At 42.9% G+C, this 53,719-nt stretch overlaps 3 protein-coding genes across 3 annotated transcripts; 1 reads left to right on the top strand and 2 right to left on the bottom strand.

Moving 5' to 3' along the window:
* Positions 1-6,080: 6,080 nt before the first annotated feature.
* On the bottom strand, positions 6,081-19,309 carry tent4a (terminal nucleotidyltransferase 4A). The gene is made up of 13 exons (XM_070921498.1): positions 18,474-19,309; positions 15,350-15,473; positions 13,797-13,843; positions 13,570-13,690; positions 12,461-12,568; positions 10,470-10,598; positions 9,921-10,134; positions 8,782-8,908; positions 8,570-8,683; positions 8,150-8,306; positions 7,661-7,819; positions 7,255-7,428; positions 6,081-6,245 (listed from the first exon to the last, which is right to left on the bottom strand). The coding sequence occupies exons 1-13, from the start codon at positions 19,307-19,309 to the stop codon at positions 6,081-6,083; spliced, it is 2,475 nt and encodes an 824-aa protein (XP_070777599.1).
* Positions 19,310-22,891: 3,582 nt separating this feature from the next.
* On the bottom strand, positions 22,892-28,663 carry srd5a1 (steroid-5-alpha-reductase, alpha polypeptide 1 (3-oxo-5 alpha-steroid delta 4-dehydrogenase alpha 1)). The gene is made up of 5 exons (XM_070922118.1): positions 28,353-28,663; positions 27,819-27,985; positions 25,953-26,054; positions 23,704-23,854; positions 22,892-23,581 (listed from the first exon to the last, which is right to left on the bottom strand). Exons 1-5 carry the CDS (start codon positions 28,661-28,663, stop codon positions 23,515-23,517), a joined length of 798 nt encoding a protein of 265 aa, XP_070778219.1. The 3' UTR covers positions 22,892-23,514.
* Positions 28,664-29,458: 795 nt separating this feature from the next.
* On the top strand, positions 29,459-39,289 carry nsun2 (NOP2/Sun RNA methyltransferase 2). The gene is made up of 19 exons (XM_070921779.1): positions 29,459-29,524; positions 30,206-30,363; positions 30,792-30,896; positions 30,982-31,087; positions 31,203-31,274; positions 31,414-31,498; positions 31,623-31,815; positions 32,463-32,537; positions 32,695-32,825; positions 33,841-33,914; positions 34,106-34,236; positions 34,998-35,094; positions 35,294-35,508; positions 35,826-35,918; positions 36,012-36,147; positions 37,166-37,246; positions 37,832-37,970; positions 38,436-38,475; positions 38,595-39,289. Exons 1-19 carry the CDS (start codon positions 29,459-29,461, stop codon positions 38,899-38,901), a joined length of 2,304 nt encoding a protein of 767 aa, XP_070777880.1. The 3' UTR covers positions 38,902-39,289.
* Positions 39,290-53,719: the final 14,430 nt, after the last annotated feature.

Below are 53,719 nucleotides of genomic sequence, written 5' to 3'. Positions count from 1 at the left end.
CAGCAAAATCTTGAGTGGATGATCGTTGACTTTGAAGACTCCCTGGATAAATACAATACTGGAGGTGATCTCTCTCTCTCTGCACTGACGCTCTAAATTCAACCGCTAATAAGGTGCTTTGCAAGCAATGGCCTCAGGTTTGTTATGTTTGATCGTAAAGCAAGGAAAAAATCTTTAATGTACTTTAAGAAAAGCATAACATCTACTTGACCTGGGGGTCAGGTCCTCCTAAGGGGACACAAGATAAATCGGAGACAGTGGTCAACAGTGGTTTATTTGCACATCGAGCAGACGCGGAGCAGCATTAGCATTCATTTGGAGTCGAGAAGTATTTGGCTCTTTAGTTGCTGAATGCTGCACTGTGTTCGCCAGCTAGCTGCTAACTTTGCCTGTCTGCTGTTTGGTGCTGGGCAGGTAGCGTACAGGGTTTTGGGTTTTTTTAGAGCTTTTTAATTTGCTAAAAAATGAAAAGGATGCTGATGAGAGTGGGGAGAGGGAAGCAGAGTTGCGGGCCCTAAAACCAAAACAACATCAGTTCAAAGACACTGAAATGTTCTGTAGGGCTGAGCTGTGGGTTTGTTACTACAATTACATGTCATTTGATCCATTGTTAATAAAAATATCAACTAGAGCGGCTTTCAACTTCTCACAGCTCATAAACATGTTTGTCTTCAAATGTGAAGACACGAAACAACATTACAATACAATAGTGATGTATTCTTGCCAACATTCCATACAAATATGCTCCGTTTCACAACCAGGAAATGAAATGTCAAGTACTAAGTGCATTATGGTCAGGCAGGAGAAGTCTCATCTGCCTCGGCTTTTTCTATGCAAGAATCAAACCAAGTGTGGCTGCAGCTCATCACTGACTTGTGAGAGACTTGTTCATTCTGCCGTGCATCAAGCTTTTCCTCTCAAAGTCGTTTAATTCAGCTTTGGCTGAGGAGCGACTGCAGGCCTGGGTCATCTGGCTGTACGGCTGGCACTCCTCAGACATACTGAAGCCAGCAGTCTGTTTGAGGGACAGATTCCTCTCCAGCTTAGCTATCATGGATAGTTTTCTGTGAAAACACAGCACTTTTCTGCGCAGAAGAGACAGGTCCAGCAAATGTCAACAGCGTGACAAAGATGAGCTCCCTACTCGTCGGTTTTTAACTTTCCCATTGGAGTTTGGCACCTTAAGAGGGCTCCTCTGAGAAACCTTTCATTCTCGTCTCTTCACCTTTCCCCTGTCACCCTCATCTACGTTGTTGAACCTCACTCGCTTTGAACGCTAATCCGTAGGTCTCACCTTTGAACAGGTAGCTGCTTTACAATTCAAATGCTCTTACTTTTTTTTTTTTTTTTTGGCCCATTTCACATCGTGAAGCTTTAGGTCTAATCTTTTCAAGCTCCCTCTGTAGTTCAGCTTTATTACTGTTCAGGGGTCATATCAGCAAGGTTAAGACAAGCGGATCAGGATCGTCATGAAGATGCCCGGGCAGGTGCTTCAGAGTTGGCTCGGGCTGATTCTTTTCTATCACGAGAAGCACCGCCGCCGTGAGCACAGACAGTACACCTAATCCAGAACAAAACCCACACACATACAAACACCTGACATCCACTGAAGGCCCGGTGTGACTGAATGTGAAGCTTGTGGACAAAGTCTGGCGATGTGGAGTTAACGCCTCTATATTTGGTTTAGGGGTTTAAGCGTACCGAAGACAACAGGGAGCTCAGCATTGCAGAGCAGCCGTGTGTTTCAGAGGCTCTCCTGATTCAGCACCAACAGCGGTACATGTGCACCACCCAGTGTTGATGAGAAGAACCACATGTTGACTTACAGAGCCACACAGACACGTAGATGTAGACACAGTGGGAACTAAACCGTAAACCCCAGGAGTTCAGACTAATTACAGACAATTACTTTTAGGAATGGCAAGTTAAAGCTGCACCAATCAATATTTTTATATGAACAATGGGTAAAATCACCATGTGTAATGTGAAAGGGGTCACTCGTAGTATCATACCCACCGAGAACCATCACCCGTCTCAGCCCTACAGGGTGGTTAAGCATCTTTCAGCTCGTTGTTTTGGTTTCATAGATCAGACCGGCAATATGTCTCTTTTTAGGGGATAAAAATCTAAAGATTCTATAGATGTTGTTCGGATTGCAGTTTTGACAATTTGTATGCATTCCTTTCCTATTAAACAAACCTTTGTTTTATAGACATGTGTAATAGTTATTTTGCTACCCTCCCTGAGCCTGAACGTCACCTTGATTGAAATTAACGTGGATCGATCAGCTTCACTCAATGGATCAATGGTCCAACACAGTGGGATTGCACAATGCTTTTCCGCACATCTTTACATGTTTGGTCAGTCGCCATGTAGTGTTGTTTGTAAATAACCAACTGTCTGATCCAGGCTTGGCTGAGATTTAGTTTACTGATGCTGCTATACTGCGTAACTGTACTCCAGCAGCCGCCCACGCAAGCTAGCTGTCCATCAGTAATAACTGTCACCAGCATCATATAGCTATTCACCACACTGACCGTTATCAAGGTTTCTCTTGTTATGTGAAAGCGTGATTCTTCTTGGCACTCTGCGTCTGCTGAAAGTGTACATCAACAACTGTTTGCTAACATTTTCGCCGTAACAACTTTATGCAATGATAATATGTCAATACTGGTTTTACAGCTTATTGTGCTGCCAGGTACCCATATTATCTCACGGTCACATCAAAAAACACACTCCGACTGGCAGTTTTAAAATGTTTATTAAAAAATAAAATAGAAAAAAATATATTTACATAAAAATGTCAACCAAAAAAAAAGCAACAAAAAAAAAAAAGAAAAAAAAAAAGCCTGGCAGTGGCTTCCCTCTGGCCACCGATAGCTAGGTGTCCGTTTAGAGGGCCACTGCTCACATGAATCGGCCAGGACATCGAGGGGCTGCCAACTTTCTCTAAACAGCAGCCTCCAGTTTAAAATCCCTCATTGCAACGGGGGTAATATTACATTGCATCTACATGTACATGTGTGCGCCGAAATCTCAGCGGCCCGAGCCACTCTCTCTGTTGCTTCCCTTTCCTCGTCGCTCACACCAGTCTGGAGAAGTGAAAGCCATGTGGCAGAGCACAGCAGGGAGCTTTGTTCAACCCTTTCCACCACCGTCGGACTGAGAGGAAGTAACCAGGGGAAAGCGAACACGGGAGAGTGAGCCGCACTGGACCGCTGAGATGCACAGAGATTTTAATCCATACAGACTTCCGAGGATACTGCATGTCAAGTCTTTGCTGTGAAGATGCAGGCAACTCTAACCAGTCAACAACCTTCCATTACCAATTTCATTTTCAGCCTCTCACCAACGCTGGTTCTAATCTCTAAAAGCAGACATGGCCGTTTGAAAAGGTTAAAAGGGGCTTGCCAACAGCATCCACCTTGTTATCCAATTCATAAATCGGGCTAAGATTGCATGGAACTGAGCATTTCATGCACCAACGTGATCACCTCCCTGCGGATGGAAATAATCACCTGTAGGGGACAACAGGGTGAAAGGGTGATATAGTATGGTTGGGCACATCTCTGGAAGCTTCCATAATGATTTTTTTTTTGGGTCAAATCACTAAACGTGAAAGGAATTTCTCTAGCTGGAGGTGACGATTAGCTCATAATCTGCTTTGGTCAAAACAGAAACCCTTCATCTGAGATTGAATTGATGCCAGGTGCAGTTTTGACTGAGGGATCAGAGTTGCCGTGGTTTAAAGAAAAAAAAAAAAGAAAACATAAATAGTGTAACAGCACTGAACAGAGTCTCAGTAAAAAAGGTAAAGAATTGTTGGCGGACACTTTGGCCCCTTCTGGAGGTGCACCTGCAGAGTGCAAGTCGCTCTCTGGGTGCACCTGCTCATGAACTGTCGGGCGTCTGATTAAAAACCTGTGGCGGCGAGTCATGAGTCTCAATACTTTCTCACACACGTTTCACTATGTCACACACTACACAGACCCAGACCCAACCATTGACATTAACATCCCCCATTCCTTACATCTGACGGATACATGTAGAAAACTAGACTTTTGAAACATGTCAGGACCTTCATACAAATACAAGGGGGTCGGGGGATGAGCTTGTAGTTCACATGAGTTGGCTTGCGAGTCTGATAGTCCGTAACATTACTCCAGCCCAACAAGCAGTGTTTGTCATTTGAAAAAAAAAACAAACAAAACAAACGGAAAGACAAGAGAGTTGACACAATAATTAGAATAATCCACTTGCATAGTAATAACACCAGCGTGTGTAGTGTTCTGGGCGAGTCACAGCCTTCGACAGTCCTGTCTGTGAGTATGTGTATTTGTGTGACACGGTGTGCTCGCGGAAAACGACGTACACACACTCCAAGTAAACACAAAGAAAGGCATTGCAAACAATTAGCGGAAGTACCTGGCAATCAAATATACACAAGATTCCTGCATGGAATCAAAATATAATTCCCTTTCACTAGGGTCCTTGGTTCAGGAAGACCCCCACCTCCTTCCCTCCCTCCCTCCTCCTTTGTCCAGGACCACAAAGGAGAAAACCTTATCGCTGAGCATCGTAGTGTTGGTCTGCACTGATTTACAGCTGCGGGCAAGAGTTGACCTCAGCCCTGGGATCAGCTTTCCACAACCGCGTCCCTCGACTACAGCGAGAGTAAGAGGATTTCTCTGACCCAGAATCAGTGATATTTCTGCCCTCTTACCCTAATCTTGATCTTCAAATTCAAGTCAGATAAGCTGTTGCCTTCTTGGCCCCAACCCTCCTACAACATGTAGTAAAAAGAGACAAGCACAAAAATGAAAAGACACTAGCATATATGTTTAACAGAACAGGCCAAAATCCTGCACTGGCTGGAAGCTCTTCTTTTAAAATCGCCTCCAGTGGAGAGAAAGATGGCCAAGACAAAACTAGCAGGCCACTGCCAGCCTTCCCCTGACTGACGAAATATGGCAACAGCACAGTCCCATAAGGGACACACACACACACACACACACACACACACACACACACACACACACACACACACACACACACACACACACACACACACACACACACACACACACACACACACACACACACACACACACACACAACCACGCGCACACACACAATCTCGAGGTGGCACTGCTAAAGCCCTATCTGCTCAGGAGGCCAAAACAGAAGTACATTCTCTCCCCTCGTTTCTCAGGATATCCCAGGGTGCAATTTTCCACTTCCCTCCAGGATGCCTTAGACTAACTGGACCGAGGAACAAAACTTCCATGAGGAATTTCATGTTAACCTCGCCCATTTTCACAGGACAGATGAAGGAAAATGGAAGGAATATCAAGATAAGAGCTCCGTATCCCTTTCTGTTCCCGCTTCTCTTCATCAAACAGAACAACACAAGTAAAGAAGGGACAGAAGAAGAGAAGGAGGGGTGGGGAGGGCTGCACACACACAGAAACGACGACTTATGAACACACACACACTCCAGATATGCTGCCTGGGGGAAAGGTTTCGTAAACAAAATTTAAAATTCTACAAAAATAAAACAGTATAAAAATGCCTTTACATATACACAACTTAAATAAGCATTTACTTTAGTCCCAAAAAGGAAAAAAAACATTATTGCACAAAATGAAAAACGGTTTGTTCTTAAGTGTATAAAATGAAAAAAAGTAACACTGAACCACAGGCAGCTTGGCTGCAAGGGTCAAGACGAGGTCATGTGAACTTGGCAATGGCATCACCACCAATTCAAACAAAACAAAAAAACAAAAAAACAACAGCAACGAACCTGACACAAAGATGAGGAAAACAAAATACTGAAAGTAACATAATACTGACACTACCAAACTGTGAACAAAAGTCATGCAGAAATGGAATTGTAGAGATAGTAGGAGGAAGATGCAGAGCTGAGGGCTGCTGTTCCTTGTCGCGGCAGCCCGAGAGTGAAAACTGCTGGTCTCTGGTCCTCTGGTCTGCCTGTCCATCCTCCTTCGAGACGAACGAAGAGCCAGGGTCTTGCAGCCAGAGAGGAGAGGAAAGAAAAGTAGGAGGAAGAGGAGTGGTTTCTATCTGCTGAGGCTAACCGGTAGGCTGTCCCTCTTTCTGCGCCGCCAAGTGTTGCGGTGATACTGTGTGTGCGAGTGAGTGTGTGTGTGTCCGCGGTTAGCCAGAACAGGGTTGTTGACCAGCGGCGGGTTGTGGAAGCCCTTCACGTTGAACTTGGCTCCGTTCTGAGGCGGGGTGGAGAGAAGAGACGAGAGGAAAAACATATGAATAAAACTTTATTTTCTTTTATGGGATGGAACATTTAACCCTGTAGATCGACCTCTCGACCTTCTCTGACTGATTCTAGCTTTAGACTGACTACGCACTATGTCCAATGAATCTGACGTGCTGTAATTCGGCAAAGCACTGCATTAACCAATCAAATACATGCAAGTACACATTGCTGGTATAATACAATAATGTAATAGTATATTTACTCAGCTGTTTAAAGGAATATTTGATATTTTGGCAACTATTCTTACTCTCTTTCTTGCTGAGCGTTAGATAAGAAGACTGATACCACTCTTATGTCTGTACGCTAAATATGAGGCTACAGCCAGCAGGCAGTTAGCTTAGCATAGCATAAAGACTGGAAACGGGGAAACAGCTAGCCAGGCTCTGTTCAATGGAGTAATTTGCTGGCAAGCGAATTTTGTTTTACCTTCGGACAAAGTCAGGCTAGCTGTTTCCCACTGCTTTCAGTGTGTATGCTAAGCTAATTTCCTGTAGTAGTAGCTCCATAATTAACATATAGACATGAGAGCGGTATCAATCTTCTCATCCAACTCTTTTCCAAACAGTAGAACTATTCCTTTAATAAGCCAGTAGGGTGTAAGAACAAAAAATTGGATCTATTATGGATCATGTCACGGTTTATGTCATTTCCTATAGAAACAGGTGCACACCAGATGGAGGAACATCAGGCCTCAGAGCAGCAGTGATGGTGTTATTGTTTACTGATCAGGTATGGACTACAGATGTCAATTTCATTTTTTATGTAACCTGTTAAACGACTAGTCTGAAAAGATAGAAAAATTGTGTGTATGAGAAAGAGAGAGGCAAATGAGACAAGGACAAACAGAAAATATGAGATGGAAAGAGTGTGAACTCCTGTGTGTGTGTGTGTGTGTGTGTGTGTGTGTGTGTGCGAGACAAGTTTGCCTTGACAGTGCGTTTGTGGCATCCGGCGCCTACCTTGTGTGTGTGGCTGGAGTGGGGGCTGAGCGGAGGCTGGGGGCTGGAGGGGGCAGGGGCATGAGCATGGGCTGGGGGGGGCATGTGGAAGAAGGGGGGGAGCCCGGTGTCTATACACACCTGTCTGCCAGGTATGGAGTGCATTGCTAGACCACCGGGCAGTGAGACGCGAGCCTGGAGGACGGAAGGCATAACAATGAATTACAGCAAAGAAATTAGCTGTTCATGTTTTTATCAAATGCTGCGACTGTCCGGTTACAAACACCCTAACCTTTAGAGCCATTTTATATGCAGTCATTTCATGTTTCATTTTCTACTCAAATTCCAAATGTCATTTTTCTTGTTCCTAATTTCCTACATGATCTAAGCAAACGTAATCTGCCTCTAGCCACTTCTGCGTGCCTACCTGTGAGCCTGGAGGCAAGAGGAGATGGTGTCCTCCCATGCCAGGCTTGCCGGTGCCCATGCTGAGGCCGTGTGGTAAAGCTAGGCCCAGTGGAGGGAAAGACGGGTATGGCGGTAGGGCTGGCAGTGGGATGGGACATGGCAGCGTGGAATCAGAGTCCTGGCAAAATACACAAAAAAGGAGGAGATAATGAGCAAAGCTGAGTGTGCCACTTGTAGCTCCTGTATGTTTCCATCATTTTATCAGATTCTATTGTGTTGAATGTCAATTACATAAATACAAGAAACTGTAGTTGTGTCAGACAATAGAACATTCACAGGTAGAAATGATTAGAGGTCTGCATTATGGATATACACAGGAGTTCAACAGAGCAGCTGTTATGTTAATTCCATCTGCCATTTTGAGTATAAACTCTTACCTACAAAAGGAATAAACCACATCAAGTGCTTTTACACTGCTTCCCGCATGTGTGTGTATGTGTTTTCTTACGTTGTCTGATCCAGACAGTGAGGAGACAGAGGAGGCTGAAGAGTGCTGCTGGGGGCTGGAGATGGACATGGGGGAGTCTGCGCTGTGGGGCGACACCGAGTCCCTTTGCTGCTCCTCTGACCCGACACCACCACCGAGCACACAGGGCTCCTGCTCCAACACCGGCTCCTTGGGAAGTGAAACTGTAAAAACAAAACAATTGAAAGGTTCAGTAATTCACACATTTTTCCATTACACTCACTTCGATTAGGTGCAATTCATCTAATGGAGAAAAAGAAATATCAGTTTAAAAAGGGGAGACATTTTCCACTTACTAGAATAAAATCCTTTTTACACCACAAATGGTCATGGTTTCAATACTTTTTTCATTATCACTGAAAGCACAAGCAGTATTTTTTAGAACTGTATATGAAAATCTGAGGAATCGTACCTCTGTTGTCTGTTCGAGCCAGATCCCTGCCCCCCCACTTCTTAATGATCCACTCCCTGTAGTCGATCACTTCCTGGGTCAACCTGATTATCCTGCCCAAGGTGCTGCGAGGAGAGGAGAGAAGGTGTTTTAATAGAGCACCACTTGTATCCAGGGCTTTGACTAGTACTTACTAGTGCTGTTGATTGGACTGAATGCTAACCTTTCAGAGTCTTTGTTGGGATACGACCGTGCAAGCGGGGACACGGCGTGACTCAGGACAGTGTAGGCATAGTCAAGCACCTGCTTGACATGCATGGCACCATAGGAGCCCCTCCCCACATCGTTACCTACATGGGATAAAGACGCACACAACAACACAATAACAAATATTAAAAAGGGTAAAGAGAAGTAATCTGGCCCAGTAAGCTCTGTGAACCTTTTTTTTTTTTATCTTTATCTTTTTTCTTTTAGAAAAAACAATAGAACCATAGAAATGTGGTCAAACATCTAAAAATGTATCCCACTGTATGAACTATGGACCTTAAAGCCAACATGTGCAGAATTATTTTTGTAACTATAGCATCTTTCCAATTATTGTGATGAGTTTTTTGTTTTGTAGAAAATTTAAACAATCCAGGTGAAAACTGGTGCAGTCTATGTGTTGCTTTTAGTCCAGTTACTGTGTCCCATTGCTGTTTGCCACAGTGTCACTCTTCAAACTACCACCGGGTGGCACCAAAATAGGGACTTTTCTTACACATAGGGACTTTAAGTTTTTGTTCAGTTAATTTTCCTACTGAGACAACAAAATTAATTATGATGAACTTTTTATTTTAAAGGCTGTTTAAAAAATTACATATTTTCTTAAACTTGAAACTATTGACCCCTGCTGCACAAAGCTAAAGTATAAAATCACATGACCACGGGTGCAAACCTGGGTCAAGTATTCCTCAGTAGATTAAGGTTGTTGTGGATGGTGAATCTAAGCAGGGCCTTTACCCTCAGTGCTTTGACTCAAAGCAAGTTTGTACAAACACACTGAATCTTTACGTCTGTGTAAGGTCCACACACACGTCAAGGACTAATGCTCATTGTTTTAACACTTTGGTCTTTCGGACCAAACAACCAACAACACTTTTGTAAAGTGATTTTAAAACAGGGCAGGGTGGCTCTTAAAAATTAATTTCACATGTTAGTCAGTTCACTAACAACCTTATTCTGACTGACTTCTATGATGGATACATTTCTGCTTGAAATATGCTGTGTGCAATGGTATTTGTTCTTGGAGTCAGCCATTTGTTCAGTATAAGTACCATTTTTATTCATTGTAATCATTGTAAACCTGGGAAAAACACACACCTGGAAGCAGCGGGTCCTCTATGCAGAGCATGGATGGTCTGTATCCATTTGTCATGGCCTTCATGATCTCCTCTTTGGCTATGTACGCGCCTCCATTTCTGATGCGAATCCCTGTTTTCAAGTAGTTGAAATGGCGGCCGTACAACTCAAAGAACTCGATCAGCAACACGCCCAAATTCTCATTGGGGTTTCTGGCATCTATACGAGGATGGAGCTGAAGAGCAGGCACAGGTACACTGGATTAGTATGAGTGTATGTATATGCATTAGTTAAGACTACCATTGATGTCTGTAAACACTGGATATGTGGGAAATGCTTAACTACTACTAATTCTACTATGAATCCTGTTATTGCTACTGCTACCATGAGAAACACTACAGCTGATATACTACAATGCTGCTTCTGCTATTATAAGCACTTTTACTCTCAGAAGCACTACTACTACTACTCTAACACTGCTTCCAAAGTGCAGCTGCAACCACATCCTGCACTCGGGCTACTTTGTGCTCTTATTACAACATATTTTTCTTTACTTTTGCTTTACTGTACCTGCAGGAAGCTGATGACCATGAGGATGAGGCTGTACGAGCTGATTCCCCCAGTGAAGACTTCGTTTAGATCTCTCTGCAGGAGAAACTGCTTCAGCACAAAGATCAGGTAAGGCAGCACTGGGTACGTCTGAGAGTGGAAGAGAGACAGATGTGGAATGAGAGTGGTTGATTCAGTCAAACTCTGCATGAGGGAAAAGGAAGTGGGTGAGGGAGATAATCCTACAAAGACAAAAGTAGATTAAACTTTGACACAAGTTGCATTTGTATGACCCACTGAGGAGAAGTGGGGATTTCTGGCGAGATGTATAGAGTTCAGTGAGTGAGACATAGGGCTAGACTACACTGAGAGTGACGAGAGCAAATTATTCAAATGACTGCAAATGATTATAATACATCACTTATTAGCAGGGGTGCGAATCTTTGGCTAAACACCCATTTGATTTGCTTGATTTGTGATTCAGTGGTTGACAATTTGATTCCAGAGCAATTACCGTTTCCTTTTTAATTTGAGTCAATTAAATTTTGTAAATCATGATTTGACTCAGAAACTATGAGGCAATCTTGTATAACCATTAAAGAGACACGCTGTGTATCCATGCAAACACATCTCACAGTAGATTGTGTGACAGTTTCTGGTCCTAGACGATTTACCAGCACTACTTGCAGCATCAGAGTGAAAATGCCGTGTCGCCCGAGGTAGATTCATACATTAGTCGTGTGTCTGCAGTAATATTGACACTACATTGCATACCGTTTCACTACCATTTGATCAAGCTGTCAGTTTTTCTTCTAGGAAGCTAGAATACTGACAAACCAGGGTAACCCACCTGTTGAAGCCACAGTGATTCAATATTATATTTAGTCGAGGCAGTTGAATAATTCTAATTAGTAAATTATGCTTTGTAGGAATTGTTACCCCCGCACTTACCACATAAATACGCTATCTAGCTTCCAACTGAGCCAAATTTTCAAAAAATGTGAGGCTTTCTAGAGCCTGTGACTTTGGAATGGGAATGGGAATTACAAACGTTAATTTTCCAATTGAAGAGAAAGCACAACCTTCTGGCAGTATGTGTGTGTACATTCATGTTAGTGCAGCAGCTGGACTTGGTTGACTTTTCAAATATGCTTTTAAGAACAAGACTGGGAGGCACGCCCCTCCGAATGGCTACAGGGGAACCTGACGTGAGGATTAACTTTGAGGTGACCTCTCAATGATGAGGCCACACGTCATACCCACGCATTAACAACATCAACTAGCACTGGACTGATGCCGAGCGTGGCCGTCAACTTTCAAGCTGCGACATGTATTCCCCGAGAACCGTAATGCAACAACAACAGAAGGACAAAAGCCAAAACCTGACGGCGTGCTGGAACATCAGCACCTGGAATTCCTCTCCTGCTTTAGCTACTACAACCGTGACTGAAGCAGGCAGAGATCCACCTTCTGCAGGAATTTCTGTCAGAGCCATGGGGTGGATTTCACCTCTGCTGAGTACACTTGGCAACAAGGTTTGAAGCAACACGCCGACTCAGTTTGAGTTAATTGGAGATTATACTGAGCACTGGTTGCTGGGGTCCGTTCCAGCTTCACTTTAGAAATGAGACGAGCCAATATAAGATTGGAGTGAAGTAAAGTGTGACGCCTTAAACTGCTGTGTTGCCTGATTCACAGAGGGATTTTCCAAAGTTCTGTATTTAGACCCCACTGTGAAATGGTAATTATGTGACTCCTCTGGTGGTTTTTATTTAAATATGTCTACATGACCTTTCCCTGCTCTCTTCCTCCATCTCCATGTGTTGCTTGTGATGTGCGCTGTGGCTGGATGTCATTTGGTCAGTGAAGACTTGCAAATGGATTTCTGTGTGTGCCATTTGATGCCTTTAGGTCTGATTCAATGATTAAATAAAACAACACTAAGAAAACAAGTGTGCCCGTAAGCTGTAGGACCTTACAGCAACATCACCACGGCGACAGGGAGATCTCACCTTAACGTAATCTTTAATGAAGCTTGCCGCCTTGACTCCAGTCTCCACATTGAAACTGATGTCCACCTTCACCTCTGTCTCCTGGTCCGTCAGCTTGATGATTGGCACCTGAGGGGAGGAAAAGTGACATTTATTAGCAAACGTTACAGTCAAGACATGAGCCCAGGACACTTTCACTGTGTGCCAAAATCAGAGGGGGAAAAAAAACCCTGTCTGTCCTGACTGACAGCCTTTTAGAAGGAAAAGCTCATCCAAAAGTGAAAAAAATCAGCCATTAACTACTTATTACCATGTCAGTCAAGACAGCATTGCAGCTTACAGTGGTTAGCCTGCTCGTGTGCACACCCCGCAGGATGATAGTGCATGCTACTGAGCTACCAGACCACTGTGGGATTGTAAATATCAACACTTCCACCAGTGTAGGTATCCACGTTACACGCTGCAAAATAATGGGTTTAACTTCAAAACAATAGCATAAAAACTACAAAAGAACAAACAGATGTAAACAGTGGAGTAAATCACTGACATGTGGGTGAGTAGTTGATGACCAATTTTAATTTTGGGTGAACTAGAGCTGACCAAAGTATCCCCTGCTATTGTATTATTATAGTGGGCAGTAGACAGTAAACTGTATCCAGGAATAGGACAAATGTGTGTGAGCCACCTATCATGAAAACAGATGACAGATGAAAAGAAGACACTCAATTAGTGCCTTCTTTCCCCCTCATACTGCATCTCCATGGAGATGGAAAACAGAGTGAATGAGCCAAAGCTTTATATTTCCAGCGAACCATTTGAAGTCCAGAAGAACTTTTCTAGGAATGTAAAGAGTGCTGCCAAATTTTGATTTGGCAGGGTTTATTTCAACTGGTTTCTTACTGGGGATGTAATATTTCATTGCTTACTGTGAAGAATAAAACCATTAGGAAGACCAGTTCTATTGTGCCAGATCATTAATAATTGCATCGGTGTATATGGAATATCAAATTTGATCAAAATCGCTGGTGTGTTTGATGGACATCTGTTGTTGCAAACCACTGTGGCTGGACTTGATACACAGCATGGCATGTGTTCCAGTTGGGAAACATACCCTGGTTGCCACAACTCACCGTAGCCTTGTCCAGTACTTTAATGGAGAAAGGTTCTGCCACGTTATGCTTGCGAAGAGCTTGTTCTAGCTCTTGCAGCGGGGGGCGCTCCCACTTCCCAAACACCACCAGGTCAATGTCACTGAGGACAAAAAACAACCAGAGCGTTAAAATACTAGCCAGCAAAACACACCAGGTATAAAATGAACAACTTGAGTTTTCTTTCATCATAAATACTAAGGTCTTACCTTGTTGGAAGGTACAGCCCTGTGCTGAAGCTGCCAAATATTTGGACCTGGAAAAACAATGTTGAAGAAATGTGAACAAAAGACAGCATGCAGAGTACATAGGATATTTAGAAAAAAAGAGTGACACTTCATAGTATAGCCATAGGTGTATATATCCAAATCAAATGTTTGCAAACTACCAGGAACAAGGTATTTCCGGGTTCTACTTCCGAGACAGTAAACGCTGCCAAGTTGAGTAAGCTGCCAAATTAAGTATACAATAGCTAGGGAAAAATGCTGTGTTTGGGGACTGCAAGCGAAAGCTCTCCAAAAGGAAGCAGAGTGGAGTTCTTTCCCTTTCCGTCTGGTAAATACGACAAGGCAATAGCACAAAGACAGGCCAGGATTAATAGGCTGAAATGAAAAGGGAGGCTGGTACAAATCAGGGGCTTGATCCATTTACCTGACACTCTGGCTCACAGTGGATGAGGGGAAGACTGGCAGCCAACAAATCACCACTGCGCGTGTTTCACATGATTATGTAATGAGAGGGGCATTACATCAAACCTACTTCGCTGCACTACTCAACCAGCTGCAGGATCCTCCATCACTATTTCTGCACATTAAAAGTGAGTGCACTTCAAAATATAAATGAACATACTTTGACTTATGACTTATAATAACATTTGATTAAATCACTTTTTGTAACCCAACTGTGTGACCTGTTCATTTTGTCTATGGAGACTACAGTTAGCATCAGGATAATGCACATGCTAGTTAGCTTTAAAAAAAACCCAAACATTGTTAACAAATGTGGCACAAGCAAGAGGCAGTACGTCTTAAATAAGAATGTCAGAATATAGTGTTGGTGTTACAACTTTTGCTGTATTTAATACAGGGGAAGCTCAATAACTAACATAGAATTAAAAAAAACATTCCTATGACTGACATTGTGTGCTGAACCATTTCTCTACAGTTGGACAAAGCCAGGCCAGCCGTTTCCAGTTTTTGTGCTAAGCTAAGTTAGCCGGGTGCTGATGGTAGCTTCATACTTAACATACAGATGTGTGAGGGGTAGCAACCTTCTCATCTAACTCTTGACAAGAAAGCAAATAAGCATAATTCCCAAAATGTCAAACTTCCTTTAAGTCTGACAGAATATCAAGCAGCTACAGAAGAGTAAAGGTTTTCATGCCAGATGAACTAACCTACATTTTAAGCACAACTGAGATAACTGAAAACAAATTCAACACTTTTTTCCAATTCTAACCTCATCTACCTCAACTCAAGTGTGAAGTAGTTAGAGAACTGAAAACAGTATATAAACATACACTAAGTTGGTGTTATCTTGTACAAACACTGCCTCACCTTTAAAAAAAACACAGTATCTCAACAAAGATTTATGAGCAATCTGAGATCACAGTTTGTCTGTGTGCCAATAATTCCTCCTCCGAGAGTGCAATGTATGATTTAAGAGACTGCGCTCTAAGATATTAAGAATCTGAAAGGGAGAACATTGATCCAAATAAACAGAGACATGTATGTGTGTGTGTGTGTGTGTGTGTGTAACTTACATCTGCAGTGGGCCACAGCTCCTTGATGATCATCTCTATCCGGTTCACCACCTCCTTCCTCATAGCTGCTTCCTCTGGCCGAGGAGACATGAAGTTGTAGAAGTCCATCACCTCCTCGTGGAGTCTGGACGGAGAGGAGGATGACAGACGAGGGTTATTCTCGTCACATTGACAATTACGCTACACACAGACCAGCACGAAACCTCGTTTGAGTGATGGAACTGTGCATGATGTGAAATATTAATCTTGCTTTGGAGTATTTCTTATTGCAAACGTAGATACATCTAAGAATCAGATGAGGAGATCTCGACTTACACACATACCAGATTTGGCTTACATTTTGGAAAAAAAAACCCTGTCCAGATGGCCCAAGATATGCTTCCTTCTTATCTCTGTTCTGGTTAACCCGCATCATGCCAGAGCCGGGGAAGCAAAGCAACAGCATAGTATGTTCTACTTCAAATATTAGGTTGTTTCTGTTTTGTTAGCTTCTACTTTAATTGAGACCCATCAGATTATCAAAAAAAAAAAAGTCTATTTCTCTAACTTTACCTTAATACTAGAATTAGCCCTATCCAGAACAGCAACTGTAACCAATAGCCCAGAAATAATACTGAATTAAAGTGGTTATAGGAAGGAGGGAGAATTTGCAGAATTCTGATATTTGGTCCTCATCAAGACACAGGTACCACAACACACGCTTTTCAGGTTTTCAGATGAATGTGAAAAGAGGGTTTAGTAACACACCGAGGGCCACAACACCCAGAATATGCCTGAAGAGTCCCATGCCTCATTGTTATTGCTGATGAGGTAACAGAGGGGGGCATACAATAAATGTAAAGATTTCTGACCAGTCAAATGCCTCCGAACAGTGGAACTCTGTTCAACCCTGTGGCCATTCATTTTTCTAGGAATGCATGCCATGATGTCAGTGTGAAATACAGAACAGGGAGACTGTCACAATCAATTACCAGAGCCCTGGAGGAAATGCAGTCAGCCCATGTGCCCACTCTTTGGTGAAAACTCTCTGCCAGCAAGCCAGTCAGGCCAGTGCGTATCATGCCAATAGTCCACCGCTGACAGAGGGCATGGTTATTGTTGGGCCCCTCCACAGTAAAAATAAGAACTGCTACTACAGCCATCCCTGACAAACTAGTTTAGAGTCAAACATCACCTCTTCAACAACTTCAGAGCCCAGTGTTAAAGTAATCAATGGTGTTCATTGTCACTACCATGACAGCCATGTATCTGACTGTGGAATCAATGTTTTTACTGCCACACACGCACACATACAGTTTTCTATTAACCCAAACCCAACCTCTGATCATAACAATATGTGGGACTTCAAAGGGGACCCCTGAAGGCAAACTACTGCAAGACTAGTCAGCGCACAAGCCAAAACTTGCATCAGAAAACTCGTAGAACACAGACAATGAAATTGGTTATTAATTCACTATTTGCAGGACAAATCATTAATTAACATCTTAAACTTTCATTTAACTTAGGGTTGCTGGGAAATACAGCGTCAAGCATGTGGAAGTGCTTTCATGACAAACACCAATTCCTTGTACAGAAAATTCCCAGATGGGTGCAACCCGCCATTACAAATATCACAAGGTCCTGCAACACATCTGGAAGTTCCTTGGTCATTTGTTTAGGAAGAGGGCTTCTGTCAGCGCAGCATGACTACAGTTATAAAATAATAAAAAAAATCATAATATAGTCAGTTACACAGCTCTTACTACACCCACAATGTATGTGTCATACATTTATACAACACCTCCTAAACATTTATAAACACCAAGCAGCAAAAAAATGAGATTAAACTAAAAATATATACTTCAGTTAAGCTCTACTCAAACTGTTTTCACAAAAATTGTTGTTATTATTACTTTAGTCAGTTTTAATCAATATGACATATGTACATTAAGACCCATCTGTGTCTGTTATGTCACTGATAGACAGCTACATAAAGAAATAACCTGGAAAAGAGAGTTAACTGTGACTGCACCCAGAATAACATGTGTATGAAGGCTAATTATCCAGAACTGAATACATTAGTACAGAAGATGTGCAAAACTCAACGTAATATAAATAGTTTTGCTTTACTTTAATACAGTGTAATGAAACGCAGTTAAAACTACTGAAACATACAATATCAAGGTTTCTCTCTTTGTCTAATTTCCCCCCGGGGATCAATAAAGTATATCTGATCCTGATACTCCTTTAAACCCATGAGTTTTATCATTCTCTCGCTGTATGCAGACTGATTCTTTTTTTTTATGATCAAGCAATTAGAAACAGTTCAGGCACATCTGAGATTGCCCGAGGGTGAATGAACAGCTCAGTCACTTCACCCAACATTACACAAGTTAAGTGTTATCCAACGCCGTTAGCTAAAACCTGGGCAAGTTGTGGCTAGTACTGTATATTTATTTTAGTTTGCCATTTAGAGTTTCAACTCTACTTTCTTACTCGGTTTAATTTTATTTGGTTGACGGGGTGTACGTTTATTAATTTTGTTTTCAAAATTGCTGCTTTCCTAACCTTAATGTGGAGCCAAAAGGGAAAACCGTTAGCTTGGTTAGCTCCTCGGTCAGGCTAACAAACGGGCTACACTAAAAAGCAGCATATCCGGTCACAGCCTTCTAAATAAATCACCCATTGAAAAACACACTACTCAATAGAATTCGACGACTAAAAATATTAAAATATATAAAAGTATTTCCCACAATTTACGTTTTTTAATCGTACTTCTCAACAGTTTGTGAGAAATTGGTATTTGTGTAACGGCCCAGTTCAAACTTCAGCAAAAACACAGCACTTCCGGTCTTGCTTTCGCCGACTACCGCTGTCTTTACGCAACTATATAACGGTAGCTTTTTATTAGCCATCCAGCAAACTGCCCAACTCCAGATTACACTGCAATGCTGGGTGTACTGTCGTATATACATGCATTGGGAAAGTAATAGCTACATCACGTTGTGTGTACCGTAATGCTTGACACACGTAGTTAATTATGCAAGAACTGATAACGGCTTTCAACCATCAAAACCTGCAGCAGAAGACTAACGTTCACGTTAGCCTTTAAACCCTAAAGCAGTGCTAGTGTTCAGCCACTCACCCGAGGACCCCGGGGTTGTACTTTCTCGTCTTCCAGGGCGTCCAAGTGCTCGCATAATTGCCATTAGTGCAGTTTGAAAGCAAGTAATTCATCCCATAAGTGCTCGCTTTGTTGTCACTTTTCCTTCGGCCTGGGTGGTGATTGTGTGTGTGATTTACAGGTACCGAGGAGTGAACCTGGTGGCGCTTCACGCAAATCTGCTGTAAATTGAAAGCCGGGTGCTCCTGTAGGTGACGGTGATGATGGTGGTAAAGGTTGACATTATTGTCCATGCTGTCGCTCGCGTTGAAGAGCAGATTGGCACCCCCGACGTTTTTATTAATGTTGCCCGTTACATTTCCACCCATAGTCCTCTCAAGTGAGCAGATGGAAGGGGGGCTGTCCGTCCCGGATTCCTGTGAGGAGGACGACGACGACGAGGACACAGAACCCGTCTTTTTGGGTAGGGTTTTCCCCTCACCTGGTTCAGCGGTGTTCGCCGTGGTGAAGGAGTTACGTGCGTTCCCGTTGGACAGCGCTATCCCCAGCGAGGAAATCGCAGTGCCGTTAATACTAGTAGTGCCGTTCATGATGCTATGATGGCTGCTGCCGTTGCTCAAACTGGCAGTAACGTTACCGTTGCTACTGCAAACGCTCTTGCTCGATGCCACCGCGGTCGCCACATTTTTTAAAACATCCAACGCAGCGTAATTCACGCACTGGTTGTGGTTTTGATTGTGGAGCTGCTGCTGAGCGGAGAGTGTCCGTACTCCCTGAGAGGTCTCCCAGACGTGCATCCATAAGGCGTTCGCAGGTCCTTTCTGTTCGGGCTGAATCCAAGCTACCCTCGGATCCATTCAACTTCTTTCTCTGGTAACCCCCCTACAAGTATCTAACTAACACTACCGATCCCGTTGTGAATCTGCGCCGCTTCCTGGATCTTTCACAGGTCGATACGATGTCCGGGGTTACGAAAAGAAAAGTATTTAAACATTAACCCGAATTAGAACCATTGATAAAGTGGCCCCTTTACACCGCTAGCTGGAAAAATGCTAGCCGATTCCTACGGGAATTCAATATGGCGTATTCACTTCAAATCCTCGCGCATGCGCCCTACGAGGGGTTTCTTAAGCGATGACTGCGCCCCCCATCCGCCCACTCCTTCATCACTACGGCCGGTTGATGAATTGCACAGAATAAATATTTGAATTTTTATCTGATAAATATTTAATTGAACAACAAATGAAGTACACAGTAAAACGTCAATAATGAATATGGGTCCTGTGGAACAGTGGCTCTTGAAGCAGGGCCTGGGAATCCAGAGGTCCACTCAATCTCCACCTCTCTGCATCACAACTGGGTGGGGGGACGGGTAGGTGGGTTCATAGGGATCCCCCATCAGTATGAGACTGGATAGTGGCTGAATCTTGCAGGAACGACAGATAACTGTTCACATACTAGCCCCAGATAGCTACCTTAAAGTACTGGCACATATTTAAACTAAAATAAGTAGGATGTTACATATCTAGATGTGCAAAGCTGTGGATTTTGGGGCCTTTCATAGTTTGGGACCCCCAGGGAATCTGTCTGTCTATCTTTCTCTGTGGATAACCCTGGCATGGATCCACAGCTACTGTTTAGGAAAGCTCTGACAGAAAAAAACAAACACTGTAAACCTGAAATCCTTGAAAAAGAGAAAATACAGCAACATAACTCTTTCAACAAAATACAATTTCCATGAACATTAGACAGAGAGGGAGACCACATTGTGATATCAGTTGGCATCTCAAATACTGCTGGGGGCCATTATCACAACCTTTGGCCCTTGAAATGCTGCCCACATACATACAAACGGCAGAAAACTCGCACTGCATTCCACAGGGTAACAGACAGAGATTTTTTTCACTGTGCTGCTTCGTTTTCTGTTTATTATTTCAGATGCACGCTGCAGCCCGTGAATCCAAATGCTCATTTTCAAGGGGCAATACACAGCAGGTGGTGCAGATCATTCTGGACTCTGTATGCCACCCAGCCCCAGTAACGGCCATCTCCCAGCCCATTAAGTTCTATGATGGAGTGGAGGCAGGCTGGATAAGGCATAACCAGCACCTTCTGGGATGTGTATGCATATTAAAAGAGAGAGTGAGGGAGAAAGCGCCTTGCATAATGCCCGCCCCCAGCCCCTGCTACTCACGTGCAGCATGTGACAGAGACAAGGAAAACCCCCCAGAGCAAAGTATGTGCCAGCTAGGATATGTAGCTCTCTGTGTAACGCACTCAGGCACACACACAGCTGCTCACTCCCACTGTACGCCTGTAGAAATCAAAGCTCCTCTTTCTATCTCCCTCTATCTTACACTGTATGAAACACAGGCGTTTGAGTGACACACCAGATTGAATAGGTTATTCCTCTCATCTCTCATGTCACAGTCTCGGCTCAAGCCAAACGCCAACGCCAGTGCGTGTGTGATTTCAAGGCTGGTTTGCCTCATTGTCAGCCTTTATGGGATTACCACATTGGTTACGACTGGACTGTAGCTGACAGATGCCTAACACACACATACACAGACACACACAAATATAAACAGAGACAGGGCTGGAGAAGTCAACAGTATGCTCCCAGGCTTAACAGTAATAGCAGATAATATTAAGGAAGCAGGCAGTAGTCTGAGGCAGCATGTGGCTTGAATGATAATGAGGCCGCAGCATGTTCCAGTTATTTAACCCACATTAGTGGAAGGCTGTTAAATCAACAGCTTTTTTCACATTTCTACACAGGAACATATTGCCTGTGGTGTTGGCAACCCCGCTGTGGGGTTATATACAGCAAATATCACCCAACTGTGGAGCAATAGCTCCTGCAGGTTTAGAACTGCAACTCTGGACCTGCAGTTCCAGTCAACCTGCGCCACCTACAGGCAAGAAAAGCAAAAACAGCACTTCAGACCTGAAGATGTGGGCATGGCGATGTGAGCCATCTACAGGAAAGGAAAAATATCTTCTTTAATTTTAACACTTGCACCGCCTGCAGGCAAGGATTGAGGCTACATCCACACTGATACGTTTTCGTTTTAAAATGCAACTTTTGCAACGTTTACACCTAGCATCCATACTACTGCGGTGTTTTCGAACCCCTAAAATGGAGACTTTTGAAAACGCTGCTGAACCCATTTTACTCCAGGATTGTGTTTTAGTGAGGACGGGTGGAAACAGAGATATTTGACAACGATGACGCAGACATCCACGTTTGCTTCCTGATTGGGTCATATCAGTCACGACGTGTCCTTCCCTGGTTCGTCACGCCACTATCACGTGACCCTTGAAAACCAAGATGGCGATGGCCAAAATGCCAAACTTGAGGCTTCAAGACAGTGACGTCACGGTGGCTATGTCCACTTCTTTTATACAGTCTATGGATGGTGCTTTTCTTTCCTATAGGTGGCGCAGGTTGGCATGTGTAAATTGAATATCACAGAGCTGCTCCCCTTGTGGAGTATCTACACCCTGCGTGAAAGAATATGTTTGAGTTTGAGAGTTAAAAGCCAGTTCACTGAAATGCTTTGCATATAAAAAGAAAAGCTCATGGTGTCTGCCTGAAGATGAATGGTATTATATTCAAACGGCAGGCTCAGTAAATACTGGCTGTGTAATAGTGATGCAATTACAAGAAGTGTGGATAAAGCGGATACAACAGAGGAAATAGTCTGGAAGAGACCGAGAGAGACAGCGGGGACCTCTAACATGAAGGATGTCACTCTGTATAGCCTTCAGCGACACACAGCCTTCATTTTTCATCACACTCAGACACAGCGGTCCTATTATTTATTGATGAGACCATGTGTAAAAACGATGACAAAATAAGTGTATTATAAAAGCAACACATTTTTAAAATTCAAAATGACGTGACCTTGGCTGAGAAAGGGAGAGAAGTTATTGGCGGAAACTCACTTGCGTATGAATTTAAGTCGTGAAATAGTTTTACCAAAGTGATGAGATAATTGTTTCCAATCTAATTTCAGAAACGCTGTAAATAAGGCAGATCACTTATTTGGCTCATAGTAAAAAGTGATTATCGATGTTAAGATCGCTTCCAACGTTTCTTTTTCTTCTTCTTCTTTTCTCCCAGTCTCCTCCTTTTCGTTCACACATCCCCTCATCCATTATGCTCTACATGCTCCTGCTTTCACACATTCCTCAACACTTTTCCCTTTCATTTCTTTACCAGTACTTCTTCTCTCTCTGTCTCAGAAAACCCTGACAGGAGTGATGTGTTGAGGCAACGCTCTCTTCTTCTCATTTCAGGCTTGGGTGAGTTATTGAGGGGCCATGCTTGATCTCCATTTGATTTCCCCGCAGCCCAGTAACGGTGGACAGGCCTGCTACAGTCTCAGTCTTTACAGGACAGAGATGCTGTTGCCTTTTGTTCCAAAGTGGCCTCTTTTCCAGGAGTTTGAGATAATGATGATGATGATGATGATGAGGTAAGTAGAAAAATCTTTCTGATGACAACCAAAGCAAAATGAGGTTGGAATATGTGTTGGACTTAATTCAAGGTCCCTCTTTCATCTATTTAAATGGAATGGATGTTAAAACTCTTGAAAACATTAAATGTCTGCTTTGCATTTCCATGTTTATGTTCCATCTGGGAAGATATGCAGATCAGCAGAGTCTTAAAACTGTTTATTGCTGGTGCAGAGTGTTGAGGTATGCTCCATTCACTATCTTATTTCCTCTGGAGGAGCGCTAAATGCTGCAAACACAGCTTCCAGTACATTCAGTTCATGGTTGTTGAAGTTACTTTGTGCTTTATGGACATTCTTACCAAAGTAATGGCACCAATAAAACATCTTTTTAAGATGATGGCTTTTAACTGTTGCTTGCTTACTTGCAGCTCAGATGAGATCATTTACAAGCATGCAACCTGCGTTTCTGTTCTCTGTTCACATTAATCTGTATCTTCAAGGTTCTGACATCAGAGCGCTCCAAAATTAGACAAAAGGACTATGGGATTGTTCTTCTCAGCCGTTGTAAGAAGCAGTACCTTTTCAGGCTTCCAGTGTTTTTAGAACACAAAGGGAATTAGTGCCTTCCTACTTTTTGGGTAGTCTTCGAACTTAGCGAGGTACCATCTGTAGAGAGAGAAAGAGGGAAAAGAAGGAAAAGAGACATTTTCGTCTATTAATACAAGTCTATGCTTCAAAGTGTGCAATACACTCCCTGTGTGTGTGTGTGTGTGTCTCATTATTCTTACTTGTGGTGGGCCACAGCCCTGCTGGCGAGGACCACTGCGGTGAAGATGGCAAAAGCTGTACTGTGAACAGAATGGCCAGCCAGAGCGAAGCCTGCCCACTCTGTTATCTCTCCTAAGAAGTTGGCTCCAGACACATATTCAAACATTCCGCCTGTGGGGGGAAGACACAGGAATTAGGACAGGTATGCTTATATCCTTTCATATGTTCCCTGAGGCAAAAACAACCCCAAATATTTTACTCTCGGAGAAAATAAAATGTAATGGATTTTGCACCTACGACAATCCAGCACTTGGCTGAATGAGCAGTGGCATTTCAGCTATCTTCCGAGCCTGCACGCTGCTAAAAACTCAAAGGGCATCCACACAACTGGCTCCGCACTGACCATAGATGGCTGAGCACTCTTTATTTGACTGCAGGCCATGTGTAGTGTTGCTGCCCTCTGTGTGAAAATGGCAGATTCTTGGCTGTGGGGATTCCAGACGTGCCTGGAAGTTCATTTGGAGCAGCACAGCAGCTCGCAGCTTCCTCCCGCCTCGCCTTCTCCACTCTATTTTCCTTGAGGGGTTCAGGGTGGATTGTTTCAACAGGTTCACCGCAAGTTCAGGCTCAAGGTGCTATTGTTGTGACTATGCTCTCAGTCAGGGGAGCCACTCTCTCTGTGAACCTGTTATGCTTACTGATTCATTTAGCAGAGGTGAAATCCGACTTACGGTTTTGCCAATTATGTGATCTAAAAAATCAGCAATGTAGATTTTATTCTGCTTTTCAAATACATTCTGCCCTCAAGGCTATTTGTCAAAAGGGATTTGGAGACGGGTTAAAATCTTGTTTGCCCAACCACCTCTCAGTACTTGTCACATCTCATAGAATGTGCATCCGTTTTCACATAGTAAAGGTCATACACTGTACAAAAAACAAACCCCAAACCAATCTCTTTTGTCAGTGAATTGTGTTCCTTGTAAATCAACTTGTTTATCAAGAATTTGCTGAAATGTTCATTTTCTTGATATAGATATAGATTGATGAGCTCTAGCGTTTCTTGTTTTAAAGGAACAGCACAACATTTGGGGAAATACGCTTACTTGTTTTCTTGTGAAATGTGAAGCCAGCAGCCGGTTATCTTAGCTTAGCCTAAACAGTGGAAACAGGGGGAAACAGCTAGCCTGGCTCTGGAAAACCCAAACTTGTTGTTTTTAGCCCTTGTTTACAGGTACAGATTAAACAAATGAGATATAACACATTAATTAGTGATCTTTAGCGGTGCTGGTAGGCAGGTGTGTGTCACCTTTGTAACTGGACAGAGCCAGGCTAGCTGTTTCCCCCTTTTTCCAGTGTTTATGCTAAGCTAAGATTATCGCACTAACATGAGGGTGGTTTCGAGCAAATAAGCGTGTCGAGCTGTTCCTTTAATACATTATTTATGCACTGAAACTGTTTTGGAATCTAACGTCCAACTAGCAAAATGATTTTACTGTCTCACAAAAATTATTTAGCAAGAATCTCGAATCAGTGTGGTTACTACACGTGCAGACATATCCTGTACATGTTCCAGTATAGGGCCAGATTACCATCAACACTGTGCGGTTTAGAAGTTTAAAGCAAAACTACACACATTAAACACTACAAGTATTGTGAGTCACTCGCACACAAGCTGAGTCGGACCATATCAGAGTCAAAGCAGCGAGAACCTTTTTAGCACACTAATGTAAGGGCTCACAGAGGGCAAGGCAGAGAGGAAAAGATAACTATTGACAACCTGTGATTCTGCTTACAGTGTCACCCTGTATAATCATGCGACCACGCTGGGAAATTAGCATGTAGCGCTGCGTACAAAGACCGCAGAGTCCTGTGCCATGTTGTGATTACTGCTTTCTTGACTTTCTTGTCACCCCACAGCAGAGCTGGAAAAAGGATTCAAACTCTAAAGTCTAAGTAGTGGTAGCATCACAATAATGTCAATGCGAGAGTTTGTACAGTAAATATAAGTATTTGAAGTGTTTTTAATTGTATATTGTCACGGTTGGCTCTAGTAACTATTAACTACAGTCATCATATACAGTAAATGAAACAAAAAAATACAATAGTGTAGTTGAGTAAAAGTATATAGAAATGCAGGACTTAAATAAATGCGTTTTATTACGTCAGTTTTCCTCTGTGAGAGTTAGGTGTCCTGTAATAGGAGTTTAAGACTTGCTCGTAGTGGCGAGAGGAATAATTCCGCCCAGTGTCTCATGACTAAAGCCCTTACCTGTGGGAATCTTGTAACCAGTCTCTCCGGGCTTTCTCAGGTTCCTCAGGATGTGGTCAGAGTGCACATTCACCAGCCAACCGACCAACCACAGCACCGACCCTGGAGACAAACCAACCAAAACCTGCTTTAGCACGACATTTCACTGACCAGAAGTCAGTCAGCCAACTGGTGTTTTTAAAGAAATACTCAAACATTTTGGGAAATACCCTTTATTTGCTTTCTTTCCAAGCGTGAGAGGAGCAGATCAATACCACTCTCATATCTGTGCAATAGTAAGCCGCCTCCCTCTGATTCCAATCTTTAAACTAATCTCAGCTAATCGCCTCCCAGCCCCAGCTCCACTCTTCATGCACAGACACGCGCTGGTCTGTGCTCTGTTTTCACATCTAACGCTCAGAAAGACAGCAAATGAGCGTATTTGCCAAATGTTGAAGATTTCTCTGAAAGTTGCAACGTGTATCCACAGTATTCATCGGTGTCATTGCTGCTGTGACCTACAATGTTTAAAATGAACTCTTACATGCCACACCACATGAAAACAGTGATATCATCTTTTTGTAAACACACATCTGTTTAGAAGGTCATATTCGGGCTATCTATAAAATCTATATCATGAGAAATGTTCAAATTCACATCATTCATTATTCTGATGATGACAAATGTAACAATAGTTATTTAGAAAATAAACATGCATACATGATATTTCAGCCATGGTGTTCTGTCACTTCTGACATTATTGTCCTGATTAATTACACTGTGACCTGTTAAAGATGCTGGACTTCTGCGCCTGTTTCCAGACCACTGAATTGCCACCCAGATCTCAACTTTTCTCTTTGACTCAAAACCGGAGAGTCATAATATTGGACATTCAATATATTTGGCTTATTGTCTAGCTCTCGGTCACATGTTCCCCCATTCACACAAACTACTCACTACTTGCCAGACAGTCAATAATGTATTTACTGAATAAAAATGGATATACCATCTATTGGGAATCCACTTGTCCTGTCGGGGGTGGGTAGTAAAATGTTGGAAATGAGTGAGTAAAAATTGTATTTCTTATTTCATTTTTAAGTCTTGTCTTTATCTGCTGCAGAAACGGAGGGGTAGTAACAGTGAAAAAACACCTAAATTGACAGTTTCCTGCGTTAGCTCGAACGGCAAAGGGGAGCCAAGAAAAACTGCTGAGCACTTTGAGGTTTGGAGAGCTGCGAGAAGCACCTGCAGTGGAGCAAAAGCCAAGAGATGACAAACCAGATGATGGACATGAGAGAGTTTGAATGATGGCTATGTTTTTAAGCAAAGCCTCGCCACTTAATTTAATTTAAAATGGAGAAAGAAAAGGCATAGGGGGAGGAAAGAGGGGCAGAAGTGATGAACTGGGAGAGATAGCAAGAGGCAGGGACCCTGCTGTTATCCTGACTGTGCATTTTACTCTGTTCCTCCCTAATTCATGAAAAAAATGTTTCATCCATTATATTTCGCACACACAAAACAAACACACAGGAACTCGGACTTTGAGTAGTTTATTAACCAAATACTTCTTTACTTTTACGTGATTGTTTTCAGCAAATGTTGATTTAACTTGAGTATTTTTCTTCTAGAGTAACACTTTTTAACACCACTGCAGCCTCTCTTATCCTTGTACACTATGTTTAGATTTTTCTGACAGTATGAAATATAAGCAATTTCTTTATTTCTCCTATGCTAATGTAATATGAATCAATTTGATACTACTTGGATTGAGCGTTGTGAATGCCAGACTGGATCTATTTTACACAGAAAAGTGTAAGTGTCACCCTGACGAGCTCTTGTGCAAAACAAAACCCGTATTTCCCTTGTAGAAAGACACAGAACACCCACCTGCGATGAAGCGTGGATGTGTAACCCAATGTGCAGGGTACTCAGCGTAATGGCTCAGGTACCTGATCTGCATGTAGCCATTATAGATGCAGAAAACAAAGGCCAGGGCAAATGAGGCGAAGGGTGTCGCTTTGCCTCCTCTGATTAAAAATGGATAAATAAGGGATCTGCAGCAGAACAAAAATGTTATTAAGATAAGATAAAATAAGATAATCCTGTATTAATCCCTCAGCGGGAAAATTTGCATTGTTATAGCAGCATGCAGGATAGTGCAATAGCAAGAGATATAATAAATAAAAATAATAACACAACTCAGTTGTTTCAAATACTTGCTCTAGGTTACTGACATGGATGAGTTAGCTAGTACTACTAATATAATAAGATACAATGCAATGCATCTTATTACAGCCTGATCTCTTCCTGTGTGTTGCATAATTGTTATATTACTCACTGTACACACATTGGGGACCACTTGCTCTAATATTCATGCTGGTGAAACTAGCATACATACATTAACTGATGGTAATTGCCTACCTCTGAATATAGTGGCAGAAATACATGGCAATGATCAGCTGGTTGGGCAGCAGAGAGGTTTTCCCAGAGGATGTCCAAACTACCAGACACAAAGGCACGAGGAACGCAGGCAGCTCCTGGACGAACCAAGCAAACCTGACATTAACTGGAAATCCATATTTGCTGGTAGCATACCGTCCGTATGGGACATTTTCGAAAAGCAAAGTGACGAAAGTGCAGGCTGCCATGAAAACCATAAAGTAAGCCAGGCAGTCCAAAACGTATAGCTCCTCTTCTTCCGAAGAGAAGAGCCGGGAGAGCAGTGCGTCCATCACGGCGGGAGGGCTAATGTTACACAACTACAAATAGAAACAATGTAAATGTAACGAACATTTGCAACTATTTAACAATTTGTTGTAGGGCTTGCTAACAGAGAAGTGGGTGACACACACTATATGCACGCGACTGACGAATGGGTTTCCCACCCAGGACCAATCACAGTCCCTGAACAGATACGGCATTGGATCGTATCAGCCAATGACAATGCTCGGTTTCTGCATGGACGTTATTGAATATCGTGTGGTGTCTGAGGTCACAAATAAGTATTCATAGACACGTTTGCATTTACCACCCGCTGTAAACAATGACCTGGTTACCTGGTTTCTCACTATACTGACATATGAGATTAGAAAAATGTACGCTTGCACGTTACATATGTGACATTCAAGCTGGAATAAACGCAACTATCATGTAATATCATTAAAAGGGAAATAAATGAAACAAATAAGTATTTTTTTTACTTGAATATAATGAAATAATTTCACATTACACTAATGCAATTAAAGTCAAAATCTTATTTCGGCGTGATAACATTTAAAAAAAATCGCACGAAATGTCCCGAAGATGTTTTACTTTATTTCAGGCAGATTTGGTGGCCACCTCGACGGGTCCTCATTCACGTGCGTCAGAGGCAACACGTTTCGAGGATACACTATACGCGGCGTAGCGGTCCATCCTCAAAACGCTCAGTAGATTTACGTTTTATCCGAGTTGCAGGTCACTTTTCTCTGCATCCACCCACCACGTCTTTCCGCAGACTTTTCTCCAAAGTTGTCTGCTACTGCAACATGGGAAAAAGAAGCAGGCAGCGGCAGAAAAACCAGACTGCTGGCAGGGACGACAGAGACAACGCTGTAAGATTCACACTTCTGCTGCAGCAACTCTTGCTAATGTTAGGTGTAAAGTGCTCTGTCAGGCCACAAATTACCTTTGTTTACTAAATGCGACGGGAGGTGGGACGAACATGGTTACATTTCTTGAAGGTTATCTTTACTAAACTTGCAGTCGTGCTGCTATGACACTGCTAAACAGCTGCTACACCAGAGAGCTTTACTGTTAGCTACCGTTAACTCGGCTATTTTCAAAGCTATGTATGACCACCATTTCTCACGTTTAACCTAAGTCTAGATGCGTGCTTTTTTTGTTTTTGTTTGGAGAGATTGTGAGGCTTCACCCGACTTAGCTCAGATTGGTTTTCCTCTTATAAGTCTAATAATCTTTTACCAGAACACCGTGAAGGGAAGAAGGGAGCAGGGTTGGAAAAACTTAAAAAGTTTAATTGGAATAAGTGCTGTATGTAATAAGTACATGCCGAATGACCATTAGAGCATACTAAAATGTAACAGGTTTCATGTCATGTTCTATAAGTTATTTACCATTTACCTTAAGCAAGAAAACATTATATCGACATTTAATGTAACTTTTTACATTGCATAGAATACTGTATACTATACAAAAGATTGCATCCCGATTTAGGAGGTGCTTTTCTAGTTGGTACTGCACCCCCACAAATAACCATGCATCCATGTATTCAGGGCTGGGGTGCTGGCTATGCTGACATTGTCAAGGAGAATAAGCTGTTTGAGCACTACTACAAGGAACAGGGCCTGGTGCCTGATGGAGAGTTTGAACAGTTCATGGAGGCAATGAGGGAACCACTGCCAGCAACCATCCGCATCACTGGATACAAGAGGTGAGCTGGATCGATTTATAAACTGGATTCAGATGCTTTTGTCTTGTTTGTAAAAACACCATGCAAGATGCTTTAGAATTAATGTGCCTTTTCTTTCTGTCGAGTGTACACACCCCATAGAACATCAATAAAGACTTTTCTGAATCAGTAGGATTACTCGTAAATTCAGAAAACAAGCATCTGAGGATACAGCCCAAATTTTAAGAAAGCTTAGAAGTTGTACTCTTATCTGTTGTACATTTGTCCCATTTGAATCCCCATTTTTCAACTTCAAAACTTGGCCATTACATAAAATGGAAATTTGCCTTCGGCATTCTGGCGACGCAGCGTAAAACAGACTGTAAAGAGTGGCTAAGATGCATAAAATACATAGGACAGTAGCTACTTACTTACATGCCTAATTTCCCCTCATTATTGTCTTGTTCCAGCCATGCCAAGGAAATCCTCCACTGTCTGAAGGAAAAATACTTTAAGGATATTCAAGAGCTGGAGATCGATGGCCAGAAGACTGAGGCTCCACAGGCTCTGAGCTGGTAAGATCTCATGGTTTGCCCAAGGCTGAAAGGACACAGAGATTCAAACTAGAAACTCAGTACACACTGTGTCCATCTTCTCCAGGTATCCCGATGAGCAGGCCTGGCACACCAACATGAGCAGGAAGATCATTAGGAAGTCTCCCCTGCTGGAGAAGTTCCACCAGTTTCTGGTCAGCGAGACTGAGTCGGTGAGTCAAACACAAAACAAACAGAAACCTTACTAGAAACACCGGTGGTGTAAGGAAAACAAAAAAAAAAGTTGTCAGAGAAATGCAGAGATGAGCATCGTTTTTGTCCTTGCAGGGTAACATCAGCCGACAGGAAGCTGTCAGTATGATCCCTCCTCTCCTCATGAAGATTGAGTCCCATCACAAGGTAAAAGCACTTCCCTCTTTCAAGGTTAAGAATAGAAGGCCTGTGGGTGCTTAATGCATTACTTTTTTTTTTTCTCCTTAGTGCCCCCTTGTAAGACATTTCCCTGTGGCTCTGTTGACATGCTTGTGTTTCTGGGCAGATCCTGGACATGTGCGCAGCGCCAGGGTCGAAGACAGCCCAGCTGATAGAGATGCTCCATGCTGACATGGATGTGCCATTTCCAGGTAAGAAACACACACAATTTAAACCAGTATCTATATTACACGACCCAAAGTAACCCAGGGAGTTCATCAGCAGTCCCTGCCACTTTAACAGTAGTTAACTTTAATCCACTCTTCTCCCCTCCAGAGGGCTTCGTCATTGCCAACGACGTGGACAACAAGCGCTGCTACCTGCTTGTGCACCAAGCCAAGCGTCTCAACAGCCCCTGCATCATGGTGGTCAACCACGACGCCTCCTGCATCCCCACACTCAAGATTGACTCAGACGGCGGGAAGGACATTCTCTTCTACGACCGTATCCTGTGCGACGTGCCCTGCAGGTCAGCAAAGGGTTGCAGGACTTTACGTTATGTATCTGGCTTGTGTCTGCATCACTGCCACTTTGACAGTACTGCAGGAGAGTTGGGGTTTGCAAGTGTGAGGAGGAAGTGGATAAAGAAGGAAATATAATTGATAAGTTCCGCTGTATGTGTGGTTGTTTAGCTGGAGAAGAGATTTCGTGTGACCTATGGAGATGAGGCTTCGCCCTGTATTGTCAAATGCAGGGTATTTACAGGTCCTTTTATAAATGGCTGTTAATAATGTTTTGTTGTTAATGATTCAGTACAGGGTTTAATGGTAAAACATCCTCCTTCTCTTGAAATCTAGGGTCATTTTATGGCTAAAACAGAACTGCCTTTGTTTGCAAATGCTGCCTGAGTTAGACCAGCTGTAGTGCCGAAGCCAGGAGGCCCTGCCAAACACAACATAGGGAGCAGGAGGGGAGGAAAAGCAGTAATGAAGACAGAGAGGGGCAGGCAGGCAGCAGTGATGTGAGCAGTCAGCTAAGGCACGGCGTTTAGATAGTCTGTGCTTGGCAGACATTTTTGCCCTGTGAGAAGCGTCGGGGATCTCCGGTGGTTTCGGCACCTCGGGCCAAACTGGGGATGTGTCTGACTGGTGCTGCTGTCTGCTCTGTGTTCTGCAGCGGGGACGGCACCATGAGGAAGAACATTGACGTGTGGAAGAAGTGGACGACAAGCAATAGCCTGCACCTCCATGGGTGAGTGTGTGTTTGTGCTTTTCGTTACAACATAGGAATTCATGCAGTTGTGTGGTAGACCAAATTGACTAAACGGCAAGGGAGTGGAGTGTGTTCTTTTCGTGCTAATTTAAAAAAGTTGGCAGTATTACAGAGCCTGTGTGTGTGTGTTCACCAGGCTCCAGCTGCGTATCGCAGTGCGCGGTGTTGAACAGCTGGCTGTGGGAGGGAGGATGGTCTACTCCACCTGTTCACTCAACCCTACAGAGGACGAAGCTGTCATCGCAGCACTGCTGGAGAAGAGCGAAGGTAACAAATACACTCACAGGGATATGTAATTTAAGCAATATGACTTAGACTCTTTTAAATTAAAGTTCAATTTCCATTTTATTTCATGCTTTCCAGTTTTTGCTTTTATTTCCTGTTTCTAAAATGTGTTTTCATTAGTAGTCTATTGACCTTATGGGGCCAGCTCATTTTTTGGCATTTACTCGCTTACAGCTAGCTTACAATTAACTTTATGTTGTAGCAGTAGCTTGATGATTTCATGGTGAAACATCGCAAGAGCACTGGTGCTTAACTTATTAGTACGATGATTAGGGCTGCAGCCAATTATTGTAGGTCCATAAACCGGCAGAAAGTAGTGACAAATGCCCATCAGTCCAAGGTGACATCTTCAGTTTGCTAATTTTGTCCGACCAACAATCTAAAACCCAACCAAAAAAATGTATTCATCGATCAAGATGCATGTTAGTAAGTGACATTATTAAACATACATCCATAAACATTATTTTCATTCGTCACAACCGATCACTAAACTAGCTCTTTTTTGATTTGTTGGTCTGGAAGCTGACTATCACAAACTGGACTGATGTCTATATCTTTATTTATTGAACCTCATATAATCTATGAGATGGCGTGAAAACAAGCATTCACTCAAACAAGTGTGGAAAATGTTTGGTGTGATCATATAAGTTTGTCATTTGCATCCATATCAGATCCATTATAAAATCCTGTGTAGTGTAATAATGTAACTAAAACCAAAGGAGGATGAAGAAATATTGTTTGAATGCCCCCTCAGAACATTTCTGTTATGATATCATACCATTAAGGACTGCCATGGAAGAAAGTCTCTAATTTTCTTCCAGCCACGGCCTCTTTAACACTGCATTTTATGTTGTAAAACTGGTCGGATAACTCAAAGTTGGAGCAGTTCCTTGTTGCTTAAACTAAATGCATCAGAATGTAGTATATGAAAATTATATCTAAATATAACCCCTCTTTTTCTTCAAAGTTGTAATGTCTTTCCCATCCTCATTTAAAGGAGCGTTGGAGCTGGCCGACAGCTCAGCTGATCTGCCAGGGCTGAAGTGGATGCCCGGGGTCACTTCCTGGAAGGTACTGGAACATTTAGTCTTGGGCTGTCATTACAACAAACCAACCGCTACAACAACAAAGCTTAAAGGAAAACAGCGTTTAGGTCACGAAAGTGCTTGAACTTCAAAGGCAGAGATCATTTTGTAGGTCGGTGTCCTGACTGTGGATTACTTTGGTTGGATCACACACTGAAACGGTCGTTGTCTCCGTAGCTGATGACCAAAGAGGGCCAGTGGTACTCGGACTGGTCCGAGGTTCCAAGCAGTCGTCACACACAGATCCGCCCCACCATGTTCCCGCCAAAAGACCCAGAGAAACTTGCTAGCATGCATCTGGAGAGATGGTATGTACACACTCACACACTAAAAGTTTGTACTGTTAAAAAATGTGAAGGACCCGGTTTTCTCATAACTCATAACTCTAACCCCCAAACCTTAATTTTTAAGTCCATGTATGGTTAGCACGGTTCGGCTAAAGGCTAAAATCTCTATAGCCAAAGTAAATAGGGGCGGCGAGAGTGGGAAGCCTTGTTTAAAGCCTCTTTGGATGCCAAAAGGAAGCAAGGGGGCAATTATAATTTTCTTTTTAGCCATCTAAAAACATTTTCTGCGAGGTGGATTTTTTTGTTTTCAGGAAGGGCCATTCGACGCGTTCTAACTCTTTCCCACAAACCCTTATCTTAATTTAGCTCATTTCTTTCATATTTTTATCCCCCTCAGAATATTTTGTCTCATGAAAGCTGAGAAATACAAGCGCACACTCTTGCAGTCACTTTTCTGTTTTCATAGGTGCCAAATTCATTAGCTGAGTAAAGTGTCTGATTTATTCTCTTGGCAGAGCTTTACACACACACACACACTTTCTGCATGGATGCACATACATGTACACACCTGCACTCTCACATAATGGGGGATGATGTCATTTGTACTTGGGAGCTTTTACTTTAAAGCTCAGACTGACACGATGCTGGCCAGAAGAGGGAGCCATTGTCACACGTTGTCTAAGCACCTTTTTATTTAATGCAGGAAAGAAATCCTTGTTTATCTTCACAGTAGGTGGCACCATAAAACTCAAAGCCGTGATTTATTTTATTTTTAATGACAGTATGAGGATTCTGCCACATCACCAGAACACTGGAGGTTTCTTTGTGGCTGTGCTTGTGAAGAAAGCCCCGATGCCTTGGAACAAAAGATATCCCAAGGTACTTCCTCACAAACACACACTTAATGGATGATTAGGTTGTCAGTCTTACTTGAAGAGGGAAATGGAGCAGAATTCCCCCATGTGGGTATGGGGTCTGTTGAAGCAGCAGTACCCCCCCCCCCCCCCCGTTCACTCACTCACCTGTTCTGTTCTTCTTTCTTCCTTCTTTGTCTGCTCATCTCCCTCCTCGTCTCCAGCTGAGGAAGGATGCCTCGTCCATCTCAGCGGCCCAGGCTGGAGCCTCTCCAGCGGCCTCAACCCCCGCAGACACTCTCCGCCTCCCCGAGAGTGCTGTGGAGGAGGCGGAGGGGGGAGGCCCAGAGGGAAAAGTAGACGGAGGGGCAGAAGAGGAGACCCCGAAAGGAGCTTCATTAGCCCAGGAGAGCACAGCTAAACGAGATGGAGTGTGTGGGTGAGTCCTGTTGGTCTGGTGAGCTAATAAAAAATGTTCTTTTCAGACTGACACGTGGGAAGATTCTTTCATCACTGGTCCTGAAAAAATATGCTAATTTTAAGCTCTTTCCTTAATTGATCGTCAGCCACTTTGATTATCAATACAAATGTAATCATTAAAAGCTCATACAAAATGTTTTTTCTCTATGAAAGCTTCATTATTACTTATTGACATGGGATATTTACACCCCCCCCCCCACACACACACACACACACAAAAATAAGTAAACGATTAGAGTCATAAATGAATGTCTGTCTCCTCCCTCTGTTTCTCAGGCCTCCAGCGTCGAAGAAGATGAGGCTGTTCGGTTATAAAGAAGACCCCTTTGTGTTCCTTACTGAAGATGACCCCGTCTTCACCACCATACAGTAAGTGTCTCTAAGTGCATTAGACATGGATACGATCGTTTTCAGCACTTGGGTGAAGCAAAACATTTTTCTTTCTTTTTCTGTTTTCTCTAGATCTTTCTATGATCTGTCACCCAACTTCCCCAAGCTCAATGTTCTAACCAGGACCCACGAGGGCAAGAAGAGACATCTGTACATGGTGTCCAAAGAACTCCGCAACGTGCTGCTGAATAACAGCGAGCGCATGAAGGTGGGTGTGTGTGTGTGTGTTTGTTTTGGAACAGGTTTCTATCATGGCACACATTGAACACCAGGTTTGATGATGATGATAAAGCATTTCCTTGCTTGGAAATCTGATGAAAATAGATGCAACAAATCAATGATTGATTCTTTCCTGGAGCCGATGCATCTGGTATTGATCAAACTATACAGTCTCGTCAAACAAACTGCATTCTGTTTATTATAGCAGGAGTGCACAGGATACAGACATATTGGCTTTACATTTATACATCAGTTTATTTTTATAGTGTATCTTAGTGTGTGTGTGTATACATGTACCAGCCCATCAGAGGGAAGCAACCTAACAGATGGGACCCTCTCCTATCCCAAATCCCTCTGGTCCTCCACCCTGTAGTACCTGCACAGGTGGCTGTGTGTGTGTGCCTGCCTCAGTCTCTTTGTTCTGCTCATTGTGTTTGATGTTTCTCACTTTTTAGTCCCTTTCTGTTGGGCTACAGTGAATTCCATGTCTCCACATTATTACACATTCTGGATGTGGTGATTGAAAAACAGGGCCTGTTTTCACTTCCCTTCCTTTCATTCTTGCCTTTAATATTCCTCGTATTAAATTAGTATGCAAAGCTAACTTAACTTGCTTCACTTCCCTGAGGTTGGTAAAGAATTCAACATTCATATTTATTTCAGAAGTGTAGATGAATTTTTCTATGCAAATCACTGACAGTTGCCTCCCACTCCAGCTGGGACCCCGGAGACTGGCTGCACTATGTTCACCCACAGTTTTCTATATCTTGTACAGAGGATGCCTTGAGCAAGGCAGTTTGGTGAAGATCAGTAATTACAAAAAACATTACCATTAATACTACAACATAATTAGTCCTTTTATTTTGCTTTAAATACCCCCTCCCCCGATTATGTTTTCAGGAGTGATATTAATTAGTGCAGTTGAAGTCAGTAGTATTTGGGCATCAATATGTTGTTTTTGTATAGAGCCATATGTCAGCATGCTTTCTTTTGGTTTTGTTTCTCAGGTCGTTAACACTGGGGTGAAGGTGTGGTCTCGCAACAGTGATGGAGAGGAGTTTGGCTGTGCCTTCAGACTGGCTCAGGAGGTAACACACACACACACACACACACACACACACACATTGTGTTTTTCACCACAGCACCCTGCACACCACTTCTCATCCTCACACATTAAATCTTCAGTGGAGTAAAAATCATTCTCTGTAAATCTACATGGTCTTTGTTGAGCAGCGTCCTTATTAATTGAAAGCTGTATTATTGTGAAAACAATACCTTCTCTTCACACGATGGCAGCACATTTTCACACAACTCCCAGAATCCTCTTTTTGTATGCAAATCACCCTCCTGTTTTGAAGTGATACACGCAGTGATGCATGGTGATGTGCATGGATTAGATTTCTAGGACTTCCAACACCCCACATATTCTTTGATTTTATAATACATGTCATCATAAAAGCAGCTCTTCTATATGTGTTCAAACAGGCAGTAAGTTAATCACCAGAGAAGCAACGAACACAGCTGAACAGCAAGGGAGCCAGACGGCAGAGTTCACACTCAAATAAACTTCTAATTAATTCATTTTTATATGCGCCGTGTAACTGTAAAGAATCTGCATTTATTATATCGGTCTGCAGATTGTCAACCACATTTCTTCTTCGTCTGTCCAAAAGGGTATCTACACTCTTCAGCCCTACATTCGCTCCAGGATAATCAGAGTGAGTGTGGAGGACATCAAAGTGCTGCTGACCCAGGAGAACCCCTTCCTCAGCAAACTGCAGGATGACGCTCACGCTCAGGCCAAGAAATTGGGTACGCACTGCAAAAGATTCCAAGATATAAGACATAAGCACAACTAAATACCCACTTTCAAAAACGTAAATCTCTGTAATTAATATTGCTCCAGATTGTACGACCACAAGCTTCTTTTAAAAACCGACAAACAAAATAAGTAGAAGAATTTGGGAAGCAGCTTAGAGGTTGGAGTAGTGAGTTAGTGACTGGAAGGTTTCTGGCTTGGCTGGCATAAAATGAAAGGGGCAGGCGAATGAGTAATGCTCTGTCTTCCTCAACAACTGGTGTTGAGCTGCCCTTGAGCAAGGCACTGACCCAAAAACCTCACAAGAGGAGCTGAGCAGTTCCAGCAAGAGAAAGCTGTAGTTAGACTGGGTAAGTCTCAGATATGAGTGTAAGTAACTGTACATGGTGGAGTATCTAACATTAAATCACATCGAACATGGTTGCTTTGTAGTTATGAATCTATTATTCTCTCCGCAGTTATGGGTAGCATTGTGTTGAAGTACATTCCCAACCCAAAGTAAGTCGTTTTTTATATATATATATATATATATTTTAAGTGATTTTATCATTATCCTGTTGAAGTGATGTTCTGGTTCTTGGTCATTTTCTAACATTCAGAATAACCCTGTTTGTCAGTAACCCAGAGGAGCCTCAGTGTCCCATCCAGCTGTGTGGCTGGAGGGGAAAGACATCCATCCGAGCCTTTGTCCCCCGCAACGAGAGGTTTCATTACCTCCGATTGCTGGGCGTGGAGGTCTTCAGGGACAAACAGGGCCTCGGGCAGAAAGGGAAGGATGAAGAAAAGGAAGGAAAGGTAGAGGATGAGGTGGAAAAGGACGCAGAGGAGGATGGAGCGGCGGAAAATAAGGCAGACTTGGACTATGGTGACGAAAACAGATCATCAGAACCAAAGACCGGCAGCGACAAGGGGACGAGCAGCTGAGAATGTGGAGGAGACGGTAGAGAGAAAGGAGGATTGACTGGAGACGTATTGGAGCTCTAAGAGCTGTTGACCAGGTCCAAGACCACATTAGGTGGTAGAGGACGGTGATGTGCCTGTACGGGTTTCTCTGTGTAACACTGCCACTGCAGAAGGATTCCCTCCCAGAGATGGACTCCCTTGGGATTTTTGGATTTCCTCCAGGAGTCAGCTTTTTAGTTCAATGGCTCGTCTTATTTTATTTAGCTGTGTTTTCTTTTTATATTTTAACAAATTTATTCCACTGACCTAGTGGCATCAATTTTCTTTCAGTTGCTCATGTTCAGAGAGGTTTATATTAACTGCCATCTCATTTTCTACACCTGTAATTCAGCAGAAATATGGAGTTGATTAAAAGCGTTAAAGGTTAACTGTGTCACCACCTGTTCAAATTATTTCTCTTTATACACATTCTTGGTCTACTGAAGTGTTAAAGGCAAGCTTGAGAAGGGGGTGATTAGGTTCAGACAGAACAAAATGGCTATAAAGAATTAAATAGATAAAACCCCTAAAACGGACCTGAACAGTTTCCAGGTTCACAGTAGACAGAATGATGCCGCTATGATGCCGAGTAAGCTCTATGGACTTCTCAAGACAAAACATGTCTCTAGTCGAAGATATTTTATCTTTTTGTTATATATTTGTCCTCCAAAAACTAAGATGGGTAACTGAAAAACAGAACACTTTATGCCACGTGTGTTTTTCTTTGTCTTTGAAAATCTAAAACTGAATGATGGTAGTAAATGAGTCTACAGCCATGCTAGCAGCTCTGTGAGGCGTTCAGTGGCGCCTTGAGTGACTGGACATGCTAACATCATAGCAGCATCAGCTAACATGTTCAAAATGACAATGGTAACATGCAGATGTTTTGAGATGTTTTGCAATGTTAACCATGTTCACCATTTTTGTTTAAAAAAGTACAGCTGAGGATGATGGGAGTGCCATTGAAAATATTTGGTAAATCAAAGTATTGGACAAATTAAACTTGACCTGATGATGGCACCAGAGAAAAAGTCAGCGGATCACCAAAGTTATTACAATTAATCCTTATGGAAATATGAATGTCGGTACCAGACGTCATGGTAATCCATCCAATAGTTGTTGAGACGTTTCATTCAAAACCACATATGACAACCTCATGTCTCAGGTCTCATAACCCCGAGCGGTACAGTTTCCTCAGACTGCAGAGACCAATAAGATGCTTTAAGTGACAACCAAATGATGAAAAACAGAATTCAACTTCCCATGACAACAGCCGCATCTTGTCAGCGGTTGCCACGGCAGCTTCACTGCGCTGGATGGACGGGCATCTCTCCTCCTGTTTATTACCCAGTCCAGCTGCCATGACAACAGCCGTCATGACAACGAGCCCACTCACCTCTCTCTGGTGACGGAACGGAGGACAGAGGGACCACGGAGAGCATCCTGCACTCCTCCGCTCTCCTCTCATTTTCTTCTCCCAACTCCCTCCTCACTTTTCTGCTTTATCCTCTGTTGTCCCTCGTCCCCTCCTTCTTCTTTTTTTTAACTTGATCTGTGACCTCTAAAGTGCATGGCAGTGGGTATTACCATGCAGTAGAGCAGCTGTCATGTCAATACCCTCGGCTGTGGATATGCCGGTGACAGCGCTGTTTGCAGAGGCAGAAGGGGACAAGTCTGGGACAAGAAGAGGCAGTGTTTGGGTTACATGGAAGTGGAAGAGTAAACCCAGTTGTATTGTGTTTTCCCCCGCTTTGTTTGTTTTCAAGTAAAGAAAAGGGATATTTTGACCCAATTAGGCTGATTTCCAGCCTTCATCACTGTGCATATGACAGATTGGACTAAATGGTTGATTGTTGGACAACATGGCTGAGGAAAGGGGGTGGACAGGATAAACAAGATCAGAGAGAGAGAGGGGGGAAAACGTGTAGAAGGTATTTTAGAGTGAAGGTGAAGCTGTAGTGGGTGGGTGGAGGGGGGGGGGGGCTGCTTGTGGAGTCAGTCAAGGATGAACGAGGGGAGAAAAACGCTCAATTTTTTCGAGCTGAGTAGAGGATAGCACATGAAAATGGAAGGAGTTGAAAATGATAAAAGCCTTGGGAGGATGAAGAGAGATGAGTGGATGGAGGGTGAGAGAGAGGGCGGGGATGAATAAATTGAATTGGACAGATAGAGAAAGGTTTGGAGATAAGGCAAAAGTTGTTACTGAGTCACAGGCCTGTCTGTGTGCGTGGGAGTGTGTGTTTGAGTTAAGCCTGCGTGTGAATATGTGTGTGTGTGTGTACGCTGCAGCTAAGCCCGTCTTTGTGTGTGTAAAGTGTGCGCGCCGGTTTGTCAGCGTGAGTGATGTCTTCTGCCTTTTAGCTTCAACGTTTACTGCCAACCTACTAATACTAGTAATGACATCAACTCCGCACAGGGACACATCCATTAACTATGTCCTCTTCCTCCTTCATCCTCTCCTCTGCGCTCTTCCTTTTACTTTCTATTTACATTTCCATCCCTTGTCTCTAACTTTATTCATACCACTCAATTCCTCTTTCCATTTTGATTATCTTTCTCCCTGGAAGAGCTTTCTGAAAGCACTCATGGCCTCCCAAAGCTCAGATTCTGAAATGTTCTCAAACTGTCTTTCTCAATTTAAGTCTATGCTTTTAGTTCTCCCTCAAGACACCATTTTATTGGAGCTCTGTTGTTCTTCTACCCTCCATATTTGTATGATACAAGGCTTCAAAGACATTGTATCAGGCATGTAAAAAAAAAACCCAAACCCTTCTCAGAGTATGAATGTAATTGAAACTTAAAAGTATTAATTCCTAATAAATGTATTAATTGTTCAGTAGCAATTGATCAAAAGATTATGTATAATATGAATATGGTGCCACTTGTAGTGACGACCCGAAGTCAGACAGCGGTATCACGTTATTTGTGCGAATTTGAGCAGCCTGTGTTTTTCGCAGCAAACTACCAATGTACCGACTGATCTTAGAATTCCCAAGAAACTCCAGTTTCTTCTGTTATTTTCTCCCAGTCTCTCTTTTTTTTTTTTTGTCTTGTATCTAACGAAGTAGATTCATTAACCCGGATTAAGTGCGGAATTCGTGCAGACGCGGCGGTGCCTCAGTAAATGCCGCCCCGGGTGAATCTGCATCTGTTCATACCCACGCCAGTCTTTCTATTGGCGGTATGCAATCGCAGCACTTATACAATTTGCCTTGCCCTCTGTCTGACCACACCTTTTAGCCTCTTAGCTTAGCCTTGTTTTTTTTCTTTTGATTTTACAACCAGCAAATTCCGCTCCACTCAAAAACAAAATGTGTCAGGGTGTTATCCAAACAAACTCACTGTACGCTGGCTGCCCAGCGCAAAGTGGCAAAGACAAAGGAGTTGGTGAAGACCACGAGAGAGCTAAAAGGAAGGTGAATATTGGACTTATTGGACTTATTGGACCCTCTGCCAGGTGGCCAACTCCAAATGAGTGCTAATGTCGCGTCAGCTGACTGTGTAACCAGACAAATGCTAACATGTTGAATGTTGCTAACATGGATGGTGGTTTTCAGCTTGTTTTATTATTATTTATATTATTTGGCATTCACTTGCACTATTTAAGGAAACTGACATAAGACTTTACATCAACATGAACGGATCTACAGGAGTAGATGTGTGACGTCATTAGAGTCCTAATTTAGACAAGAGATGCCCTCGCAGTACCACGGCACTGTGGGTGTTTGTCCCCTCTTCACCTCTTTCTTCTCTTCTCTTTCCTCCTCCTCCTCCACATCTTCCCCCTCTTCAGTTTGATGCTCTTGCATGCTTCATGCACTCTAGCGCTCAGCCTCGTGGACATGCATATATGTTTGGGATTATATAATCAAGCTGTTACGCAACACTAAAAGAGACTAAGGGAGGCAAAATCACACACACACACACACACACACACAGAGGGAGAGGGAGAGTGACAGAGAGGAGGGGTGGTGTGGTGTATGTGTGAGTGTGGTGGGGGGAATCTTGTGTTTCATGTTTGGATTAAACCAAATCCCACTCAGCTCTACAGACACACACACACACACACACTGCTCGCCCTTTTAAAATCCGCTGGTAAATCTCTGGTTATGGATGTTGGCTCTGTCTGATAGTGTTCTTGTGCAAAGCCTGTGTGTGTTTGTATCCATGTGTGCACGTGCACCCTCAAAATACAGTTTTAAGGCAGCTGCCTTCCCACTCCACACATGCGCAGAGACGGAGCTCGTCCTATGCGATTGTATTTCTGTCTCTGATACACTCTGTTCCCTAACGTGCGACGCTGCAGCTTTCACAGCCTTTAATCCCTTTTTTCCCTCTCGTCCTCTGTCTCTGACTTGTGCTAAACGTGTGTGCATGCATGTGTGTGTGTGTGTGTGTGTGTGTGTGTGTCTGTCTGGATGTGCCGTCTCCCATGACTGCATTTAGGGTTTAAACCTGAATTTACCTCTAATGTGTAATAAAATCATCTCTCACAGGTGAGCAAACACCCACTCCCGCATTAGGCCAAATTAATGCCTCAAGAGGAATGCTTGAGTCCTCTTCGCACTTATTGTAATCAACAGCCGAACAGCGCCCACATCACAATGAATCTGTCTGCTTCCACATCACTCGTGTCCCCATGAGAAGCGAAACAAGGTCAAACATCATATCAGTGTTTTATTGATTACATTTGGTCAAATCAGTGATATCACTATCGTACAGCCATTTAAAATAATTAGGTAATAGGTGTACATACATGTGTTATGATTATTTGTATTAACCAGGGTTTAAAAAGGGTTTGGAGTCTAAAAGCACAAAATCCCTTTGTATCGGTCAAACCCAAGCACAGTCCGGGCTCATTGCTTACAAACTGTACTCACTTGCTGCCTGTCAGGTTGACTGATCTCATATATGGTCCAAAGATTTATCCTCCTCAGCAGCACAGAGCGAAAGATGGGGTAGTATGTCAGAATGACAGTTTGGGGTTAGGTTTACCTGCCTGTGCCCCCAGGTGTGCTGTCTTTAACTACTGGCCCTCTCTTTCTATCAGTCTCTGTGGCTCTGTAACCTCAGCCCTCATCCCGTCTCCGCTGATGAATCACCAAAACAGAAATAACAATATGCTCAAGGTAAATGAATTGAGGGTTCAGGGCAGAATACAGGTGAGGGCCAGGTCACCTGTTCACCCTGCGCATTGATACTGTGTTCCTCATGGGCTTCCCCGGCATGAAATTGGAGGCGATGTCTCCGTTCAGATCCATCTTTGTAAGAGATGAAGCTCATACCACTCAACTCAACAAATACAATCTTCAACAAAAAGTGTACGGTACCAGAAAATAGTTGTGGAGGCTTTTACCACAGCAGAAGCCTTTCAGAATGCATGAACTGCTCCATATAGCAGCTGTATTAAAAGAATAGTATCTCAAAGAGAGAGGGGGATGGAGAGTGTTTCTGTTGATGGTGTGTTGATGCTCATTTATTGGTGCTCTGAAGGGATTCTGAGGCACTTTGCACGCAAAATAATGAAAAGAAACAAACACAAAAATATCTAAAAATTAAAAATTAAAAAGGCTCCACTACATGTTTGAATTACAAAAGAGCAACTTGTAGACTTTTATTTGAAATCAACCTGCCTCTGCGCGCGTTCTTTTCTTCATGGTTTGGTTCTCTATAATGAAGACGACTTTCTCTTTCCTTTTGCATTAGCCATTCAATAAAGCATTTTATGCCTTTTGCTATAAAAGTGCCTTGAAGTCACTTCTTGCAGCCTCCCAGAGGCAATCTAAATGTGCTTATGTGAGTCAGAGACTGTAGGATTTCCATTAAGTCCTTGTAGAAGTGCCATGTCTGAAATGCTTAGACTATACACCAGGAGCTGTAACATCACTGAATTAAAAAAGGGTTGCACTCACTAAATATTTACACCCAGTGAAGACTAAAGGAGAAAATGTGGAATATGGTTGATACATCCGGCCCGACACTTCATAAAATGCTATTTAATATTAATCTAAACCGGGAAGATTAAAGATTAAGATTAAATTTTCACAAAGATAACACAACATACCTCATGAATGTTAGCTCTGTGCCGCTATAAGTTGAAGATTGATTGGTGGGTGGATGTCATGATATTATTGGTTGGCTCAAGCTTATGTAAGCACACGTCATATTTTGTGGCATATATTGTTGATAGATGCACAATATGACCGAGGATGTGATCTAAAAGGGCTAAAAAGGCATTTTTCACTTAATCTCGACATTAAGTTTAATATAATGTTTACCGCCTACAACTGTAGTTTCTTTAAGTTATGCTACAGCTTGTGATGCTACAGTGACTTTTTGTTCACAGTTGATTGCTTTTGATTGTGCTACAGACGTTTCCCTACAACAGATTTACTTATTGCTAAAGTCTTGACTAACTAAGACATTTGTTAAGCTTTAAAGTAAATCGCTAGTTTATAACTAGCTAGTAGTTACTAAGAACTCAGGAAGGTCTTAACCCACAATTTTGGAGATGGATTTGGGAGTATCTTGTGCAACCCAATCCAGTTGATGGCCTTGTACCTTAGCTGCTTTTTCTGTCACATGTATCTACAGGTCAGTTATTATAAGTTATTAGTAATACGTTATTACTGTTGATTTGGATTAAACACCTGCAACTGGAGAACGTGTAGCTACTTTTCAGCGACACTGGGTGCTGTCATCTGATTTACCTCGTGTCCCTAACCTTGTTTTTTCTTTTTCAGACCAAGGAGTGCTGTCGTTCCTGTTGAGTGTCAAACCAGAACCGGAACCAAAGAAATAAAACAAAAACCCTGCTTTCCGGTGTGTGTGGAGGGGATGATAGAGGAGGAAGAGGACGACACAGGAAAGAACAGGATGTGTGAGGGGGACAGTAATGGGTGCTGGGATGATGGGGTGAAGGGTAAGGGTCCTGGAGAGCTATGGGATGAATGAGAGGGAGGGAGATGGATGAGGTTGATGAGGATAGAGACAGAGAGTTGGAGTTGGGGAGGGGGGGGGGGGGGTAGTGGGTACAAGGCTTTATTTAGTGCATGCCTGCAGGTGTTGCCTAGTAACAGAGAGGAAACAGATCGAGGGAAGAGAGCTGGAGAGCACATCTCCCTTTATCTTTTTCACTCTTTCTCTTTCTGCTCCTGGCCTTACCCTCTTCCAAAATCCCAACACAGGCACACATACACTCACACACAAACAAAGACACTCTCTCTGTGTCTTTCTCCCTCAGACTCTGTCACACACACACACACACACACACACAAACAGCAAAAGCTCTGTCCCTCATTAGCAGTCTGGATGGCTGCTGTCCTCCTGTCAGGAAGAAGACGGGGAAAGGAGGGCAAGGAGAGGCAGGAGGAGAGAGATGAATTTGGGAGGAAAAAGTAGACACGGAGGAGAGAGAATGCAGTGAAATCCTCCAGTATAACAAGAAAAAAATCCACCAAGGTTGTTGCCATAGCATTTGTTGCTCCGTTACACTTTCTCATCATTTTTTGCTGGGTGAAAGCTTGTTTTGGACAGGGCTTCTGCAGTTCGAACACACAGCACACATAAGACCAACATCATGGCTTTCAATGCCTCTGATTTACATTCAGTATCCAACAACCGGAGAGCTTATGAAATGAGCAAGGAAGGCGGCTCAATAAAGCACTCCATGTGCTGTTGTAGCTCACATCCAACCAAACGTGACCCTTCGTAGCATTGATCAAGGTTAGACTGAGGGCACTCTGGGTGTGGGAGTGAGTGTGTAATCGACCCTGCAGCCTTGTTAAAAGAAATACAGCAGCTAACAGAATAGGTGTAAAAAAAAAAAAAAAAGAAAAAAAGAAAGAAACAAGACAGAGAGAAAAAGATAAAGATAATCACATTGTGTCTTTGTTGTTTCCACATTCAAAATTCCCATGATGATGATGTTGAGAGTGAGCAACCGAACAGATCCCCCTCTGTCCACGCGTGGAAACACGCAAATTGCATCACTGAGATGGCTAATCATCCAAGGATGTGTCTAATGGCTGGACTACCAATGAGTGTCTCTAGTGTTGCGACTGTGAGTGTGTGACCGCTGTCTACCGCTCATGTTCATGCATGCATGTCTTGGTGGCCGGGGGCAGGGTGTGCTTTGCATTTTAAATCTCATCCCTCACTAGCGATGTCTGCAAAGGCTGTCCTCTCTCCTCATTCTTTGATTCTGCCTTGCAGTCCCCCTCCTGCACTATCAGTGTCTGTATCTTTCTAATTGTCCTTTGGGGGAGAGAGAGAGAGAGAGAGAGAGAGAGAGGGATCACCTTGTGTAAAACCTCACATGCGCTGAGACGTATGTCCTTAAAGCTGGAACTTTATTGAATTCAAAGCTAACATAGCGTATCCTACCTTAAAGGAACTCATTGAGAATCAATGCTGTAACTGTTGCCAGAGGGCAGCAGTCAGAATTGATCGAATTAATCTAATCAAGGCCGACCCTGATGCACATGCGCGTACACATGCACAGACAAGGAGAGTCGAATGAATCCACACCAAAAAGCTGTCTGGCTTCACAGAGAGCTGGCTTCTAGTGAAGGCTAAAAATACATTTTTCCCACATGCACTGTGCCATATAAAATATTTATAGTGAGCCCCAGTCTGCTAAGAATGGCAAAGATGCTACAGAGAGAGGGGTGGGGGGGTAGCTGCCAAAGCTTGCAGTAGCCTCCATCACAGTGCCAGAGCTTACATAAGAGCTAACTGCAGTTTGAAAGAGAGGAGCACAGAGCTTTACACTCTCTATCTGTATTTAACACACACACGCGCACACACACACACACACACACACACACACACTCAAACAAAACAGAGTGACAGAGAAAGACAGACAGGAGGAGAGAGAGAGAGAGAGAGAGAGAGAGGACTGATTCTACAGCGTGTTCTTTCTCCAGGAATCTATATTTATCATCCCTCTACGGCTTATAGTTGTGGGAGTTATTCATCATTCAAGGCCATAATGTGTAAGGGACGGATGCAGAACTATGGTTGCATTAATATGACATTTTTTGCATTAGCGTATAGTAAAGCCAGGTGAAGCTGAAAATCACTGTGCCATAGGCAGTTAACTGTTACACTGTCCATACACAGCGCACATCAAAGATCATTTCTCACTTGTCAAGTAGGGAATACCCATTTTACAAACTGCACTTGAATGGCAGTCTCCACTGGCACTTCCTCTCTGTGGAAACTTGTGGTCTTTCACCACCTAATGAGGGCATCCGTTTGTGTTTTTTTTGTCAGCAGCACATTTACAAATCGGTCAGTTGTGACTTTCTTCCTCAAAGTTACACTCACAAAGGCTCCACAAATATTCATTCAACAAAGAAGTCACCATTTAACAATTGGCGATCCTTTAATATGCACTTCAGGTTTGTGAGAGGCACATGTTGTTACTCAAGAAATGATCTACTGACAACTCATTCTGGGTCCGGATCTTTGGCTCCCTTTCATTTGTTAATGCAGTGGTTTGCCCCAGCTTTTTCACAGGCACAAATAGTATGGGTCTTATTTTTTAGCTTGGACAGCGATGAAAGAGAAAGTATTTATCATCGAGTCAGTGGGGGAAAAAATGCACTGATCAAAACATGGTAAGCCCCACAAATTAGAAAATAGTGTAATCTTAACATAGATATTAAAGGAATGCACCAAAACTAAAAAAAAACCTTGTAAATGTAGCATGAATGACACATCCAAAGCTAAACAATATTTATAGCTCAGGTAATGTGATTTTGATACTGAGCCATAACGGCATAAAACAATTTGAGTTGACGCTGACCCCGCCTGTCTCTTACACCTGTGTCTGGCTGCATAGTCTGGGAGGACACCAGCTCAGATGAAACAATATCCGTCGCTCTTTACAAGTATGTCATCGTAAGGCAAAGTGGCTTTTTTATTAATGAAGACTACAAGCTTTGAGCCCACAGGATGAGAACTTTGTATTCACCTGTTGCAGTTACGAGATCAGATGGCGCACGAAGAAAAGTGGTCAGGCTGGAAAGGTTTGCAGTGTTTGATGATTTTCATCTGGCTCTTACTATATACAGAACAACAGTGAATACAGAAATGGGATATATTATACACACTATCGTTCCCTCTCATGTTGTTTTCCACTGCTTTCACTGAAATCACTATAATCAGAACTGTGCATGGGAGAAGATTGCCATGTATCAGTAGCATTTAAAGGGCACGACATGTGCCAAAATTAGCCACCTATTTTGATTGCTGAAAACAGCTTCCAGTCTTCACGCAGATTTGAGCGTCCTCGAATCTATCTGGCATGATGTTTGTCTCATGGAGCAAAATCAATTTTTGATGGTCATTCACGCACATCTATATGCAAATCTTCCCACACACATACACACGGGCCATCTCATCCATACATCTGTGTATCAACAGAGAAAACAGATGTATTATTTAACACCATATTTCCAAGTGAGACACCAGTGTATTGGGCTTGGATGCATAATGCATGCAGCCTGCATAGAATGAAATCACATGCCCAGTGTCCCTCACTGTAGCTATCGCACACAATATTTATAATTATTTCTCATCCTTCAGCTCCTTCTCTGACATCTGATTTTCCAAGAAGGCATCATGGTGTATCATCCTGTGGGAATTAGCATGATCAACAGATAATATATTATGTGTGATGCAAAAGGACCTCCAGTATTTCATGCATTTTGAAGGAGAGCCACATAGATCTTGTATTGACTTATGTATGGAGATGGAGGTAGGATCTATAATTCAACACAGGCTTTTTGATGGCTTCTCCCCAGAGGTTTCTGGCCCTTTCGGGTTTTTCTTCTCTCACCCTAATACAGCCTCTCCTGCCTCTACTGATCCTCCTGACATTAACTCTGTCACCAATTGAACGGCAAGTGTTTCTGTGTGTGAAACCGCTCGATGTGTGTGTCCGATGGCTTGCGTGTTTGTGTGTGTTCTGCAAGCAGCGAGCATCCTCTGGCCAGCTCTCGACATGGTTGATCTCATGTAGAGATTCTGGGAAACCTCCTCTGCACCGTGTGTGTCAGTGAGGACGGGGCAGAGGAAATGGGAGGCTCACAAATCAGATCTCATCTAATGAAGCTAATATAATTCAGATGGAGAGGAGAAGCTAACCCCCTGCTCTTCGGGCTGTGTGGCCTTATTTCACTGTCTTGTTACATCTGTTTGTTTATCAAATCTCCCTCATTCATTGTCTCTGCTTGCTTCACGGAGGGTCACTATCCCTTTGTGTTTCCCGGTAGCACAGAGATGATAAGTTGATTTTCTGTCAGTTGACGTCAGAAAATACTGATAATCGATGAATCCAACGTGGCTTCATAGCTAAGAAATAGGTTTGCCTGTGAGTTCGATTAAAACACATTTCACCATGAGTGTTAACAATCTTTTCATCCAACTCTCAACCTGAAAATGAATACGCATATATCACAAACTGTTGAACTATTCCATCAAAATAACCAAATATATAAAAGAAATGACAGATTATTTCACAATGAACACAGCTCTATTCCCCTAATGACTGGTCAATAAAAAGGTATGACAGAAATCTACAGGCTGCTTTAAAGAAACCATTTATTTAAGGAGTTTAGTAAGAACCTCTGTCTTTATCCAGCACCCCAGTGTGCTATGGGTAGCGGTGATCAATCCTCTGACTTTATCACAAAGATTTATGTTCACTCTGAAAAGAAAGGCAAACTGTTCCACAGATACAAACGTGGCTAGACTGCGTTTAGGAGGTTTTACCCTCCGCTGCCTCCATAATCCTGAATAAAATAATACTCCGGGTACGACACCACCCATATAAAACAGCTCATCACCATTTCCTCACCCCTATTAATATCTCATTCCAACTAAGCTTGCCCCATGAAAACAGGTGCCATATGCTCGCATCTCTCAGATTGCCGTGCCGCTATTTCATCACGCTGCGTGTTGCATATCACATAAACAGCTTCCTCCGGGGAGAGGGGGGGGTTGTTGTTTTTTGGGAATAAAAGCAATAAGCTGAACACATAAAGACAGTCACGGTCACCTTCCTCTTAGCTTGCTCTCTCGCCTCACTCTGCCTCCTGTTTTGTTTTCCGTCTCTCGGAGCCTCGCTGAGGTTGTTTTGGATGTTTTCTGTGTCAAGGTAACCTTCAGGGGATTGAGTCTTGTTGTCTCACAATTGAATAATGAATGTTTTTGTCTATTGCTTCCACTCCAGCAGAAGCGCACGCAAACGCATACGCGAGCATGCACTCAGAACTGGCTTTTTTTGTACGTTAACTAATCAGTAAAATGTGTCCTCAGAGCATTCAGAATGGTGTCATCAATATCCTGCTCGCTCCCTCTGATCCATTCACTGCTCGGTGTCTCTCCCACCCTAATGAGCAGCGGTGAAACATCAGCTAGGCAAAAACAAGAGTGCTCAGGGATCAATTAATTGGGATATGTCAGCAACGTTGATAGCAGCGTGTCTGTGTGTGTAACGATGAGTGTATGTGTGTTCATTTCGTTTTTTTGAAAATGTGCGTACGTCAGCAGATATGAGTGCTGAACAGGCGCTGACAAAGGCTGAATTTTGATTTGAATTTGAGAGTATCTGTATAAGTTTTCGTGGCCTTACTTCTACCCAGCATGCCAAGCTGAAGTAGTTTCCCACGGGTTTAGTAAACAAAACAGATATAATGTGTTATTTCTGTGAGCTTTAGATGTGCTGGTATACAGGATTATGTTACCTTTGGACAGAGCCAGTTTCCAGTATGTATTATGTATTATGCTAAGCTAACAGGCTGCAGCTGGTAACTCTCTGCAAGAAAGGGACAAGCCTGAACTATTCCTGTAAGGGAAAGGTCTGCTACTGTACAATATCTGTGTTGAGTATTTGGACCTTTTCTCACAGCAGACATTTTGACCTGTCACAGCAGGTGTTACTAATCATGTTAATAATGGCTCCATTATTATTTAAGCGTGCCAGTCAGCCACCAGGAGCCTGGAACTGAAGCAGCTAAATGAAATTCAGCCATCATTCATATACTGTGACATGTCTTCTGTGTAAAAGGCCAATTGTGAAGCCAGAAATGATTTGTCACTGGAGTGAGCTCCATCCAGGTAGTCTCCAACAAATATCAGCTTGTTAAATCTGCTTGGTCGTTGTCTTACTCCGTCATCACACGTTCTCACCCTGCACACTACATGTGTAGGGCCTTTAAGACAGATGAACTGAACTAAAGGCTGAACTAGTGTCTCATTAATGCATACTGCTGCTGCTTTCTGCATGGGTCATGTAATACAATAGAAATCATGGTGATGCATCATCTGTTGTTCATGCTGTTTTAAGGATTTTTTTTAAAGAATAACCTGGGTTGTTTTTCATAGTTTTGGCCATCATTTTTTTTTATCAATTATGATAACATTTCACTCACTGACTTTATTGCTGAGAATGCTGTGACATTAGAGTGGAGTCCAACATGTTGCAAATAAACTCCTGGTTTAGCCCATCGTATCTACATCAATTCGCTAGAAGTGAAAATAAAAGTGAACACACCAGAAATGTCAGTTACAATCCCAAACTAGCAGTACATGTGTGGCGGCACAACTACGGTAAGTATGATGGGTCAAAGTCAGTCTGCAAACTCCTAATTGGTACTTAGATTGGACATGTTAGTGGGGTTTTTTTACGCTCCCCAATACGTTAAGGTAAAACTAGAGGTTTGTCTGCTTGTCATACTTTCTCCTGTTGGACTGTTATAACGGATAGGAACGGGATTTTCCTTTAGGGTGTGTATTTTCTACAGAGCACCTCATTTAACCTTCACAAAACTACGTGAATGTTATGTCCGGTTAATCTCTCAGCGTGACCCGCACACGCATCCACTTACAGGAGCCTGTGTCAGATTAGGGCGACAACTCCACACACACACACACACACACACACACACACACAGGGAACACTGCGTTCCATCGAGCTGGAGGACGTCTGATAAAAGCTCAAGAGTGGAGGACAGATGATTACGGTCTGTATTTTTACATGTTGTCATCATAACAGAACATAATGATTTTCTGTTGTGAATCGATTTGTGATATTGGTAAATGGTCTCACTTATATATGAAATTGACTCCTTACTGAACAACGTCTTATTGACTGCAGCAAATGAAAGTAGGACAATGCAGGGGCCATGCGGAGGACGCAGCAGCCTGAAGTGGGTCATTAAAACGTCCAGCAGCAGCAAGCGAAGCTCCCAGGTGTGACTTTAGCTCATAACGCAGACATGAAACAAAACCACAATCCAATCAGCAGAGTTTGAATAAGCTGTAACTTTTATTGCACATTCCTTGTTTGGTCTTGCAACGACCTTTCACCTTTTGAACTTTAAGACCTCGGTCTCGACCCAAACACTCGAGTCAGGAGTGGGATGAAGTTGCCCAGAGTAACTGATCACAGGTCAGATGTGCACGTTCCCTTTTTACGAGTGAGATTTGAAGCATAGGGAGGTCATACTGATCCTAGATCGGTGACTGGGGGAACTTTCAGTCCAGATCTTTGTGTTGACTGCATTGCCCATAAGCCAATTCACTGTCTAGAGCAGGACCAATGGGGAAGGGACAGTAGTGACATCATGGAGGGGATGAGGGAGTATTCAAGGGAGCGTAGGAATTTTCCTGATTCCACTTTGATGCACTCCCAATGAAGGAAATACTCCCTTTATAATCTTGAGGCTTTGCAACCTTCTGTCCTTCTTGACTCCCTGAAATCCCCCCAAATAAACACACCTTCCCCCAT

The sequence above is a fragment of the Enoplosus armatus genome, chromosome 16 (assembly GCF_043641665.1).
Source record: "Enoplosus armatus isolate fEnoArm2 chromosome 16, fEnoArm2.hap1, whole genome shotgun sequence".
NCBI lineage: Eukaryota > Metazoa > Chordata > Actinopteri > Centrarchiformes > Enoplosidae > Enoplosus > Enoplosus armatus.
Note: the sequence above shows the minus strand (reverse complement) of the source record. Positions and strands in the feature narration are given on the sequence as shown.

Excerpts from the sequence above, each read along its gene's own strand:
- tent4a (XM_070921498.1), bottom strand. The coding sequence starts at position 19,309 with ATGGATCCGAGGGTAGCTTGGATTCAGCCCGAACAGAAAGGACCTGCG. Across the intron at positions 10,599-12,460 it reads TCATTAAAGATTACGTTAAG|ACGTACCCAGTGCTGCCTTA; the intron begins GTGAGATCTCCC and ends TTCCACTCTCAG. Across the intron at positions 6,246-7,254 it reads ACTCCAGCCACACACACAAG|AACGGAGCCAAGTTCAACGT; the intron begins GTAGGCGCCGGA and ends ACCCCGCCTCAG.
- srd5a1 (XM_070922118.1), bottom strand. The coding sequence starts at position 28,663 with ATGGACGCACTGCTCTCCCGGCTCTTCTCTTCGGAAGAAGAGGAGCTA. Across the intron at positions 26,055-27,818 it reads ACATCCACGCTTCATCGCAG|GGTCGGTGCTGTGGTTGGTC; the intron begins GTGGGTGTTCTG and ends GTTTGTCTCCAG. Across the intron at positions 23,855-25,952 it reads TGGTTACAAGATTCCCACAG|GCGGAATGTTTGAATATGTG; the intron begins GTAAGGGCTTTA and ends TTCCCCCCACAG.
- nsun2 (XM_070921779.1), top strand. The coding sequence starts at position 29,459 with ATGGGAAAAAGAAGCAGGCAGCGGCAGAAAAACCAGACTGCTGGCAGG. Across the intron at positions 35,095-35,293 it reads GGAACAAAAGATATCCCAAG|CTGAGGAAGGATGCCTCGTC; the intron begins GTACTTCCTCAC and ends CCTCGTCTCCAG. Across the intron at positions 37,247-37,831 it reads CCTTCAGACTGGCTCAGGAG|GGTATCTACACTCTTCAGCC; the intron begins GTAACACACACA and ends TCTGTCCAAAAG.